Genomic DNA, 72,089 nt, shown 5'->3' with positions numbered 1-72,089 from the left:
ATATAGATCTTGAAATGAAGGGAACCGGTAGGTACTATCTAGATTATAAACTAGCCAAGTATCTCAAACTATCCCACATCAATTAAAAGGAAAATACAAAGGCAGGATCCAGTTTTGTAGTTCCAATTAGGAAAAATATCTTCTCAGTTTTTTTTTTAAACCTTATGCATTGATAACATTTTCTTCTACATCAAAATACCTGGTAATGTGAATGTCAAACACGTGTGATGTAGTCTTGCTATGACCTTTAATAAATTAGTTCACATGGTCCCATGTGCTAGACTTCTTTACTTCCCTGCATATTTACATATAGTATGTTTACCAAATTTATTTAAACATTCTTGGTTCATCTACTTGACTGTAATTCGCATACTGGAGATATAAACTGATCAGCTGGTTACTGACTATTTCATTTGGGATATGATAACAAAATACCATGTCTAAGCAATTCATAAACAACAGACATGCATTTCTCCATGTTTTAAGGTCAGAAGTCTTTAAGCAAGGCAGAGGAAATTCAATGTCCAGAGAGGCTTAACATCCGGCTTGTGCACAGTAACTTCTCGTTGTCTTCTCACCTACAGCTGATCCCTACATTGAAAATTCAGTTGGGTTTCTTCAATACAAGTGTGAAGGTCCAACAAAATGGAACTTACACAATTTCTCTGCTATTTTCACACTACAAGGTTTAGGCTCACCTTTGTCCGTATTCATATTGCAGCTCCCAAATAGGTTCATCCTGGAAGAGTCTCACAGCTTGAGGTTCATCTCTGGGTTTTATATTTCCTTTTTGCCTCATTAACTTCACTGGAGGAAAACAGCTGGAAGATAATGCTACTTTGCAGTTTTAGAATTATTCAGGCATTTATATTTCAGACATTTTCATGTTATTATCTGGGCTTCCTTCCATCTGAAATATAATAGTTTTCTTTTTTTTCCCCGTGGATACTAATGCATTTTCAAGCTTGACTGGTCATTTAGAAGTTCGATCTAACTGAAACAAAACATTGCTAGGTGTTGATTTTAGAGCAGAGAAATGTACTCTTTTATACCACCCAAATCTCCATCAGACACCGTCAGACACATCAGCTTCTATTACGAGAGGTTTTAAATGAGTTTTGTATGCACAGAATTTTAAAATTTGTTAAGCAAGGCTGTGTTTGAGAGAACTTTATCTGGTTTATAAACCATGAAGAATTAGGGTAGAATTTTCCTCCCATGGGTAGCATCTTGTAAACCTGTATGTAGGTCACTATTTCTGAGTAATTGGTTTATCAACAAGTGACAGCTCATATCTGATGCAACTGGCTCAGCAAACACTTCTCAGTGAAATCTTTTGAGATTGCTTGCATTTATACCCAGAAAATTAAAAAAAGGTTTATAAGAACCCATCTGTCTCACAAGATACCAAGTTGTGCAAGACAATCCCACTTGGGGACATCTCTGGTGGATTGCTAGCAGGTGTGAGAATCCCAACACTTATTTTGCATCCTTCTTGCTGACTTCTGCTCCAGATGAATCAGTTGCAAAATGCTGAGGTCATGTCACACCTGGTCCCAAAAGGACCGATTCCCCAGCTTCCAAAACTTGAATTCTGCTAGCCTGGGTTAGTGTTCTGAAACCCAACAATTGAGTCTGCATCTACACAGCTTCTCCCAGAGCATTTTTTTTTTTACCATGCATCAGCCTTTGCCTATTTGAGTGCCTTACCCTTTCCTAGGCCAGGAATCGCTGTGGGATTTGTAGACCAGTCATAGGCTGTGTCATGGCAAGGCCTGGCTTCCAACTGCCTTGCTCTCTCTCCCAGCAACAGATAATCTTGCTTTCTTAACTTCGCTTTCAAAATACTGGAAGGTATGCAATCAACTATGGTGCTCATGAAACAAAAATGTTAAGACCTGCTTCCATGGAGCCCTGGACTATTTTCAGTCGCTACTGGCCTCCCTCAAGCAACTCCATTATCTACAAATGAATGAAAAGGTGCTGTGCACCATCATAAGTTCCCAGGCATCTTTTGTAATCCTTTGAGCCATTGTGATTTCACAGTCAGAACTGCTGACTGGCATCTTGAAATCCCCTGACTTGGTGAACAAAGGGGCAGGTTTGTCAGCGTGTTTTGAAACAAAGACAGTAATGTCAGAGCAGTACTCAGACAGAAGCATGGCCCCTTAGCAAGGCAAACTGTTGCCACCACCAAATTTTTTCATCAGCTTATCTTTAGGGAGTTGGTGCAGCTGTAAATCTCAGCAAAGTTTCTCGGAAATTTACATAAAACCGAAAGCGGTCTTAGCTGTGCTGAGTAATAAAAATCTCACTTCTTGCCAATTAGAAGGCATTGTGCCTGTGAGTGAGAGTTTGTATGCGCACGGGTGCTTGCTTGTGGAGACTCACCCACCTGTATGCAGTTCCTCTCTGGTGTGTTTATGTTTTCTAAGCACCCCTGGGTCACTTGCTGAGGGTTCAGAGTAAATTCAGACCCGACAAAAATCTGCTGGCATCACTGCATGTGACTTTGCATAGTCTGTGAATTTGTAGCTTTGCAAATGATTATGCAAATTCTAATAATCCCCTTATGAAGTGTGCTGACTAAAGTTTGGTAATGATTTACATGTAGAGTGAAAATGTCTAGGTCTGATCAATGAGGAGTAGCTGTGGAATAGCAAGATTCCAGGTATACACCCTCGAGATCATCTCTCTTCTCAGTTTTATTGTCTATGCTATCCTAGCCTTACTCTTCATTTAGCTGCTTATTACAAAGGGGCAACATTTATTTTATTTGAATCATAATGTTGGTTTACACTTTTTTTTGTATCCAAAGGATGATGGTGGATTTGAAGGTCAACCCTAAATTGGACAGGCTGGGAAAGCAGAAAAATAAGTGTGTTAGAGACAGGATGGGGGCTTGGGGTTGCTGTCCCTAGCTCAGTTGGTCAACCATGAACATAAAGCCTTAGAAGGTGGGACTCCAGGGACTGACGTGTGCTGCTCACTTGGGTGTGTTGTGACTCCACAGTGCTGCAGGGAGCGCTACAGGGCCCATGAAACCAGGCTCAAATGGATGCTTGACCCTGCCAATCAGAGATCTCTCAATCCAGGGAAGGGTAAGAGAGTCAGGGCCCTAATGAGCACTAAAGAGTGAGTTTTGTGTCCCTTCTTGGGTGGTGGAGGATAAAGACACAAGGAAGGCCAGGCATGGTCACTAGCAAAGGGAAAGTTGTCATGGAAGGAAATGTAGTGAAATATGGATACAGGGCAATGGAGTTGAACCTGACTTCAGTTGGGTGTTCCTAGCTCTTAGAGTGGAATCTGTCTAGCCATAGGCTGCAGGGGGAGTAATGTCAGAGCATGGCATCCGTGTCTATCAGGAGTCTATAGATTCAAACCTCCAAATCCTTCTCCTAGGAGCCCATGACCCCGAACAAGTTGATCTTAACTGTTTTTGATGGTGTCATTGCAAGAACCTGGGCGTTATGCTTGCCCTGCCCCCTGACAATGGGTGGGACATTCATACTGGCATTCAGGCAGAAACTTAGACAGCTCAAAGGGCCCTGTGTTTAGTGGCCACATCATGCACTATGGGGCTGTGTAAGGACTCTGTACGCATGTGCAAGCTTCCCCTTTTAAGCAAGCCCCTCCACCTGTCCCCTCTTCCCCTTCTTCTTCCTCCTCCCCCTTCTCCTTCCTCCCTCACCCCTTCCCCCAATGAACTCCAAATGGGTTTTTGAGTCTCGTGGTTTATGTTCCAGCTTGCTTAACTGAAGCAAAAGAACAACAGTTGTGTGTGGTGATGTAGTAAAGCCACTGGAGATCAGAATGCAAAGCCAGCCACACTAGTTAGCTACAGAAGCTGGGCAGTGGTGACACACACCATTAGTCCTAGGACTCAGGAGACAGAGGCAGATGGATCTCTGTGAACCGGGCTACACCAGAGTCAGGCAGTCTGAAACAGCTCACACCTTTAATCCCAGCACTGGAGAGGTCTATCAGGAAGAAGCAAAGGGTCTCATGCGAGATTCAGTTTCCAGTCACAGGGAAGACAGGATCTCCATTTCAGTCTTGGTAGAGGTGAGAGCTACCGGCTGGCTGCTTTGCTTTTCTTATCTTCGCCTTGAGTCCCAATATCTATCTCTGGGTTTTCATTTTTCATGTTACAGCCACAGGTTGAAAGATGCTCTGGTGCACGTCCCTTTATCTCCTGAGAGTAGGTGAATCATGGGAACAACTTGTAAGATTTTGCCCTGTGTTATTCAAGCCTTAAATACTAGCCACCCAATAAGGGCCTCATCAAGCTCTGTCTCCTGACACTTAGGCCCAGTGGATTCCAGAGTCATGCAAACCTCAACACATCAAAGCCAAAGGACAACTAGGAACAGTGAGATGCTCCGCTCTCTCTGGACTCCTTTCTGTGTTCTGGTCCCAGAAAACCCTGGGACAGGGACCTCAGTTCAACAGAGAAGAGAGAGAAAAGGAAATGTCCTTATTGGATTTTCGGCACAGCAATTTGGTGACTATTGTTCTGAAAAAACCTGAGCTCCTTGGAACCTAAGGACTCTGCACTGTTCCTCTGGGTTATCAACGTAACACAGCCCTGCCTGAGCATCAGCATTATGTACAAAGACATTCCTGTCTGTGCCCAGAAAGGAGTCAGGATGCAGCCAGTGAATTTGCTCAGGCCCTGAGAAGTGACAGGCCTTTCTCAGACACTTGTGGTTTCATAAATCTATGGTCTGTTTAGTGTTCACAGAATTTGTGCTAGACAAACATCACTTCATCTGTTCATGTATCTGAGGTGATAGAAGCAGTTTTCCTGGTTTTATATTCAATAACTATCTACTTGATGTCTCTTTTTCCAATGTATATTGTTTCCTGTTTCCTTATCCTTTGTTTTTGATCTGCTCCCTCACCTGGCTTCCCCATCTCAGGCATGGTGGTGTGCCATGATTTTTAACCCCTTTCCAAACAAGCCCAAGGAGTACACAATTTTGAAACAAGCATGTACTCTGATAAGAATAAAGGCATGCTTTTCTTGAATGTAGTTGTGCTGTCATGGTAAGGGAGAGGCTTCAAGACCTCTGTGATCTCCATGGAGGATACAGGGATGTTTTGTTTCCTGCCTTTAGTGCAAAGAGAAAGGGTCACTGGTTAGAGAATATGCAACCTTCAAGAGCAACGCATAGCCAACCGTGATAGAAGGAGCAACTCTCCTTATTCATTGATTGTATTCTTTCATTTCACATTTTGGGACATCTACTTTGCATGAGACATTTTCACAGAGAACATCAATTAGAAAAAAAGAAAAGAAAAAGAAAAAGAAAATTATTTGTGATCCCACAGACTGTGTATCCAAAGTAGTCTGTTTAATTTTCTACCTACCCCCTTTTAGACAAATTTTTATTTGCTAGTGATGGAAAGAAGATTTAAATAAGATCTACCATCTTAAGTGTTGCTAAGTGTGTAATGCAATGTTATATTGCATCTGGTCTATAATTTACAGCCAATCTCCAGACTTGTGCCTCCTGCATAAGTCCAACTTTGTCCCTCTCGTTAGCAACTCTCACCTGCCCCCAGCTGCCAGCCATTGGCAGCTGGCATTCTGCTCATTGTTTCTTCACATAAGTACTATCATGAAGTGTCTTTCTTGTTGTTGTTGTTTCTGTCTTTTGTCAATTAGCATAATGTTCTCCAATTCAGGGCTATAGTTGAAATGGAAAAAATATTCTTTATAATACTTCATAATATTCCTTAATATTATAGGCAGGCAGCATGTTTAAGGTATGGAACATTATGGCTTCTCTTATGAAAGCCACTCAACACACTGTTGCAAGGCCCATTACAGATCAGTTAGGATATTATGAGATAACTCAGAAACAAAAGACAAACACATCATTTATTGACAATTGACTTTATACCAAATAAATTCCTATTTATAAAATTTCAGCTAAGAAGTTCATGTAACGGAGAAAATGTTAAGAGGTAAGTCACATTATTGCTCTCATTTTATAGATAAAAATTGGCCTGTAAGTGTAATAATTTGACCACATCAAATAGGTGCACCGATGCAATTAAATTCCTGGCCTAAGTCCCATGCTTATAGCTCTATGTTACAATGTCTATTTCATGAAAAAGATACCTGTCTTCAAAATCAGAGTGCTACCCTTTCCAACCCTGTCATATCTTCTGGTAACTTTGAAATCATTAACAAAAACTGACTTGACTGAGAGTTAGCTATGGAGGGCAAAAAATCTGCTCATTGCCACATCTCACTCTTCCTCCCATCCCAACATGAGCTCACCAATGCAGGCCATAATTCTTAAGCTGTTCAACTGATATTTTCCACCTATAATTGAAGCCAATAGCATCCATCTACATCAGTCAGAAGTATCCAGTGGAACAGAACCAGCAGGATCTGTCTGTCTGTCTGTCTGTCTGTCTGTCTGTCTTTCTATCTGTTACCAATCATGTATCTATCCTTTCAATGACATTTTAAGGTATAGGCTAATGCAATGATGAAAGTCTCTAAATCCAGGTGAGCTGATCTGCTTGAGAGCAAGGGGGAGCTATTGTTCCAGTCTAAAAGCTGTCAGCTGTCTGGTATGTGCTTCTACCTCACCTGAGAGAGCAAGTCTTTCTGTTTTAGTCATATTCTGAAAGGCTACTTGGTTTGCTACACTAAATGGATTATTAGCTCAAAATCTACTTATTTAAATGTCAGTACTCGAAAACATCCACATATACTCTTCTAGAATGTCTGACAAAATCTTTTGGCTACTCATGGCTTGGCCAGGTTGATATATAAAATTAGCCATCACACCATCTTCACAAACATATAACACTTCAGTAGGCATAAAATACATAGTGCATGATATAAATCCAGATGTTTGGTTGCATTTGCTAATCAAAGACCGCCCTCATCATTATATATGTGCAAAAGCAGATGCAAACTCTCTTGTCTTGTCATTTTATAGTTGAAGAACTGGAAACCAAAGAAATAGAAATACATATATATGCCTGGTGAGTCATCACATGAACTAACTAGAGATGTTAACATATATCTCTATTCAGACATTTCAAAACTCCACTGACAAATAAATCACACATGATAGCTATTACCTATTGATGAACAGTCCAGTGATTTATTTTTAAAAAAAAGCTTGTTTTACATGTCAATCCCAGTTTCCTCTCCCTCTCCTCCTCCCCTGCCCCCACCTACCCCTATCTGCTCCTCAGGGAGGGTGAGGCTTTCATGGTGGGATCTTCAAAGTCTGTCATCATTTGGAGCAGGGCCTAGGCCCTTACCGGTGTGTCTAGGCTGAGAGAGTATCTCTCTATGTTGAATTGGCTCCCAAATTACATTCATATACTAGAGATGCATACTGACCCACTACCAGAGGCCCCATAGATTGCCCAGGCCTCCTCACTGACACTCACGTTCAGGGGGTCTGGATCAGTCCTATGCCGGTTTCCCAGCTATCAGTCTGTGGTCCATGAGCTCCCTCTTGTTCAGGTCAGCTGTTTCTGTGATTTTCTCCACCCTAGTCTTTACCCCTTTGCTCATCACTCCTCCCTCTCTGCAACTGGATTCCAGGAGTTCATCTCAGTGTTTATCTGTGGGTATCTGCTTCTGCTTCCATCAGCTACTGGATGAAGGCTCTAGGATAGCATATAAGGTAGTCATCAATCTCATTATCAGTGAAGGGCATTTAAGGTAGTCTCTCCACTATTGCTTAGATTGTTAGTTGGTGTCATCCTTGTAGATCTCTGGACATTTCCCTAGTGCCTGAATTCTCTTCAAACCTATAATGGCTCCCTCTATTATGGTATCTCTTATCTTGCTCTCCTCTATTCTTCCCCCAACTCAGTCTTCCTGCTCCCTCATGTCCTCATCACTCCTCCTCATCTCCCTTTCTCATTCTCCTAGCTCCCTCCCCCCTCCTCCGGTGCTCCCAATTACAATTAGCTCAGGAGATCGTGTCCCTTTCCCCTTCTCCATGGGACCATGTATGTCTCTCTTAGGGTCCTCCTTGTTTCCTAGCTTCTCTGGTGGTGTGGATTATAGGCTGGTAATCCTTTGCTCTATGTCTAAAATCTATATATGAGTGAGTACATACCATGTTTGTCTTTTTGTGACTGGGTTACTTCACTCAAAATGGTTTCTTCTAGTTCCATCCATTTGCCTTGAATTTCAAGATTCCATTGTTTTTTCCACTGAGTAGTACTCCATTGTGTAAATGTACCACATTTTCTTTACCCATTCTTTGGTTGAGGGGCATCTAGGTTGCTTCCAGGTTCTGGCTATTACAAATAATGCTGCTATGAACATAGTTGTTCAGATGTCCCTGTTGTTTGAATGTGCATCTTTTGGGTATATGCCTAAGAGTGGAATTGCTGGATCTTGTGGTAGACTGATTCCCATTTTCTTGAGGAGTCACCATACTGATTTCCAAAGTGGCTGTACAAGTTGGCACTCCCACCAGCAGTGGAGCAGTGTTCCCTTTTTCCACATCCTCTCCAGAATAAACTGTCATTGGTGTTTTTGATTTTCGCCGTTCTGATGGGACCAAGATGGTATCTCAGAGTTGTTTTGATTTGCATTTCCCTGTTGGCTAAGGATGTTGAGCACTTTCTTAAGTGTCTTTCAGCCATTTTAGATTCCTCTGTTGAGAATTGTCTATTTAGTTCTGTACCCCACTTTTTAATTGGATTGTTTGGTGTTTTGGTGACTAGCTTCTTGAGTTCTTTGTATATTTTGGAAATCAGCCTTCTGTCAGATGTGGGGTTGGTGAAGATCTTTTCCCATTCTGTGGGCTGCTGTTTTGTTGACTGTGTTCTTTGTTTTCGAAAGCTTCTCAGTTTCAGGAGGTCCTATTTATTAATTTTCAATATCATGCTGTGGTGAGATTAGTACATACATATGGGTGAGATTATATTGGGAAGGGATGGTTTTGCCTTCACTATGACTGAACAATTGTGATCTAGAAAACTCATCTTTAAAGCTATGTGATGGTGGCACGTGCCTTTCATTCCAGCACTCTGTGTGTGTGCAGGGGAGGGAGGGAGGCAGAGGCAGGCCGATCTCTGTGAGTTCAAGGCCTACCTGATCTATGAAGCTACACAGAGAAACCCTGTCTCAAAAAAAAAGAAAGAAAAGAAAAAAGAAAACTCTTCTTTATCCTCTGAATTTGACCTTCAGCACTATAGATGCTGAATGATGCCAGATGTGCTAGTGATGATCCAGGAGACCATCTCAAGGGACATGATGAACTGAATCTTAAACCAAGACTCCCACGGAATGGCCACAGAACTTACTTTCAGGATCTTTGGCCAAAAATCACCAAGAACCTGATTAAACAAATTCTAAAGTCTTTCTGAATTGTGAGCTCTTTGCCCAAAATATAGGGTTTTAATTTTTACAGATCCCCCTATTCATCAATTCATGACACCATCCTAAACAAGAGACAATTACCCATGGCATGTGCCTCTATTAAGAATATAGTACCTGTCCTGATCCTGGAATCTGTCATCTCTCCCAGGTCTTTCTCACACTTATGTCTCCATCTTTGCTACTGACAATAAATTTTTCTTATTATTTTCATTCAGTTTTTTTTCCACAGATGCCATTTTATAATGATGCTCTGACAGTTATTTCCTAAAGAGTTACTTTTAAGACAACATATGACAGGTCAACAGGTGTTTCCCACCACAGACAGGACTCTGTTATACTGGGTGCCCATCACAGAGCATGAAGAGAGGCCAGTCACCAGCATGGTGTGATCCCTGATGTGGTGTCATCTGGAGCATGGAAGTAAGTGCACTGGTTTTATACATAAAGATGGCCTGGATACAGTTGGCAAGCTTTCTGTTTGTCATACATTGACAAGAAATAGCACATAATTCCTTAAAGGCTGATGGGTTTCCCTCTTAGGTTTCAAAACTTGATATCAGAGAGATTTACTGCAGGTAGAGAATGTTAATTGCGTTCTGGCTAATTAAGGAAAGGCTGTGTGAGATACATGAGTCCAAATCCAGGAGGAAACCACAAGGGTGTTCCCTGTAATCCTTTGTTTGTTTGTTCCCTATAATTCTAGACCAGTGTATTAATGAGGAACTATATCTCAACAGGAATATAATACCCATGGACTCATGGGCTGCAATACACAAAAAAGTCAAGAGGTATTTGAGTTAGTTTGGACAATTGATTCTATTTAGCCTTGCATGGGCTTTTATTTTGGAGAGGATTCTCTGAGGAAGGGGTGTGGCCCTGGTGCGCGGCAGGGAGACTGAGAACTCAGAGTCATTTGCCCATGTCCCTTCTACAACAGAGATTCATCGGTCCCTCTGATTTGCTGAATCTAGGTCATGAAGCTCAGTTTACTATGCAGTGCAGCATTGTGCTTCCTGCAAGCAGGTGAGTTCTGGGCATGTCTCAGTGTTCATTTTAGGGACTGAGACGAAACCTTTCCATCACTGGGAGAGCACTCACTTCTCCTCTTCCACAGGTCCAGTAAGTGCTGGCATCAGTCAGACTCCCAGCTGGATGATCCTGAAGACAGGGCAACTTGTGTCAGTGAACTGTACTCAGCACTTGAAACATGACTGCATGTTCTGGTACCGACAGGATCCAGGGCTGGGACTGAGGCTAATCTACTACTCGTACGATGTCAGCAACACTGAAAAAGGAGATGTCTCTGAGGGGTACAGTGTCTCCAGATCAAACGCAGAGGACTTCTCCCTCACTCTGGAGTCAGCCACCCACTCCCAGACATCTGTGTACTTCTGTGCCAGCAGCTATACCACAGAGCTGTGTTCCTGCCTCTTCTCTGTACATAAAGATACAGGCAGAGAAGAGGCACTACCCCCACCTGGAATTCAATGACAAATTAGAATTCTCAGCACTGGAACCTTGGAGCTCTGAGTGTTCTAGGCACTGCAAACCCGGGCAGTGCAAACCTGTCTGTGCTCAGGGATATCTACTGGCAAGCTCAGGCAGGTTTGGACCACAACTTAGACTCAGAGATCTCCACTGATGCTTCTTTAATTCCTCTAATTCTGACTTTTCTGGTCTTTGTCTTGAGTCTGAGTATTCCTGGATGGAAAGTGGCTTGGAATTTGGAAAGGGATAATTGAAAAGTTGCTCGGTAGATTGAGGAACCAACAGTGGAAGCACCTTAAATTGTACTTTGCCCTGCCAGAAATGAAGTCTAACTCTGAGCAAGCACATCTCTTTGATTACTGGGCTATAGTGAGTGCTGGAATGTGGTACCACATTCTCTAGCCCCAGTGGCCAGAACAGAATAAAGGCTTTCTTAAGTGGCTGAATCCTAAGCCTTCTTACAGGCAATTTTCCCACAGGAATTTAGATAGACCAGAGACCCATCCAGAATGCCATCCGTGGAGTGCTCTTCCATTGAGACCACTTATGATACCAATACATCTACTAAATTTCCACCACAGTGATGATACAGAACCAGTTAGTTATCATGGGAAGATGGCATTTATTGCAGATCTCCTAGAGAAAGAGCTAGATTGAAAGGAAGAAGTTGGAGGTTAGTGAGGTGGCTGGCAGCCAGAGCTCTTGGCTTTCTGATGTAGATCCCAAGATGGAGACACAAGGGAGAGAAGGTTTAGAGTCTGCTCAGACATTCTGGGTATGAATTCTGAACTAAAACTGATAGTATCTTGAACAAGAATGGAAGAAACCAAGGGGCACTCACTCCTGAGTATCTGTTGAAGCCTCTGTGTTCAAATGATCTTTGATGCTCAACATCTGGGACCATCGCTAGATACAGAATATAGAGGCAAACGTCCTTTTGGCCTGTGGACACCATTGTATCTGTCACCATCTTACTGCTAGACTTTAGTGACCTTCTAAATACAATGGTAAACTGGTGGTTATTTTATTTTTTTTTCTAAATTGTACACAAATGTTTCATTACCAAGCATAATCTGAAAATGATGACAGCCTAGGTCAGTTGATTTAGCACCACTTAACACAAGGTGGCTTCTCCTGGACTGAGTTGTCACATCTGTCTCAACCCTGCTTTGGTCCGTAGGCTCCTCTTCTGAATGCACCTCTTTCCAAGTGATCTGTGACTGTAACTAGGGTGTTTCTGGTCTAGGTGTTGCTTTCACACCTGTGGAAGAAGTCCTCTTTGTATTCAGTCATGACTTTATTTCTTGCTTCTATCTTTTTGTCTAGCTCCCATGATGCTGGAGTCCACCAGGCAGGATTAACTCATGATTAATGCGACTGGTCAACCCAATCAAAGAAAAGCAGATGGATTCAAAGTAAGAAGACTCATTCTACTCCAACTCAGCCATGATTAAGTGGTAAATAGAGTATTTCTTGTTCTGCTGCCATAGTGTTCACAATGTAGAACTTGTCTTTGATCTTAGTTTTACCTACTTCCCAGTTATCCAGTCTGGGGTTCAGAATATATGAGAATTAATGAATTTGTTGAGAAACATTTACTTACTAAACAAACCTGGATGCATTTCTGTATGCAACCCAATTTGCCACTTTGCATAGAAATTTCCCATTAACATATGACCAGTTTCTGAATATAAATGTGTGTAAAACCTAGAAATATGGTTGAAGCATCCAGTCCATTTCTGAAATCTTTGAGTAGAACAGGTATTTAAAGATCTTATAACCATGACAACTGTTACAAAAGAAAACATTTAATTGGTATTGCTTAAAGTTTCAGAGGTTTCGCCCATTATCATCGTGGCAGGGCATGGTGGCATGCAGGCAGACTGGTTTGAGAGAGAGCAAAAGTGGTTGATGGTGTTCTAATTACTCACCTTTCCCCAGGAATTAAAAATGTATGCTAAATTTAATGGCAGTTACTTGATAAACACAAAAAAGATGGGAATAAGACTTCACTTCATTGCATAAGGTTGTAGGATATTTGGTTGCACTGTGTGAAGGTGTGTCTCTCTCTTTCCTTGCCTGTCTAAGATACCTTCTGATTGGTTTGATAAAGACCTGAACGTCCAATAACTAGCAGGAGAGGACAGTTGGGACTTCTGGGCAGAGATAGGAACTCTGGGAGGGTCTGAGTCAAGGAGATTTGACAGTGAGGTGTGGAGGAATTTGGACACACAATATGGAGAAGAGGGAGAGAGACTCGTGTCAGAATGTAGATTAATATAAATGCGTTAATTTAAGTTCTAAGAGCTAACTGGGAAAAAGCCTAAGCTAAAGCCAAGTTTTCATACTGAATAAGAAGTCTCAGTGTCATTATTTGGGAGCTGGCAGACCAAAGAAAGTCCGACTACACCATGTATTAAGCATTTTTTTCCATTTTATTTCAATTTCCCACTGCTCTTGCCATGAAGTCACACCGTAGCTCACTTTCTCTCACGCTTCAGTGCAGTCTCAATACCCCAAAGCAATAACTAGAAAGTGAATTTTTCAATCCTTGACTAAGACTTTCAGTTTGAAATAATGTCCTTGAGGTCTCTAACTTGAGAAGAAGGAATTAAAAATTGATGTCCTTATTTTTTTATATTTAGTTAGTGTATACTGCCAAATACTCTTTGTTACCAATACAATTATATTGTAACACAATTGTCTGCCCATCATAGGTGAAGCCAAGATGTATCTATGAGACCTAAATGTATAATGAGAGTTGATAATAAATACATTCTGGGTTTCTGCTTCTCCTCAAAGATAATCAGTGCTCTAAGATTGGAACTGCCTGTCACAGAGCCAGCCACCATTGTTGCACTCGTAAGCTGGTTAGAGAAATTCCAGTCCCCTCAAAATCCACCTATCATAAATTAGGGTGACTCTGTATACCAGATATCTTTCCTCAACAATGATGACTTTGGTAAGGAATTGTCCATGTCCTATTTTAATGATGTTATCCTCAAATAGTCCATATTTTGTTTTTCCTGTCTCCTGGGAGCAAATAAAGCCACAGCATGGGTGGCAAGTGCCTGTCCTTGGGGGTGATTCAAATTCTTTCTTTCTTAACTTTTTTTAACCTTGGCTACCTGGTCAGGGTAGCAGGGTAATCTCTCATTAATTTTCTGGTTTATACAGAGCACACAGCTTGCTTGTAAATACTGGACCATAATACAGTATATGGGTCGTGTCTGCTTTACATAGCTTGAAGCTCAGTTCTTACAGCACTGGGGAAGGTTTTTGTGTTTTAATTATATACAGAAATCATTTCTACTCTTCTGCTTGGTAAAATTTGTGACAGCCAAAGAAAAAGCAGTGAGCATCAAGCTATGTAAATCAGACACTGTCCATATCACACGTCAATTCCAGTGTCTTTTTTCCTAATATTTATACTGAGTAACAGTTCTTCTCATGCCTGTCTGTCTTAGTAAAAGAAAATTTTAAGGAAAACAAGCTCATACTGTATTGTAATTGTTGTGTACACAACAGTTAAACGAATGTGGGATAGATGCTAAACATGAAAATTCCAACAATTTGTCAGAACTAGAATTAGAGTTTGGATTGAAGTTTAATAAGATTGATCATTAAAAACCGTCCTATAATACTTTTGGAATTTCCTCCTGCTGATCAGTCACTCAGACACTTCCTTGGGTGATTGCAGGAAAAAATTCCTGTATTGGCCACAAGATGGCACTGAGCTCCACAGATCTCTAGAGAGACTCTGGGCAAACCGCAAAGGATGGGAGTGAAGACCAGTTTCAGTTACTAGTTTGCATCCAGCCATCTGAGAGGTGGGAGGGTGTCTCCAAACTTTAATGAGACCCACTGTTGGAGGACTTGGGCAGGGTAGCCTTGATGCCAAGACAGGTGCTGACAACGGACAAAGTCCCCAACTGGAAAAGGGAAACCACTGGAGTGTGGTTTACCCTCATTTCCTGGTACCTAAACTCATTTTTCCTGTTGTCTTTGCTGAGCAAGAGAGGCCTGTCTCAGAAGTTGCAAGAGGGTGGTGGCATTAGAGGCCCAACCATCACTCCCAAGAAGAAGAGGCTCAGAATTCTTGTCCTCAGTCCTGAGACCACAGCATTCAGCTGGGGTGATCCCTTCTCGGTGTAACCATGAGCCCCACATTGCTTTGTGTGATGCTTTGCCTGCTAAGAGCAGGTGAGTTGTGTGTTGTGTTGGAGAATTCTGCCATCGCTTTCCGTATCCTAGCTCCAAATCTTTCCTATCCCCACAAGGCACACGCTATTTCTTATTTGCCTTATGCTTCTTTCTCCAACAGACCTAACAGATGCTGGGATCACCCAGACACCGAGATACTGGATCACACAGACAGGAAGAAAGATGGTCCTGGGGTGCTCTCAGAATATGGGCCACTATTGGATGTTCTGGTACCGACAAGATGCAGGACAGGGATTTAGGCTGATCCATTACTCGGGAAGTGTTGGCAGCACTACTAAAGGCGATGTCCCGGAAGGGTACAGTGTCTCCAGAAACGAGAGCGACCATTTCCCCCTGACATTAGACTCAACCAGACCCAGCCAGACCTCCACGTACTTCTGTGCCAGCAGTGAACACAGCACTGCATAGCCAGGTGCTGCCTGTACAAGAAGGACAACTCCAAGTTGAGATGGGCCCTCCTTTGTCAGCCCCCGCCCCAAGCAAAGGCAAGGTCTGAATTCCTGAAGCTCTTCCCAGCAATGGAATCTCACCCAGAGGGACCTTGTGCAGTATGAATCTTAGTATGAACTGAGGTCCAATATGTATGTAAACAAAACTGATATTGGATATTACCTTTTCCAATTTGGAGTCTTCTAGTAACCAAGTGGAGGGGATAGTAGCTTCCAACATGACATTTGTATTTTGTTTTCTTTGCAAAAGAAATTTACAAATCAACAAATCTCAAGCTGGAGAGTCACTGAAGAGAAAACAGACTAAGGATCTAAAGCCCCAGGGAGGCAGAACGCTGTTTTTAGTCTTATTCAGGTAGACCCAGACAGGAAACTAATACTTAATTTCTTTGTCTTGGATTAAAATATGTGAACACTTTGATGTTTTTCCTTGTGAATATTGAGTAAGCACTCTCCCCCAAGTTTGCATTACTCCTTAGCACCTGCAGGGAAGAATCCACACCCAGAGCAAGGTCTCAATTTGGAAACTATGAGTTCCAAAGCCATGAGGTTCCTAGCTGGACTTTATAGAAAACGCAAACCCATGTGTCTATACTGTGCCCAAATATGACTCTAAAGCTGCCACAGGAATGAACTGGCTCACCAAATAGCCTGCAGATAAAGAGAGGATCAGGCTGCTTACCTTGCAAAAATTCAGTTCCCAATTGGCCAGTGCACTGATAGAGAAGTGATGATTTACAGGTTTATAAATTATGCTATTTACAGCCATTTATAAACTATTTCAACAGACTTTGAGTTGTGTTTACATTTTTTGCTTGTATTCAGCTTTCATCCAGAAATCAATACTTTGTTCTTGCTAGCAAAATTTGTCAGTCTAGCTTACTCTGATGTCAGATCTGGTTGTCTATATTTCAGTCACGAAACACTTCAAATTCTCAATATTTTGTGCAAATACATGTGTTCAGGGATTTACTTTTGTCTGATGGATTTGAAATTGCATTATGTAAAATAACAGCACATATTTGCATGGGACTCCTTCTTTTATGGAATTTTGAAATTCTCTTTTAAATAATACCTTATTAAGGTATAATGGGAAATAAAAGGCTCAAACTGATCCATGGCTAACTGGTAAACTCATATATCAGTTTAATTATAACTAAAAAGAAAATGAAACTTTCTTTATCCCTTTTCCAACAAATTTTTCTTTGAGAGGTGATGGGGAAGTCCTTCTGTGTATATGCTTGTCTTACTGGTTGATAAATAAAGCACTGTTGGCCAATAGGGAAGCAGGATAGGTGGAACTAGGAAGTCAAGGAGGATTCTGGGAAATGTAGTAAAGAGTGGAGAGTTGCCATGTGATCCCAGAGAGAGGGGTCCCACATGTCAGGCGTCCTTGGTAAGATAAGTCCTTATAAAAATATATAGATTAATAGTTATGGGTTAGTAATTAAGTCAGAGCTAGCCACTAAGAAACCATAGTCAAAGGCCAACAGCTTTATAATTAGTATGTCTTGTGTGCTATTTGGGATTGACAACACTGGGACCAGGCCTGCGGGACGAATTTATCGTAACCTTATGGCGCCCTCAACATGCGGCAAGAATTTCCACATAAATCTAACAAAAGCTTAAAAGGGATTTTAGAAACAAAAGAACAGAGACAGGCACCGCTTCTTGGTAGCTGCGTTTTCTCAGGTGGGCTCTGTTTTGCTAGAGACAAACAGAGACTCGAGAGGCTCCTTTAAGGGAGGAGCCTTTCCTGACTCAGCATGGGGGGGGGCACAAGGCTCTTTTAAGAGGCCCTGCTAATAATTGAAGATAATTTGACTTCTATTACCACTGTTTGATTTGTATCCATTTTTGAACATCTTTGAAATGAATTATATTTATTTTTATTTGACACATTCCTTCAAAATTAACATTTTAAAACTACATTCACTTTGTGTTCATACGTCATTTATTTAGTCTGTTTCTACATGATGCTCCTTTGTATTACATTATAATGTACTTACCTCGTTATGGAAATATATACTCGTCACCCAAGTTCTCATCTATCATGGGAAGCGAAGCTTCTTGGAGCTCTATTGTATCATTCTTTGTGAATGCACATCTATTTCACTTGGACATAGATCTCAGAGGAGAATTATTGACTCATAAGCCACATGAATATTTAGACATATTAAAAACATGTCAAAAGTTTTCCAAAGTAGCTTTCTGAATGATAATCCTGAAATCTTGGCAGTCTCTGGCTCCACGTTCTCATCAGCATTTGGTGCTCTTAGTCCTGTTGGCTGCCGATTAGGTTAGAGCTGGTCTCTCCCTCACATTTCTCTGATCAATAAGGATATTTACTCCATTTTATTTTTAATTATGTATATGTGTGTGTCTACCTGTGGGTATGTGCACAGGAGTCTAGGTTCCCTGGCGTCCAGAAGACTATGTCAGATCCCCTGAATATCAAGTTATAGGTGCTGAAAACCATCTAATACAGGTGCTGACTGAGAACCAAATTGGGGTCCTATACAAGGTCAGTACATATTTTGAATCCTGAGCCATCACTTCAGCCAACAAATGTTTTCTCTTTTTGCACATTGGGTCTCTCTCTCTCTCTCTCTCTCTCTCTCTCTCTCTCTCTCTCTCTCTCTGTGTGTGTGTGTGTGTGTGTGTGTGTGTGTGTTCTGCATATGGAAGCTTCAGGTCAACCATGGATAACATTCCTCAGGAAATCATCCACCTTGTTTGATCAGCCTTTCACTGGCCTGGAATGTGTGAAGGGGCTAGGCTGTGGAGATCCTCTTGTCTCTCCTCCCTACAATTCCAGCGCTACAGCAGCATTACAGGCATGGGTGGTTTTACACAGATACAGGGGATTTGATCTCCCTTCTGTTCATAACTGTTCTTTCTTTTCCTTGGGGCCCAGCTTGGGACACATCACTGCGGGTGGGACGATGTCCCCCTAAGAGGACCTTTGCATACAGTGTCACTGTTTCCATGTTTACTCTACATAAGAAGCAAGCACAGTCTCCCCCAGACCTCCCTAGGGGACGTAGATGAGGATGAATAACATACTAAGGAATCCCTTTGAAGTCTATGGCCCCTAGGCCATAGTGTTTATTTTCATGTTGCAGAGTTCTTAGCATTTATGCTGGCTCACTTAGCAATGCTAATTGAGAACCGCTAGAACTTTCCTTACTGCTAATTGCAGAACAGTAGAAACCTTATTACTTCTAATTGCAGACAGAGTATTTTCCACTTTTTTCTTTTCTTTCTTTCTTTTTTTAGATTTATTTATTATGTATACAGTGATAGTGTTCTGCCTTCGTGTCTGTCTGACTACCAGACCAGAAGAGGGCACCAGATCTCATTACAGATGGTTGTGAGCCACCATGTGGCTGCTGGGAATTGAACTCAGGACCTCTGGCTGCTGAGCCATCTTTCCAGCTCCACTTTTCACTTTTCTCAAAGGGAAAAAATAGATTCTCCAATGATTATTTTGGCCGTTTTAGTCCAGTCTTTTAGTCAAAGTGTTGGTATAACTGAGGATGAAGAATGGAGAAGTTGTTTACAAATGTGTGGCAGGGTTAAGGGGAAATGACAAAGGAAGGAAGCCTCAGGGATAGGTGGGTGGCTCTTTCTTACATAAAGCCCAAAAGGCAGTGGGTTTCAATCCTCAGGGCATGGCACATTTGGAAAAGAGAAGAATAGCCACTAAGCAGTGTATTCTAGAAAGGAGCCAAAGGACATGTCTTAAAAACAGGACAGTTGGTTGTTTGGCATCCTCTTTCCTCCTCACATCACTGTCCATCTCTGAAGGCAGGATGGTTCAAGAAGGATGACCTGAAAGGGTATGTGATGCTGTCCCTGCAGGCTTCAGGGAGTAAACCCCATTTAGCCAGTTCCGAGTAATAAGCCAATAAAGCTGCAGAGTGATTTGGGAGAAATCTTACTCCTAATCATTTATTACCAACCCAGGTTTCCTTTGCATTTGACAGAGCAGCATCGCTTACCCTGTAATGTAAAGGTAAAAGATGCTGCTTCAGAAAGGAAAACATACAACAAACACAAACAAAAAACAACAACAAAAACCCCCCAAACCAAAACAAAACACAAACCATGGTTAGAATCCCAAATCGTGAAGATAACATGTGGAAGTCCAGGGAGAGCTGGGAGAATAGGCTCCAATCACAGCTTGTTTGCCATCAGCTGAGTATGTGGAGAGGGGGGAGCTGGGGACCTGCATATTCTGAGCAGGACCACAGGAAGCCGTGACATGATGGTAAGACAGCGACAGTGACATCATATGGTAAGCCTTGAATCAGGGAAAACAATGCTGGCCAAGAATTCAGTTCTTACCCAAGAGCACCAATCCCATACGCAGAAGCAGCTGCCAGCATAGACCAATTAGTAACTACATTTACACAGCTCCTCCAGTTCTTTCTTGGGTTTTGTAGAAATGTGCCAAGAGGAAAAGGAAACTTCCCTGAGTGACTCCCAGTTCAGCTGTTTCTCTGACTATAACTAAACTGAAGGTGAGCACCTCTGTATTCAAGGCCTCAGCCCTTTTCTCTGTGACAGCATCGTGACACATCCCTGAAGACCAACTTATGTTTTGTGCACAAACCTCCTGCTTTTGCCATTATGGAGAGAAGAACATTCTGGTTTGACTCTTTCAAGGGATGCTATCAGTTGCTGCAAAGACACTTCAGTGTCTTGCTCAGCCCAGAGCATTTCCAAACAACCAACCAAGTGTTTGGAAACTCAAAAGCAACCAAGAAGGCCAAGTTCATGTGTGCATGTGCTGAAGAGTTCCACTACTCTACCAGCATTTTCTTGGAGTTTGGTCAGTCCTGGTTAACTTCATTAGAACAGTGATTCCTCAATGTATGTTTCATTCTTGATATACATGTCCTAAATCAAATGCTTGGAGGTTCTCCTTTGTAGATAAGGCTCAAGGACAGCAAACAAACCTTCAATGCCTCGTAGTTTATAAGAACCAGACCTGAGGAATGTTTCTCATCTTACAAATACAGAGTCTTTTTCATATTTCAAGTGTTCCACTACAATCCTCTGTGTCTTAATCAGTAAGATGGAGCTCCAGGCTTGTCCTTTTGTGCCAGCTGGTTGACAGAAGACAACTCAGGCATTGGTATCAGTCTTTATTATCATGTCTTCTTGGGAAATTTTGATGAATGTATAAATCCACATGAGTTCTTAATTATCTTTTTATACTTGTGAGTTTTCCTACTTTGTAGTTTATGGTGCACATTGATGTACAAGAGTTTAACACAACTGAGATCACATTTTGTTGTGTGTGTGCCTCATTTGAATAATCTCCTTCCTCAGGTAAATGCCTGATATTTTATGAATTCATGCTAATAGGATTTAAATTATATCCTACAAAATTAAGAAAAATATCTAAAATACAAAGAAAGAGATCTTGGAATAGGAAAGAGTAAGATATGTACAGTGTAGCTACAGCCTATTAAAAAAAGAGTCCCTCTGACAGAGGAACCAGTATTCATCCCTAGTGCACAAATGGACTTTGAGAGCCTGTTCCCTATGGAGGGATACTCTCTCAGCCTAGATACACCAGGGAGGGCCTAGGGCCTCCCCCAAATGATGTGACAGACTTTGAAGATCCCCCATGGAAGGGCTCGCCCTCCCTGGTGAGTGGATGTGGGGTGGGAGGGGGGCCAGTGGGGGACATGGGAGGGTGGGAGGAGAGGGAACTGTGATTGATACGTAAAATAAGATTGTTTCTAAATTAAATTTAAAAGAACGGTCCCTTGGGTTTGAAAACCTGGCATGCCTGTAGTGACATAGATGTGGGATTAGTGATGGTCTGTAAAGACCATGTGACTGAAAGCTATGACAGAAAGTTGAAGAGTTCTAAACAGTGGAGTCAGGGCGAAAGGCAAAACACTGACAGTGCATACTGACTCTGTTGAGCAGGAACTACTCTTCTAATACACAAACTTAACAGAACCCCTTCTCTCTCCGATCCCTGTTCTTCCTCAAACCTGTCATACACAGCAGGATCTTTTCTCATAGGGTTGTTGGGTCCTTTAAAACCTCTCTCTAGGATCCCAGAGCTCTCACGTAACCTTTTCTTGCATAGTATCTCGAAAGCCAATTCCCCTCCATCATCTAGACTGCACAGAGACTAGAATGACCCAGACCACAAGTTACAAGACAAAGAGACAAGGACAGAAAGTGACAGAGTTTCAACAGAAGCTGAAATTGAGCTACATCATCTACAATAGCACACAGGTGAGAAACCCCTCCTGGGTCTCTGACTTCCTGTCAAATTCAGAGATTTCATCCTAAAATGACCAGTGCCCCCCCCCCAGATCTCTTTATCTTCTTATTTCCAAAGTCATCCCCCCGTCACTCCCTCTGCACGCAAGCTCATGGGAAAAAAAGTATAGGAGACCTTGTCTTTATGAGGTTATGCAATAGTTACTTTTCTGTTGATTTGATAAGAAACCATGGCCAAGGCAACTTACTGAAAGCAAGGGTTTATTTGACTTAGAGTTCCAGAGGGGTAAGTGTCTGTCTCGATGGAGAACGATGGCAGTAAGCACAGACATGGCTAGAGCAGAGGTTGAGAGCTCACCCCTTCCTTGAAGGTGTAGAAAGCACACTACCATGTCAGAGGCTTTGAAACCTCAAAGCCCATCCTCTGTGACATATTTCCTCTGGCAAGGCCGAGGCTCCTGAACTTATCCAAATAAAATCATCAACTAAAGACCAAGTATTCAAATAGCTGAGTCTATGGAACATATCTAATTCAAATTACCTTAGTCCCTGAGTCAGCCAAAGGAAAGGAATACGCCATAGCAAACTCCCCAACTTCCTGGGCTTGGGTCCTTGAACTGGGTGCAGTCCTTTACATAAAAAACTTCTCTGCACCAGGTTCTGCCCTGTGGTGCCTGTGAATGCAAGCTTCACTTCTATGTCTCTCTCTGCAACTCCTTCATTTGAGCTGCCTCAGCTAGAACCTTCACAGGTGTCCAAAGAGCAGGAAGGTTTTTGAAAATGCGTAATACAGACATCAATGACTCAGATCTGCATTCTCCTTCTCCATTGTTTCTTCATCATCCCAATGTCCCCACTCCTGCTCATCTCAGTCTTGCTTCGCTCATTTGTGTCTGAGATGCTGCCCCCCCAACTCCTTGCACACTCACCTTCATTTCAAACAAGGACACTTGAGTCCATTCATCTTCTGAACTACTCTCCTCCAAACAAAAGGCTCTGCCTCTTCCAAATCAGTATTTTTCTCTGTCAACAAGTGCCCCCCACCACCACCCCCAATTCCCAGCACCCCTTCCTCAAGGAAGTGATCCTTTAACCATTTGATTGGGCCACATCTCCTCATATGGCAGACTCTCATTATTGTGACTTAGCACAGTCACTATCTTACATGGATTTGTTGATCAAGAGAAGCTTGTTTTGTTCTCTGGTCTGAAAAGCTCATCTTTGTAGGCATGGTGGCTTGGCTCCACTTTTATTGCCTGTTCTAAGAGCAGTTCTAATGGCCAATATTTGAATAAAGAATTATAAGGAAACCATCTTTAGATTCCCATTTGGCCATTCCAGAAATCCAGTCATATAACTTGGGAAATCTCTATCATGGGTTATTTTTGGATCGTACTCCTTTCTGCATGTCTGAGCTTCATATCCACTCTCTACCATCCTGGGCTTGTTTATTCTTTCAAGTCTCTGCCCCCAGTAAGTTACCTACATTTTGGAGTCTTTCAGAGACAGGGTAGCAAGTGTCTAGTAGAATCAGTATCAACACCAGAATTAAAAAGTGTTGGAGAAAACAGATAGCATCTCCAGTTTTCTTGAGACAAAGATACCTCTGGGTGACTTTGAGGATAAGAGGCCGGACACTCTCCCTCATGGATGTGCATTTCTAGGTGTTTGGATGCCCAAGTAGGATTATGTTTTATCTGCTTCCTCATCTCAACCCCTGCTGTAGTACAAAGTACTGGTTAAAGTTCTACGCTTATTTCCTCTTCTTCACAACTATGAAGAGCCAATTATGACGATAGAGAGTTTGCTTATAGCATGCAAGTCACACATGCTCTTGTAAAATCATGAGAATCCTTTGGGGTTGAGATAACCACCCAATTCAGACCAAGGGTAAATTAAAACACAAGCTTTGTCTGAAGATTCATAGTCAATCTTTGAAGACTCACATAATTTAATGTCTTGAGGCAGAGAGGACCAAAAATAAATGACTTATTTTAGAAACAAACTTTAAAAGGTTTCTTCCTTAGGGACAATATCTCTTCCCATGCGCTTGCTGAAGTCACACTTGAGAAAGTTATGATCTACTGATGAACTCTGGAATGATATTGTGGTTGATCTGACCTGAATCATAAACAAAACTGAGTCTTTCCAAATGCCAGAGAGATGCTTAAAAGTAAAATTAATAAAAAATTATATGATGAACTTGATTCAGATTTAAGACTGTAGGCACTAGATGGTGCTCATGTACTTTCCCTTTTAAATTCAGAATTATTCAGATTCTTTGAGAATAAGGTGTGGGAGCCCTGATTTTCATATGGTAATTAGGTTTTAGAGGTTGAAGCCAAATTAGTCATAATCAACAAAATAAACAAACCTATCAAGCGTATCAAATTCCTTGGTGACCCACTCTTAGTCAGAGGCCAACCATGTCACAAGAAGCTTGTCCCCTTTCATGCATTACATTAAAGACATGAACCTTTTTAGTTGTCCCACAGCCAGAGATTTTCTGCACTTTTCTTATTTAGAAATTGTAAACGATGCAACCTGATGAAAAAATATGAATTTCATGTTTTTATGTGGTTAAAATAAGTTTTAATATAAAATTCAGTGATGTGTAAATAAAATGTGACTGATATCCTTGTACTTGTTGATCTAATCCTACCTTTGATTAGTAATCAATTCTACCACTTCAGTGTTTTGTAACAACCTCTTTTCTCTATAAGCATGTATCTCTGTGTAGTAACTTCATGTGTATATTTTCCTGATCTATTTTTATATATAGTATAATATATATCCAATCTAATATATATATATATGAGAGAATGAGAGTAAGACAGACAGACAGATGGTTACAGAAGAGAGAGTGAGAAGGAGAGAGAGAGAACATTTAATTTGCTGTCTCCTATTCTATAATGGGAAGACAGGTATAATTCTAATGTCATAATTATCTTGACATCATTGCTGAATGATTTTTTTTAAGTTCTGCCAGATTTTTCTTCAACTGTCTGAACAACTTTGTTGTGCTTGCAGCTTTTCTTGTCTTCAGCATCTAGCTGATGAACTCGGTTCTGTCATTCATAATCCTAGCACATCTGAGAGCCCCAATCATACCCTTCCCACCGTATGGCAGGAATGGAGGAAAGGACAGTCATGCAACCCTCTGGAACCAGCTTAGTGTTTCAGTTAATGCTTGCAGAGTGTCGTGAATGGGAGTTATCTTTGCTTTGTAAAAAGACTAATGTCTGTATTCAGATTGAATAAATGATAGCTCCCTATGATCTGTGACAGTCTGGTTACTTCTAGGTGTAATGGTATCATAGGAACCACAGGGTCATTGGAGTAGAAGAGGGAGAAGTCTGAGACTATTGTGTTGTCAGTTTTCAGAACAGGGACTGCAAATAGAGGGTGCCCTGTACCTGTCTTCATGGGAGGTAAACTATCTTGATATTGGCAGTGAGAAGGGACTACATGCATTTTTTCTTAGTCTGTCATGAGAGATTATATTTGAGAAAACTACTTCTGTTATTAGATGTAGACGAGATACAGATGTGGCCCATCTAAGAAAAGAGCTCTGTGAGGAGTCCTCATTAAAATTAAAATGGGGGAATTGAAGCTGTAGCTTCTCTCTCCTCTCTCTCTATACACAGGTTAGTATGCATGCATGTATTTATGTGTCTATTATATATTTGTGTAGATATATCCACACGCATATACATATTTTCTTAGTGTGTTTTCTATTTCTGTGATAAACAACCATGACTAAAAGTAATTTAGGAAGGAAAGGATTTATTTGGTTTACAGATTACAGTCCATCAGTGAGAGGAAAAAGTTAGGGCAGGAACCAGGAGGCAGGAACTGAAGCAGAGGCAATAGAAGAACACTAATCACTGGTTTGCCACCCACAGCCTTTTCTCCTCTTCTATTTAACTCAAGACTACTTTCCCAGGGATGGCAACACTCTCGGTAAGTTGGGGTCTCCAATACCAATCATTAGCCAAGTAAATGACCAAGAGGTTTGCTTATAGGCCAATCTGATGGAAGCATCTCATTGGAGGTTGTCTCTTCCTGGACAACTATAGCTTTTGTCAAGCTCACAAAAAATCAAACCAAACAAAAAAAAGTATATATAACCAAACCAAACCATAACAAAAACTATCAGAATAAGGAAAATAGTTGTAGTGAGAACTCATCGAACACACATACACACACACACACACACACACACACAAAGGAGGGGAGGAACCTTCTTTGGATAGATTGGAAAGGAAGCACAGGGATGAAGAGCAAAAGAGAAGCAGTTGAGAACTCAACAAGGTGACCTCGGGACTCACAAAACCACAAACTAAGCTGTTTCAACTCTGTGAAATAACCCTCCTCTTCTATCCACTGGTTCAGTTTAATGGCTGAAGCATAGACACATAGACCCTAGAAAGGGATTTCTGTGGAAATCCAGGACACTTAGTGCCATTAAAAGCCAAGTAGAAGCTTACTTTACAAAGTGTTTCTGGAAATGGAAATGAGGTTACTCTTAAGAACTTTCCAACTTAATATCTACTAGTTTGACACCTGCATAGCAAGGGAAGAGGTGATGGCCTCGGTAGTGGTAGGTGTGAGCCACCAAGTGGAGAGTGTTCTCTATGCTCTACCATGTCCCGAGTGTGACATGGAGTTCTCTGAAGACTGGCTCCCACTTTCCTTTACCTTCTGTAATCCCAAACATAACCTTTCTATCATTATAGAAGTGTGGAGATGAGAACCAGGAGAACTCAAAACTTTCTACCTCCTCAGTACATAGAGGGATTTAGAGGAATCACCTTGATGATGGAGATAGGGCCCACTGACACTAAACAGGTTATAATGAGCTTAGAAAACGAACACAGAGAAAACCCGGAGAAGGCACACTAGTGGAACTGATAGGTTTTTTTTGTTTTGTTTTGTTTTGTTTTTTTTTCCCAGAAGATGGTGGAAATGCTTCGCCTTCAGTTCTGATGTGGTGGTGCTCTAGAGATAAAATCAACTTGACTTTCGTTATTGACAGTGCTCAGAATAGCAGACATCAGACATTGTGAGTGATCCCCTCTAGAGAGTGTAGAATAACAATTGTAGAAAAATAATTCAACAATAGACTGGCAGGGAATCTCTTCCTATGATATGTAATATTAAGGTTATTCTCTTGACTGGGGATGTAAGATATATTCCTGAGTATGAAAAGGGCAAAATCCAAAAAAAAAAAAAAAAAGTGATAGGAGGTAGGAGGAAACAGTAGGGCCAACCGATGAGATGAATCTTTCAGATCTATTTGTGTCTTGAAAGTTTGACAACAGCAGAATGAAAGTCTTCTTGTCACAGCTAGATAAAATAGGATGCAGGGTGTGGGGAAGGGTGTGGAATCATGCCTGCCTGTATGAGATAAGCACTTTCACAAAGACTTCTGAAGGCTTCAAAGAGAGTTCTCTGTCTCCACCCACTCTGTGCTGTACAGACCTCCCTCCCACATATGCACAGATTTCTACAGCAAAGTTTATCTTTAGCATTCTGTAAGACTTCACCAGTTCAGACACGAATCTGAGCAGAACACTTGTCCAGCCACAACACTTACCACTCTAGCATTGGGTTTCCAAGATCAATGAACTTTGTATTAAAGCCGCTTAAGGAATTTCCTTCCTTTATGCCTTTGAAACCTCCCTGTGTCTCGACCTCCTTAAATAATGCCCATCACTTATAGCAGTTTTCACAGTATGGAAGCATTGGAAGAGGAGTATGAGCACACTATAACTATCAGATAGTTCTTGCTGCTCTTTAGAAGACACCTTGCTGACTGTTTAGATTGGCCTCATGTTCAAGGTGAAACCACAAGCTTTCCTCAGCTCCTAGGGGATGGAAGCTGACCTAAAATCCAGGAGATATATTGTGGTAGACAGCAGTTGATCAAAGACACAGAGCTTCCCAGGGAAAAGTGAGGTAACATGCCTGCTAGATCCTACAGCCAGAACATGGTTTGCAACACCGTGGGTCTGTGATGGATATCAGCAGTTAAGTCTAAGACTGTCATTACTGATGGTGTTTTTGGATCTGTGGATACCAGCAGATACCTGGAAGCAATGGGTTTTGCCATTCACAGACAATCTACATCCTCACTCTCATTTCCACACCCAGAGGCATGCGCACAACAAAGCTTGGAAAACACCAGAAAAACTGCGTGACTCTTCTCTGAAGTCAGCCTAACTTCATCTTTGATTCCCTTGCTGTGTAGGAAGCAGCATACAAGACAGCTGGCTGGGCAGAAGATAAAAAACTGAACTGTCCTCAAGAAGACCTAGGAATGGCACTGTGAGCAGGAACAGCATCCCAGACACACATGGACCAGAATTAGAGGCTCCAAGCTCTCAGCTTTGCCCCTGCAGCACTGAAACTTTGAGATGCCCTCTGGCTTTTGAAACCTACACCCGTCTAGGTCTTCCTCTTGTGTATAACTTTGTCTCCTATGGTCATGTGGATTTTGGATAAACTTTTGTAATTTCTCTGAGTGCATCAAAACTTACTATAAGAGCCATGTCCATCAAAATCTAAGGATTCTGGACTAAGAGCAAGACTCCTCTAAGAGATTTTTAAGAGAGATTTTTAAACTTCCTCTGTTTAGTTTCCCTTTGAGTCTTGGGGAGAGGTAGCAGTAGAAACCCTCGGGAAAAATATCAGAACATACAACTGCTGAACTTCCTTTTGTCTCCACGAATGGGTACCCTAGCCAGAATACTGACACAGCACAGACCCCTGATACCATCCTTGTTCACACCTCATGAAAACAGGTAATAAAAGACAGCATGAATAAACCTTCAAATGGCAGCATCTACAAGCAATAGCGCAAACTGGAATCACGCAGAAAATTTTATAAAATAGTGACAGGGAATACCTGAGGCTAAAGGCATGTTTCATTCTGTAAGATGATCAACCTTTGCAAGCTGATCCCTATCTGTAAATAGGCTGTGGAATCGCTGATAAAGGGCTTCATGAAGGTGCCCCCAGAGCAGCAGCAGGTGGTGCTAGGGCATCTCTGCTCTTTAAACGGACGCCTGAGGTCTTTCATCATCTTTTCATACCAAATCTAGCTGCTTTATAGTGACAAAGGTTATGATCATTGTTCCTCACATAATGGGTTCCACTGATGAAGCTTCATGAGTCAAACTAGCAACAGTAGCAAGCTATTTATTATTTATAATGCAGACTGTGAGGAAAACCAACATCAGCTGCCCATTTTTAACCCTCTAAAATTAACTGAAGGTTGCAACTTGAGTTGGTATCTGTCAGAGGCAGAATTCCATCTCTTGATGTTCTGACTCAATTCAGACTGCTTTTAGGATAAGGATTTAGCAATTCTGTCATCTAACCTTAAACAACCAGTGCTCCATGTCCCCAAGCCAAAATAGGGACAGATGAATGCAGGAACAAGACCAGAAATAAGGTGTCTCTGACGGATGATGACAGTCAGCATTCAGATCTCTGATGTGAGGTGCAATTGAAATATCCAGGTGGCAATAGCCAGCTGACGATGAGAAAAGAACAGAGTGAGCTACATAGGCCCTTGGGTGCAGAGGACAGCCAAGTGTGCTCTCAGATTTATCATGGGTTAAAACTAAAGTGTGTTTAGCCTTCTGAATTCTTTGCCTTTCCAATTTCATCTTAAAGTGTTTCCCATGATAACCAACAGTACTTTCCTTCTATCCCCCAAGCTTTCTTACTGGTAAAGGAGAGAATGATACATCTTAGTCTCCCTGATTCCCTAGTCTTTCTATTAGAGAGTCCTGAGGCTCAGTGATGCTGCTGTGAGAACTGCTATGTGGGCACAAGGGCGCCCCTCCTACTCTGTGCTGCTCGAAGAGACTCAGATCTAGACAATTGCCATCCTCTGCTGATCCTGCCATGGACTCCAGGCTCTTCTGCTGTGTGGTCCTTTGTCTCCTGGGGCCAGGTGAGTCCTCAGAATGTCATGTAGCTCCACTCTGTCTTTCCTTCTCACTCTCTGTGTATGCATACGTGTGTGTGTGTGTGTGTGTGTGTGAGAGAGAGAGAGAGAGAGAGAGAGAGAGAGAGAGAGAGAGAGAGAGAGAGAGAGAATATATATGTATTTCCACTTCTGTCTCCACAGACCAAACCAAAGCTGGAGTCTCCCAGTCTCCCATTCACAGAATCACCAAAATCGGACAGAATGTATCTTTTTGGTGCAATCCAATTTCAAGTCACAACAGTCTTTATTGGTATCGACAAAGATGGGGGCAAGGCCCAGAGTTTCTGGCTTATTTTCAGAATAAAGTTGCACCAGACAAGTCAGGGCTGCCTAGGAATCACTTCATAGAGAGGCCCGAGGGCTCCTACTCTTTTCTGAAGATCCAGCCTGTGAAGCAGGAAGACTCAGCGGTGTACCTGTGTGCCAGCAGCTCGGCCACAGCAGAGCACAGTCGCTTCCTTCCAGCTCACAAACCTCAGATGCACAGCCCTCTTCACAGCTGTCCTAAGCCCTGAACAAATGAGTTGTCTGCTTCCTCCCCTCAAAGGGAGCAAATGCATTTGGAGGTTCAGGGGTTCTTCCAGCAGGAGCAGGGGTCAGGAAATGACCTTTGGGCTGTGAGAGAGGTGATGCTGAGCCTTTGTAAATTTGGATTATCACTTCCTAGTATTCCTGAGCTAGGCAGATCAGTAACTGGGACTCAACAACAAAGCCTAGTCTCAAGGATAGTGATAAATAGATACAAACAGATGCAAACACTAAACTACAAAATTGCATTGTGTTTACAAACTATTCCACCCTGAATGTCACTCAGACCTACATTATATCAAGCAGTGGCCCAGCTAGAATAAAAAGGTATCAAGGCCAGTCATAAAAATATTAGGACCTAAATAATTTCTTTAAAAGTCAGTCATACAAAAGCAACAGTCTCTCAGCAAACATCCATTAAATTATAACCATATACCACTTTTTATTTCCTTCAACAACCCTGCACTCATTCAATTTCATTTTTCTTGCCAGTTAGCTGTTTCAAAAGCAATCCTATGCCACATGGTAGTCAATGATTCTATTAGTATAAAATTGTATATCTAAATATGGGGATATGGTTACAAATAACTAAAGGCTCCTATTGTAGAGTAAGATGTTTTCATTCATTCACCCTTTCTCCAAAATACAAATTAACCTGATTGATCTGTGTTTGCATTTTTAACATAAGAGATGAATGACAGGCATCCTTTGTCAGAGTTTTCCTACTATCATTAAATTTAGGCAAGAGCTTATTAAAATGTTAATATCACTGTTTTCACTACTTTTGATGTAAGAAGTTTTAAACTTAAGTCACACAGCACACAAAGTCAGCTTCCAGCATCCTTACTTTTAATTGCAACCATGTTAATAAAATTACAGCATGCAATACCAGTTTTGTATCAAGCAGTAGTACCTATTTTAAGGTACTGAATGAGTCTTTTATCAGTTTTGTGATTGGCAAGTCATTTAATGCAGTAATCCTCATTTCCTCATGTTTGTGAAGAGATTAATTGTCATGCCTCATAGATTGTTAAGAAATTTTTAGGAGAATAATCATAACTGTCCTTTGCAATGTGTAGTTGTATGAATGACCATAGTATCATCACCCTCATTATTAAAAAGTAAGCATTCCACCCATTCTAAAATGATTGAGAAAGTTCTGATATGGTCCTTTTACGTTTTTCTCTTAAATCTCCCAGTGGTGTTTTAGTCTCCTCGTTCATTTCTCAGGATATATAGTGAAAATTTTCAACATATGGTCTATGTAAAATGTTAATGGGTTTGATTGATTTAAAAGAAACTTCCAACAAGTTGGTTTATAAAACTCTGGGTGATGTGCAATTAAATAGATTTCTTTAGTGTAGAAAACAGAAAGTTAAATTTAGATTGATTTCATAAAATACAATGGAACTTGTAAAGCTGTTGAAGACAACAGAATCCAAGATGGCCCAAAGACCAGTTCCAAAGTAGTTACATTAATGTCCAGGCTCCCCCAGGCATGGTGAGTTTTCATCAGCCACTGGCTCTCTTTCTCCTTCCAGTATTACTCAGCCATTTATCTTGTTGTTGTTGTGCGTGGTGGTGATGGTGGTGGGGTGTGTATGCCTGTGTGTGTGTGTGTGTGTGTGTGTGCGCGCGCGCGCGCGCGCGCGCGCACTCACACATGCACGCACGCACACTCTCATGTGTTCCTGTCTGTCTGTGTATCCATGGAAGCAAGAGGTCAGCCTTATTATTTCTCTGGTGCTGTCTATTTTCCTTTCTGAGACAAGGTCTCTTCATTGAGGCCTGGGTGTCCTATTAGGCTAGGCTGACCATCCAGCCAGAGATCTGCTTGGCTCTGCCTCCTGAGCACTTGGATTACAAACCTGTGACTGAGAAAATATTCTAAACTTCAATTTTAAACATTAGTATTTCAATTACATATATTTTTGAAATATAGTGTGGCATACACACACATATGGTGTAATGATCAGATGAGTTAGAATTTCCATCTCCCTAAGCATTTTAAATTGACTTTGGTAATATATATATATATATATATATATATATATGTATATATATACATATATATATGAGTTGATTTTCATATTATGTATGGTACACATACACACACTCACTTGTATACATATACATACATACACACACACACACACACACACACACACATACACACACACACACACACAACTTTTTTTCAAAACAGGGTTTCTTTATGCAGTTCTGACTGTTCTAGAACTTGCTCTGTGGACCAGGTTGGTCTTGAAGTCACATAGAGGATACCTGCCTCTGCCTCCTGTGTGCTGGGATCAAAGGCGTGTGCCACTACCACCCAGGTAACAGTACCTATTTTGATGAACAAAAGTTATTAAACCAAAGCCATTCTATTTTTCTGTTTTAAGTTTTTATTGTATATTATGTTATCTGATATACAAAACAGTCATGCTTTCATATATACCTTTTAAAAAATTCAAACTTTTACACTTTAATTTGTAATGCAGCTACAATTACTCTCGGTATATAAGAAAGGTCACTGTATATTTTTTTACATAGTTATCCAATTTATCCAGTGGTATTTGCTAAATGATAACATTTACTTACCTCACTGGTCAATAAAATCACATTTATCATAAAGCAATAATTGCATATGCATTGATCCTTTATTCTGGTTCTGTATTCTGTTATATATTCTGTTGCCAGATCCTTCAAGTGTAACACCCGGTCTCATTTAATACAATATTATAATAGATCTTTTATCTGTTAGTCTACTTTCTCAAACTCTTTTTAAATCAAAGGTTCTTAATCAATATAATGTTTTTCATATACATGTTATATATATATATGAAAATGTTTATATATACAACAATATATGACAATATTTCATATATATTTTTTCATATATTTCTTTGCAAGGATCAACAACTATCTGCTAGGAATTTCCCTGTTTTTTTTTGTTTTTCAGAACAAAAAAAGAAGAACATTGTATAATAAAGCTGTGAGCGTAGTAAGAACTAGCACACACTCAAATATCAAATAAACAGTTTGGCATCAAATAAAAGGTTAGAGCTTTGCAAAGAAGGAAGAAAATAGAACTCATTACTAGGAGAGAAATCAATCACTAGAAACCAACCCATTTCTGACAAACTGACTGACAATGACATTGAACAGTATGACTGCAGCACACACCTTAACCAGTTTGTAGAAATGTAGGCAAAGCATCAAGACTGAGGAGAAAATTGCAGCGTTTGCTATGAGTAATAGCTGACTGTAAGTACCAGTAGACTGGATGCTCCAGAAGGAAGAAATAATGAGTGTGAAGATAATATTAGTCAGAAAACAAGGACAAGGAGAAAATAAGCTGTGTGTAACCTCAAATGGTGAAATATGCAATTGTAAAATTTTAATATATAAATTTCTTTAAAGACTGCCTAGATGTCTACACCAATAATCCCAAACTTCTACCCTTCTCAGCTTTCTTTTCCTTAGACTAGTTATTTTCCTAATCACTCAAATCTTTCTCCAATGACAGCATCCACAGTCAGCCTTGTACTAAAGAGAGTTTGCCCAGGTCCGCCCCCTTCCACGGTCGTCTGGAATCTAATGACATATATGTCTATACTGTGATATGACTTAGAGTTTGTTCTTTTTTAATGACTTCCTTTTTTTTTTTTTTTTTTTTTTTTTTTTTTTTTTTTTTTTTTTTTTTTTTTTTTTTTTGCTCTTTCACTGGCTCAGGTAATACTTGATATTTCTGCCTGCCAATTGAAGCTGGTAACAACTCTTGATCTTTTCTAGCCTAACCTGATGCCAATTGCAGCCAACTGACTGCACACCTGGTCCCTAGATGGCGCTGCACATCTACTGAGTGAGCTGTGGGCAGTGCTTCAGAAGATGGATGCAGAGCTTTAATATGGAGCCTGCAGTAGGGAATTAGCTGTGGAACCAGAAACTGTGCTGGCTTCAAGGAGTTGGGCTCAGTGTCAGCTGTGGTGTCTGCTTCTGTTTCCATCAGCTATTGTATGAAGGCTCTAGGATGGCATATAAGGTAGTCATCAATCTCTATAGGGGAAGGGCATTTAAGGTAGCCTCTCCACTAATATTTAGATTCTTAGTTGGGGTCATCTTTGTAAATCTCTGGACATTTGCCTAGTGTCAGATTTCTCTTTAAATCTATAATGGCTCCCTCAAAGGGGTCAAGACCAGGCTGGAGAAGCCCACAGAAACAGTTCACCTGAGAAAGGGTGGGCTCATGGACCCCAGACTGATAGCTGGGAAACTTGCATAGGACTGACCCAGACCCCCTGAATGTGGGTGTCAGTTAGGAGGGCTAGGTAGTCTATGGGACCACCAGTAGTGCATCAGTATTTATCCCTAGTGTACAAATGGCCTTTGCTCGCCAGTTCCACATAGAGGAACAGTCTCTTAGCATAGATATGTAAGGGAGGGCCAAGACCCTGCCCCAAATGATCTGACAGATTTTTTGAAGATCCCCCATGGAAAGCCTCATCCTCCCTTGGGAGCAGAAAGGGGATGGGAAAGGGTGTTGGGTGGGGGGCAGGGGAGGAGGGGAGGAAGAGGGAACTGGGATTGACATGTAGAACAAGATTGTTTCTAAATGTAAATAAAAAAGAGAAGAGAAAAAAGAATCAATTTTTTTAAAAAAAGAAACAGTGCTGGCTCAGGAGGAACAGGGTGGGAGACGGGGGACAGGATGTCAACCTTCTTTGCACACCCACTGGGCATCATCACAGGAAGCCATGGCTTTAGCCTTGACAATCCCAAAACTCCTGGACATAGGAGAAGAAAGATACCAACGCAGAGAAAAGCAGGAAAAGGACTTCTACACAGTCAGTCGTATTTATTCAGTTTAGACATTTCCCTTCCACTAAGCAGTCTGAGCCTAAAAGGGGAAGGGTTGAGCCAGCAGAGTGTGCTCAAGGATACAGAGAGCCTGTGGGAGCCAACAAGCTCGCTGACATCAGAACCTGACATCACAGGCAATGAGAGGAAAGGAGGAGCTGACCCCTGCTCTCACCAAGGAGAGCAGCATCCCAAGTAGAAGGATGTGTGGCTCTGCCTGGGGCCCCACCCTGCTCTGCTGTGTCACTGTCTCTCTCCTGGCAACAGGTAAATCCTGAGCTCTGGAGGGACTGCTCCTCAGCGCCTTTACTGCTGCTGCATCCATGAACTCTTTCTCCAGATGCTCACTCCTGCCTCCTGCCTCCCCAGGTGCAGCAAATCCCGGGGTCATCCAGACTCCAAGACACCTAATCAAAGCACAGGGAGGAAGGTCCATTCTGAAATGCATTCCGATGTCTGGACATGACAATGTGGCCTGGTACCAACAGCCTCTGGGGCAGGAACTGAAGTTCCTCATTCAGCATTATGAAAAAATGGAGAGAGCGAAAGGAGACATGCCCAACCGATTCTCAGTCCAGCAGTTCAGTGACTATCACTCTGAGATGAACATGAGCGCCTTGCAGCTGGAGGACTCTGCTGTGTACTTCTGTGCCAGCTCACCACAGCCTTACAGAGAGACTGGCTTTCTGTCCCTTAATCTTCCTGCTCCCACTAGTGATGTACTATAGAGGTGTCTTAAGGTGGGATAAAGCCTTAGACAAGGCCCAGAAATGCTTGTAGCTCTTTACTAATCCCCTCATCATCTAACTGAGCCCACACAGAGTTGTCCTAAAACTGGGGTGGGCCCTAAAACTCCACATGTTCTCACTTGTCTGCCAGTACCTTCCAGCTCCTAGCCAGTTGTAGGAAACCCTGCTCTGTGTTGTGTTTCGACTCTAACCCATCTGTTTTATGACAAGTGGAGACATTAACATGTCCACTTGTAGATGAAGATTTCTTTACGTCAATCCGACTCCGTAGCTTATGAAATTTCCCAACATTTCATGTTTGAATATATCAACAGGGGAACTGAAATTTGCATCTCTTTGCCTTCTAAGTCAAAGTTCTGAAATCTCTTGGTGTTTCCCTGGGACATCCATATTTGATGGGGACAACAGAAGTCATAAAACCAGCACAGCTCCTTGACAAAGATCCAGCCACGCTGAGCCTGATGATGGCTACCAAGCCACTTTTGGTTTTCATCTCCACCTGTTGCATACTTGGGGAACTTTTAATAGTTGTACAATTTGGGCATACTGGATTTATGGAACATTTCTTATGAATCATTTATGCCTTCTCCCTGGAATACTATTTCTAAGCTTTCCCAGTACAATCCTGAGCATACTACCCCTCCTGCTTTTAGGGAGATATCCTTATCTACTTGAAGGGCTTCCTTTTGCCTTGGAGGTTGTGACACACATAAAGAAGCCAGAGGTCTCTTTATGAGGCTCTGAGATATTCTTGAAACGTTTGTCCCTGTACTTGCACAGGACAAGATATTCAAAACAAAGTAAATTCAAATAAGTCAGCAAGATTCAGTGGGCTAGAGGAGCTGGCCACAGTTCAGACTGCAAGCCTCTTCCCACTATATATTCAGGAAATTATGTGGCATATTCAGCAGCAAAGTTAGGTTAGCTGAAGTTAACTCTGCTCTATGCAGAGACTCATATTAATGGCAAAGAATGATGTAGAAAGATGACAAAAGAATGAGATGTCAGAACCTCCTTTTCTTAGAAAAGTTAGCACATGCACAGCCACTGGGGTGTCATATGACCAATGAACAATGGATTAGACTTATAAAACAAATTTTATAATGATATAAATGTGAGCATTGTATTATGCCAGAATTTAAATAATAACTGCAGACTCTTTGGCCTGAGGATATTTCTTGGGCACTCTGAGCATTAAAAGTCAATTATACACTGTTTGGGACATGACAAACTGCCCGGGCTGGCTTGAAGATTTTGTTTTGGTCTAGTGTCCTTGTAGCCACAAAAGCTACAGTGTGAGAACACGCTGTCATTTGTCTCTAGATTCTTAAAAATTGGGTTATGAGGTTAATGAGTGAGAATGTTTAAAAGTGATAACTGTTGATTAATGATGTCAAAACGAGGTAAAATGATTAGAAATGATAACTCTGTTTTGTTGTAGTTTACTAATGATGACTAAAAGATGAATAAGAGAAAATTTTAAACATGTGTTCAAAAACAAGAATGGTTTGACCTATGTTTTGGAACAACATGAATGTATCCATACTTATTAAATTCTGTATAAATAATGAAGTACTCTGTCTGCTTGTCAGTCAGACTGCATGATTTTCCTGACCACCATGGCCTGGCTCACTTCCTTTCTTTGCCAACTCCTTATACCCTCTACTGAGACCTGTCCACCCCTGGAGGTAGCTCCTGGCATTTCCCAGTTTGGAACAAAAAAGGTAGCAGCTCACTGTCTCTTGCATTATAAAACAAGCTGGGGTTAGTGTGTATGTGTGGGGAGGGGCTGCCAGATTAGACAAGTATGATATTCACCCAGGTAAAGTTTGTATTGTCAGAGTTTCTTGCTCAGGTTTACATATTCAACAACCCTAACCCTAACCAAAAGTAGACTAAGAGAAAGAGCTCATGCATCTAGAAAAAAAAAAAAACAAGCCACAAATTCTTTCCGATCTCTGTTGGCAACATTTGTTTACACTCTATAAATATTGTTGCATGAAGTAACAAAAACATTATGCCTTAAAATCAAGTTGCTACTCTAGGAAAGGGGTGGGGCTTGTCAACTGTGAAGTTCAAGCATTTGTTGGAGACAGTGACATAACTAAGTCACTGAGAGCTCAAGCTCTGGTTTACACAAAGAGGCCCAGAAGACATCAGATCTAGCCTTGGTCCTGAGATGGATTTCAGGCTCTTCTGTGTGGCCTTGACTCTGCTGTGTGCAAGTGAGTGTTGGACAGGACACAAGTGTGCTGTCCTCAACAGAATTCCCAGTCTTTTAGCTAAGATGACATCACCAGGCTCTGTCTTTCTCTATTACAGAACACATGGAGGCTGCAGTCACCCAAAGCCCAAGAAGCAAGGTGACAGTAACAGGACAAAAGGTGGAACTGAGTTGTCGCCAGACTTTTAACCACAATAACATGTACTGGTATCGGCAGGACCCGGGGCATGGACTGAGGCTGATCCATTACTCATATGGTGCTGGCAACACCGAGAAAGGAGATGTCCCTGATGGGTACAAAGCCACCAGACCACAAAAAGCTAGCTTCTCCCTTGTTCTGGAGGTGGCTTCCCCCTCTCAGACAGCTGTGTACTTCTGTGCCAGCAGTGATACACAGCAATGTGTGTCTGCCTTTTCTCTGCACATAAAGTAAATTAGGAATTCAAGTTTCCTATGTGCCCCAGGAAGTCCTGCCTCTGTAAGAATCACTGAGCTCTGACAAACTAGGACCATTGCAGCATGGGTCTCAGCCTGACCGAAGTGGACTGTAACATCTTTTCATGGCTGCTTGTCTATTCTCCACCCCTTGTTTCTGCTTTCAGAGAGGATCAAGAACCCTGAATTGAAGTTCCTGATGATTCTTAATAAGCTCCCACTTTGTGGCCTCAGTGCAGTCTTCAATCACTTACATGGTCTCTTTCCAGGCTGTGTTTTCTCTATAGGTCATTAGCCTCTGTGTTCTGTAGGACAATAGCCATTTTCTTTCCTCATCACTATCATCAAAAGTTACTCAGAACATCCCTGGTTCTTTCCTCTCCAGCTAAACTTGTCTACATTCCATTATGTCTTCATATGTGTTGTGCTGTTTTCAACTCTGGAGATATTTTCCTAGGATGTCTCTTCTGCACTGAAGATACATCTTTCCCTCTTATTCTGGTTTTTTACTTCCCATAAAAATCTATTTCAGGTTGGATTTCTTTTTAATCTTTTTAATATTTTTATGTAATTACATTGTTTCTTCCCTTACTTCTTCCTCTAGCCCCTCACTTGATTCTCTATCCTTTAAAATTCATGACCTCTTATTCTTTAATTATTATTATTTTTGTTTTTTGTGTGTGGCATGAATAAATAAAGAATTATGACCTTTCAAGTCTTTTTAGTGTTATATGTATTTATACTTTTAGGAATGCCTGCTTGTGATTGGATAACCATGTAGGGGACTCAACCTGGGGAAGACTACCCCCCCCCCTGCAGTCTTTAACTGAAAGAATAAAAATAGCTGGACAAATTTCCAGGCCAGATTTCAAGACTAAATATTCTTTTTCCATATCTTGATGAATTTATAAATAAAAGTCTCAGATTCTCTTGTCACAATGTGTAAGTCACTTGGCTCAGTGTGGCAGTTGGGTAGACAATGGCATGTAGCTGCTCATGGCACACTGAATTTTAGAGAATGGCGCTTTTCTGGCCTAATGACATGTCTATGAAAAACAGGAAGAAGGCATGTTTAACCTCAGTATATCAAAGTTTTGCTCTATGATTAATTGAACTTGTGATTTGGGGGTCTATGGTGTGGCAGAAGAGACTAGCAGGAAGAATATAGCAGAATTGTGTTGCCCATTTCATGACAGCCAAGAAGGAAGAAAAAGAGAAGAGAGGAAGAAGAGGGGGGAAAGGAGGAGCTGGTGGGAGAATGAGGAAGAGAAGGAGATAGATGATAGATGGATAGATAGATGGATAGATAGATAGATAGATAGATAGATAGATAGATAGATAGATAGTCTTCTAACAGCATTCCTCTGGTGGCATAGATCCCCCTAGTAGGCTCTGCTTTCTATTATAAATCTATCTGTAGATTAAACAATGTCTAAATCAAAGCCTTCATGATCTAATTTTGTCAAAGCCCTTCCTCTGAGAATTGTATAGAAAAGTAAGCCTTTAATAAATGAATTTTGGGGGAATGCTTCTCATCTGAACCAAATAAGCATTCTTTCGCTTTGTAATTTGCAAACCTTGACTGATATAAGTATCCAAAATAGAAAAAGAATATTTTATTTATTTATTTTTGTTGGAAATAGATTCTTCTTTCATACAGTACATCCAACCACAGTTCTCCCTCCCTCCACCTCTCCTAGCTCTCCTTCCCACCTCAGCTCTTCCCCAGATCCACCTCCACTACATTTCAGAGCAGCCTTCCTAAAGAAAACAGCTAAACAGCACAAGACAAGGAGGAGAGGAAGGAGGGGAATCTGGGGCTGGATGTATTGTATAAGAGATGAAAAAGAAGAGAAAGAAAGGCAACAGCCCACATAGTAAGGCTGAGAAAGGCAATACAATAGAAAGAAAAGAGTCTCAATTGCAGGCTGAAGACTCAGAGATATACCCAGACCCACTATTAGGAGTATGCCAAGAAACAACCTATCAGCCATACAGACAGACAGAGGACCTAGTGTAGACCCATATTGGCCCTATTCTTGCCATTTCAATCTCTGTGAGCCCATGTGAGTCCTGCTTTGCTGTTTTGGTCAGACACGTTCTCCTGGTGTCCCCCATCCTCTGACGCCCACAATGATCCGTCCCTCTCTTGTTCAGAGTTCCCAGATCTCAAAGGGAGGGACCTATGGAGAACTCCAATTTAGACTCTCCAAATAATGTCTGGTCTGGCAGTGGTTCTGCAGCCGTTCCCATCTATTGCCTGAAGAAGCCTCTGTAATGATGACGGAACAAGACTCCTATTCACGACTATAGAAGAACATTACTATTAACCATTAAATAGATTTTTTGTTATAAATATTACCTAATAAATACAGCGATATTCTGCATAAGTTATCAAGTCACAAAAGAATAAAAAGGAATTGCCACAAAACATTAACTTTTTTTCATTGTCACTTAAAAACAACATGTCAAATTCAAACTTACCAAATAGGAACATTTTCTAAAGAATTACAAAACAGAGTGTGCATAGAGCTATGAGCTATGCTGATGCTTATGGGAGAAGGCACGTTTGTTTACTCTGCATTGTGTCTAGGAAATAAATTTACAGATTAACAGACAAAAAGCTATGCAAAAAGCTAATTGCATGCCTTGGGGTGTGAAATGAAAGGACAATGAATATCTAAACACCGGACTGGTATCTAGAAACTTGTTTCTTCTCACAGGCTGAGGTGTGGGGTGACTCGGGAAGGTTGGGAAAGAATAAATGTTTGGGAAGGAAATCCGAAAATGTCCTTAAGAAATGGATGTTAGACTCTGAGAAATCTGTCTGGGCATGAGGTGGGCTCCAGTGTGTCCTCCTGTGATGACTTAATCCTCCCTGGTTGGATGGACTCCCAGGGAGGGGCTCTGTACCTAATAGAAGTCTCTGTGTGTTACTTGGAACCTTAACACGGTGGTGTGGGGAACTCGGGAAGCCTCGAGGAAAGCATCCATGTGGTGGCAGGTCTCAGGTGGCTTGGTGGAAAGACTTATTGATACAGAATGGTGGCATTGGTGGGATCACCCCACGCTCCAAAGTTCATAGAGGACAAGGGGAACCTGTGGCCACATGCTGCCAGGCACAGCAAGTCGTCCTTCCAGAGACTGGTCAAGTGGAGACAGAACCCAGGTACCTGGTGGTAATGTTACGAACTTCCATATAAACTTCATATATGCTTAAAAAGGGATTTTAGCAGCAAAATAACAGAGAGAAGCCACGAATCTTGGTAGCATCATTTTCTCAGGTGGTCTCTGTTTTGCTAGAGACAAGCAGAGACTCAGTCCTTTCCTTTAAGAGAGGTTTCCTGATTCAGCCTAAGCAGGAAAAACTGCAGGGCTCTTTAAGAGGCCCGACTAGCTCAGTAGGTAGAGCATGAGACTCTTAAAGTGGCAGTGACCACATCTCCAAGCTGGCAGCCTGATGCTTGGTGGCAGTGTAGACCAAGGCAGTGAGCACAGTTCTCAGCTCATCATCATAAACTTACCTCTGCCATCTTGAAAGACAGCGGCTAAGAAAGCTGCCACTTTAATCTTGGCGGTGTTGCTTAACAGTTAAAAGACTGCATAGCCAGAAATGGTAAAGATTTACAATAAAAACAGATGAAGAAAAACCTCTAAAGGTTTACAGTGTGTTTAAAAATATATGTAAGCTTGTGAGAGAAAAAGAATCAGGAGGAAATAGAGTAGCTGGATGTGGTGGTACCTGCCTTTAATCCTAGCACTCTAGAAGCAGAGGCAAGAAATAGAGTAGCTGGGTGTGTGTCGTGACCCAGCATGTCTCAGCCTTAGTCCATGGGGTTCTACCTGAGTGGGGGTGTGTGGACCTGGAAGCTTCAAGGAACCCAATGGCGATAAAGACCAAACACAGGCATCTTGTCATCTTTAGAGAGCTCTCAGTTCCATGTTGTGGAACTAGAGTCATTTCTTTATTGGCCATCTTCCCTGGTGTCTCTTAACCATCCTGATACTACAGGCAACCATTTCTCTCTTTGTTCTCCTCTTGCCTCTCGCCCACTTCCTTCCTAACCTTCTGTCCTTGTTACTCACATACCTCCAGCCCTCCGCCCAGGTGAGGGCCTATTCAGATACTTAGGCACATACAGATGCAAATAAGAGGCATATTACCCTCAGGCCATGGCAAACAAAAGTACCCTGCTGACATTAACAATACAGTAGTGGGCCGGAGTTTCCTGGCACCACCGCTGTTTATGGTGACCAGAACCTGGGACCCGATATTCAGTCCCCCACAGGTGTGGTGGCACACGCCTTTAATCCCAGCACTCGGGAGACAGAGGCAGGCGGATCTCTGTGACTTCAGGAGCTCTGCCTGGTATACAGAGTGAATTCAAGGACAGCCAAAATTACACTGAGAAACACTGTCTCATAAAAGAAAAAAATGAAAGTAAAAAAAAAATAGAGTAATAAAAAAGCCACGTAAAGATGGAAAATACACAGAGAGTCTGGATACTATATGCTATACTGTTGTCTTTAAATTGTTTGATTGCCAAGGAAAGAGTTATTGCTAAAATACATTTCATTATAAGTGCTGCTGAATTAATCCAACTTACACATTTTAACAATGTTTTGATTTCAAAATTTAAGTCTAAGGACAAGCTACTTAGGAAAAAAGTTTTTGCTTGCGTTTCCACAGAAAATGAAAAGCTGTGGATTCTTCTAGACTAATATGGTTTGATAAAGCAAGACCACCTGAAGCAGTGGCCCAACTGATCCTACATCCAAAACAGCTGAGATGATGCAGTCATAGACCACTACTGCCAGGATTTCTAGGTTTTCTCAGGATCCCCATGACATTGCCCCCAACCAGCAGGTAGCAGTTTGGAATGATCAACACACAAATTCCCAAATATTGTTTATAAATGTTTGTTTTCATTTAAATGGGGTTGGTTATAAATGGTAATGATCACAGTTAATCTCTTTTTAAAGGAAAAAAAAAGGGGAATAGGATATAGGGATGAATACTTTGCATTGTATGGATTTTCATTTATTGATACAACTTTAAGGTCAAATTTGTTATTTGTAAATTTCTCCTCTTGTTTAGGTATTGTGTTTATACTGATCTTTTAAAATGTAATGCATAATTAAATACAGATTATATAGTCACCTATAATAGTCACAACCTACAATTAGGTTAGTTAGGTTTTCTAGATTTGCAAAGATGATTTGAGAGGGATAGATATTCTCCAAATCTTTCTAAGACCTACAGAATATATGGCATTTAAATGGTTTAGGGTTTTTCTTGGCAGTGAGACACAACTGCTCCTGGCACACCAATTACGTCAGAAAGGAGGATGGGCATCGAAGAAACTCATTATGGAGTTTGCCTTCAAAATGGCAAGATTAGCCATTTGGGCAAGAAACTGCTCTTGCCTGGACTGTTTGTTGCTGATACACTGGACATGCAGGACCCACAAGAAAGTGACTGCTGAACTTACAAAACAAGATGAACAGTCCTGAAGGGTTCCTGCTTCATGAGAAGTCTGGCAGACACACTGTGGCCTGTGAGCTGAAGATGGATGCCTCAAAGTTACAGAGGAACTTTGGGTAACTGTCTACGTAGTGAGATGTCTCTGTCAATTCTAGAGTTTATATATTATCCTTCTGTGGTCTTTGATGGAGTTGAAGACAGATAGTTATTCTTCAGTTATTATAAAAGATAAGTTACCCTTCTTTTTCTTTAGACAGAAAAGAGGAGATGATGGGGAATGCCCTTCTGTGTGTGTTTACCTTATTGGTTAATGAATAAAGCACTGTTTGGCCAATGAGGCAGAAAGACAGGTGTGACTAGGAATCAAGGAGGATTCTGGGAAATGACGTAAAAAAAGTCTTGTGATACAGGCAGGAAGTGACATAGCAGGCAGACTCATATAAACAAGGCAATAAGGAAGTAATTCCTTTTTCTCTCTTCCTCCTGGTCTCTGCTCTAGAGTCGCCATATGATCTGCCAGCAAGAGAGGGCACCAGTGGAAGGCGTCCTCGATAAGTCTTATAAAATATGTAGATTTGTGATAATTAAGACTGAGCTAGCATACAAGAAATCCTAGTTGATTGGCCAAGCAGCATTTCTACCTAATATAAGTCTCTGTGTGTTACTTGGGACCTTAAAATGGCAGTGAGTGGGACTCGGGCAGCTGGCAGAAGGTGCCCACCTGGCAGCAGCACTCGGGCAGCTTTGGCAGACTTATTGTTACAAAGCTCATAAGCTTCCTTTGGAGAATCTGTGTTTTTTCTACCAGGAGAAGCTGAGAGAAAGTTTTTTTCAAGTTTGTTTTTCCCCAAGCACCTTTAGGTCAGAAGAAGCTGAAACTAAAGTAGCATACTGGACAGCCATTTCCTGAGCTCCACCACTGTGCCAATTAATATCTCTAACCCTGAAGTAATTTACACATATCCAGTATGATGTATAACCATCATTGCTATTTCCCAAAAAAGTTATCATCTCTAAATTCATTGAAAAGTACCTATTCTTCCTTCCATGCTGTGACCTCACCAATTTTAGAAAGTCTATGTTTAGAACTGTAATTTTTCCCTTTTGTGACTGGTTTCTTTTTCTTCACATGAGGCTTTTTTTTTTTTTTTTTTTTTTGGTTTTTTGAGACAGGGTTTCTCTGTGTAGCTTTGGAGCCTATCCTGGCACTCGCTCTGGAGACCAGGCTGGCCTCGAACTCACATAGATCTGCCTGCCTCTGCCTCCTGGGTGCTGGGATTAAAGGTGTGTGCCATCAACACCAGGGTTGATACATTTTAATATGTATAGGAACTTGAATTATTTAAAACTTCATTGCATTAAAATTGCACATTTTTTTCTTGTCCATCATTTATAGATTTTTAGGTTGGGTCCATCTGTATGATATTTGTCAAAGCCTTCCTGTAAAAACAATAATGATCTGCTAGGAGTTTCCCTGATTTTTGTTTCTCAGTGACATCAGTACATTGCAGAATATAGCTATGAAGGTATTAACAAGAAAACCACAGGATCATCAGTACATTGCAGAATATAGCTATGAGTGTATTAATAAGAAAACCACAGGATCTAACACGGCTAAACATAAAACATACATTTAGAATCTAATAAAAGAGAATAGTTTTGTATAGATGGAAAAAATAGGACTCACTACTATGGAAGAATCAATCACTAGAAAGCAATCAATTTCTGACAAACTGGTTGAGGATGACATTAAGCAGTCCAACTGCAGCACATACCATATCAGATTGGCTTAAAAGGGGAAGACACGCAAATTTCCCAATCAAACTTGCAGAAATAAAATTGTGGTGTCTGTGATGAGAAATAGCTGCTGTAGGTGGCAGTAGATTGGAAACTCCAGAAGGAAGGACTGATGAATTTGAAGATGATATTCAAAAGGAAACACAGATAAAATGAGAACAAGGTATAAGTAAGCTGAGTATAACCTCAAATCGTCAAATAGGCAAGTAGGGATTCCAGCATAAAATTTTAATGTTGGTTTTTTTAAAGGCAAGCTATCTGTTTACAACAACAACTCTACCCTTCTCAGCTTTCTCTTCCCTATTTTGGTTTATTTTTCCAACTTCTCAGAAGCTTTTCCACTACAGCATCTGTGGCCTGCTCTTCTAGGTATTTCCTTTGACTGATATCTGTTTCCTCAAGTCTAGCCCTTTCCAAAAGGCAGGTGACACCTAAAAATTAGTGTATGTCTCCTTTAAACACTGTGATAAAACTTGAATTTATTCTGTTGTGGTTTCCTTTGGTTTGGGCCTCTCTGTTTTCCTGTTTGTTTCTTTTTGAAAAATGAAGTTTCTTGACAGTGTCTCTCACTATCACAGAGAAAATATGAGATTTTGTGAACAACTCTATGATGCCTGATTTTGAGAGCACCAGGCCTCTTCCACAGCCAGTAGAGGCGCAGGCCAGTGACTGCACAACTGGCCACTAGGGGGAACTGCCGGTCAACAGTGAGCAGCTGGCATGTCTTCAGGATATAGATGCAGGCAGAATCCTGGTATGGAGCTGTGGAACTAGAAAGAGTTCAGGTTCAAGAGGGACAGGGAGTCATCTTCATTGCAAACCCACTGGGCATTACCACAGGGAGCCATGATCTAAAGACATGGCAGTGCAAACACATGGAGACAGGAGAAGACAAGGAAATTCTTGACACAGAGGAAAGCATGAAAAGGACTTCTCCACAGTCTGCCGTATTTACTTAACACAGCCATTTCCCTTCCACAAAGCAGGCTGAACCTAAAGGGGGAGGGGTTGAGCCAGCAGAGTGTGCTCAAGGGTACAGAGAGCCTATGGGAGTCAACAAGATCACTGACATCAAAGGCAATGAGAGGAAAGGAGGAGAGAGAAAGGAGGAGCCGACCCCTGCTCTCACCAAGGAGAGCAGCATTCCGAGTAGAAGGATGTGTGGCTCTGCCTGGGGCCCCACCCTGCTCTGCTGTGTCACTGTCTCTCTCCTGGCAACAGGTAAGTCCTGAGCTCTGGAGGGACTGCTCCTCAGCTCCTTTACTGCTGCTGCATCCATGAACTCTTTCTCCAGATGCTCACTCCTGCCTCCTGCCTCCCCAGGTGCAGCAAATCCCGGGGTCATCCAGACTCCAAGACACCTAATCAAAGCACAGGGAGGAAGGTCCATTCTGAAATGCATTCCGATGTCTGGACATAACAATGTGGCCTGGTACCAACAGCCTCTGGGGCAGGAACTGAAGTTCCTCATTCAGCATTATGAAAAAATGGAGAGAGAGAAAGGAGACATGCCCAACCGATTCTCAGCCCAGCAGTTCAGTGACTATCACTCTGAGATGAACATGAGCGCCTTGCAGCTGGAGGACTCTGCTGTGTACTTCTGTGCCAGCTCACCACAGCCTCTCAGACAGACTGGCTTTCTGTCCCTTAATCTTCCTGTCCCAGCTGGTGCTGTACTAGAGAGGGGTGGGAAGATGCCTCATAACCTAAGCCAAAGCCCAGGAATGCTTGTATGTTCTACAAATACCCCCACTGCCCCGCTGAGCTCACACAGAGCATTCTAAACACTGGGGTGGGCAGTTTTACTACAAGCATAGACATTAACACATCCATTTTAAATAAAGATTTCTAAACATCACTTCAATAGGAATCAGTAGATTATGAAATTTCCTAACATTCCATGTTTAAGATAATCCATATAAGGACTGAAACTTGTATTTCTTTGCCTCTAAGCTAAAGTTCTGAATTTCCTTGGTGTCTCCCAATGTTAGTCCAAAGTAGCAGCTTACGTTCTCTTGTGTTGTAAGACTAGCTGATGTTAGTGTGTATATGTATGGGGTGCTGACAGCTTATAAATGTAGAATATTGGATCAGATAATGGTTGTATTGTCATAGTTTCAAGACGAGGTTTAATTTTCTACAAAATTTCTGTTCCTCTACAATCAAGCAATCAATTTAAATGGAATATAAGGAGATATTTAGGGCAGGTTCTTTGCTCTCCAGTGAAATCAGAGCATTGTCCAGAAGACCAACAATGCTGGTAGATCAGACCTTGTTTTGGAAACGAACCTATTAGCTATAAAATCTGATGTTTGCCACTCCAAACATCTAAAGTAGTAAGTGACTCTTGGACAGACTCAAACATGGACAATGACCTTTTTCCTTGTTGGCTCTTGGTCTCTGGGGACCAGCAAATTTTTGAACATTCAGAGAGATTCTGGGATGGCCAGAGTCTGACCTGCTTCTTCATATGGATGCTGGGCTACCCCCTTAGTCTCTGTGCCTGCTCTTGACCATTCTTCACCAGTACAGGACTATAAAAAATCACCATCAAGATACCTCCAGGATGTGTGGAAAGAAAAGGAGGTTTTATTCTTTGATACTATCTGGGTAAGAAGTAACTGAGCTATGGTTTATAGTAAGGAACCCAGAGTGGAGGCATGTGTTTCATGTTAGTGAATTTATGAAGTGAGCTTTTGAGTGAAGTGGTTTTACTTCCCTGGGAACCTAGAGGAACCAAACCTGCACATTACCCGGCAAACATCTCACCCACATTGCTGAAGGAGATTCTCTTGACAGGAATCTCAGTGAGAAAAGCTTAGGCCAGCCTTGCACTACATCACCTGAAGGAAAGTGAGGGAGGTTTTGTTTGTTTGTTTGCTTGCTTTTTTTTTATTGATGAGGACACAGTGAGGGAGGCCAATCCTATAATGCTGAGCCTGTGTTCATGAAGTGGTATGAAATAGCTTAAATAATTGGTTCAAGGGTGGGCATTCGTGGCGCATGCCTTTAATCCTAGCACTCAGGCAGGAGGATCTCTGTGAGTTCAAGACCAGCCTGGTCTACGAGAGCAATTTTCAGGACAGCCTCCAAAGCTGCAGAGAAATCCTGTCTCTAAAAACCAAAAAAAAAAAAGATTGGTTCAAAGTGTCATGAGTCAACCTTTGTGTTTTATAAGCTCTCTGGGTGCCAAGCAGTTCTTGTTGCCACCGATGGCACTGAAGGTTTATCTTCAATCATTTAGACAAAGTGAAGAACTAGTAGAAACTTCAAACAATACAGCATGCTACCAGGGTGCAACTGAAACTACATAAATAGTAAAAAAATAAAACAATGTAAAATAAGGTATGGTATTTTTGTAGGAATTCAAGAAACCTAATATGTTGAATAAAATCAGAGAAAGCACATGTATACATAAATACAAGACAAACTACAGCTCTTCTAAATCTCAGCTGTTTATTGTGTTTACCTGAAAATTATTGTGTAATATTATTGTGTAATCCAACTACGTCGATTATAATTGAAAGTTGATTGGCTACTGAAGGGAGGGGTATAGCATGTGAACTGTGCAGTTCAAGCATTTATTGGAGACAGTAACATCACTAAGTCACTGAGAGCCCAAGCTCTAGTTTCCACAAAGAGGCCTGGAAGACATCAGATCTTGTCTTGGTCCTGCGATGGACTTCAGGCTCTTCTGTGTGGCCTTGACTCTGCTGTGTGCAAGTGAGTGCTGGCCAGGACACAGCTGTGCTGTCCTCAACAGAATTCCCAAGTCTTTTAGCTACGATGACATCACCGGACTCTGTCTTTTCTATTACAGAGCACATGGAGGCTGCAGTCACACAAAGCCCAAGAAGCAAGGTGACAGTAACAGGACAAAAGGTGGAACTGAGTTGTCGCCAGACTTTTAACCACAATTACATGTACTGGTATCGGCAGGACCCGGGGCATGGACTGCGTCTGATCCATTACTCATATGGTCCTGATAACACAGAGAAAGGAGATGTCCCTGATGGATACAAAGCCACCAGACCACAACAAGCTAGCTTCTCCCTCGTTCTGGAGGTGGCTTCCCCCTCTCAGACAGCTGTGTACTTCTGTGCCAGCAGTGATACACAGCAATGTGTGTCTGCCTTTTCTCTGCACATAAAGTAAATTAGGAAGTCAAATTTCCTGTGTGCCCAAAGTCCCAGCCTCTGTAAGAATCACCGAGCTCTGACAAACTAGGACCATTGCAGCATGGGTCTCAGCCTGACGGAAGTGGACTGTAACATCTTTTCATGGCTGTTTGTCTATTCTCCACCCCTTGTTTCTGCTTTCAGAGAAGAAAAGTGAAACTTTCTGCTTTGTTTTGTTGTTTTTGTGACAGTTTCCCTGTATAGCAATCTTGACTGTCCTTGAACTAACTCTGTGGTCCAGACTGGACAAAAACTGTCGGAGATTCACCTGCCTCTGTCTCCCTAGTGCTAGGAATAAAGTCTTGGTCTACCAGTACTAGGCATGGCTGAAAATGAATCCTTAATTGAAGTTCCTGGTAACCTCTTTGGTAAGGTCACAGCCCTCATCTTTCTCCCTGTGGCCTTCCCTGAACTCTTCAGTCACTCTACTGTCCCACTGAGTTACTTACACGGTCTCTTACCAGGCTATGTTTCCTCTATAGATCAGTAGCCCCTTGGTTCTGTGGGACAATAACCCATAAGGTCATTTTCTTCCCTCATCTTTATCATCATCCTTTTCCTGGCCGCCCTAGCTTTTTTCTGCAGCTAAACTTGTCTACATCCCATTGTTTTCTCATGTGTGCTGTGGTTTTTTCAACTCTCGGAGAAGTTTTCCTAGGATATTTCTCCTAAGCTGGAGACACATCTTTCCTTCTTGTTCTGGATATCTTCTTCTCATGAAAATCTATTTCAGGTTGGATTATTTTTTTTATCTTAAGATTTTAATTTAATTATATTATTTCTCCCTTACTTCTTCCTCTAGTTCCTCACAAGATTCTCTCCTCTTTTGAATTCATGGCCTCTTATTCTTTAATTACTATTATTTTTGGGTTTTTTTTGTTTGGCACGAATAAACAAATATTCTCAATCCATTGAATCTATTTAGTGTTACACACACACACACACACACACACACACACACACACACACACACATATATATATATGTGTTAGGAATGTCCACTTGTGCTTGGTTAACCATGTAGGAGACTGTGGTAGTTTGAGTGCAATTTGCCCCATAAGCTAATAGGGAGTGGTACTATTAGGAGTTGTGGCTTTGTTGAAATAGATGTGGCATTATGGGAGAAAGAGTCTCACTGTGGGGGTGGCCTTTGAGGACTCTATTGCTCAAGCTTCATTTAGTGTGACATTCAGTTCACCTCTTGTTGTCCTCAGATCAAGTTGTAGCCAGCACCACATCTGCATGCATGACACCATGTTGTACTATGATGATAATGTACTAAACCTCTGAAAATGTAAACTATCCCAATTAAATGGTTTTCCTTTGTAAGAGTTTTGGCAGTCATAGTGTCTAACCTAACTAAGGCAGGAGCTGGTACCAAGAGTATGGTATTGCTGTGATAGGCCTGACAATGCTTTTGTTTGAAGGAACATGAACAGTGGGACTGTGGATTAGAAAAGTAGTTTAATGCTTTAAGTGCTACTTCATTGGCCATACTAGTAGGGACAGTGAAGAAAGTGGTGCTGAGTGTGATTTGAATTGTGGGCCATGGCTCAAGAGGTTTCAAAGAGGAATTTCAGTGTATTCCCAAAAGATCTTTCTTGTGTTATTTCACTGATGAATGTGGCTGCATTTCCCCTTTGTCAAAAGAGTCTACTTGTAGATAACATGAAGAGTTCTGGATTAATTCCCTTCGCAGAAGAAATCTCAAAACTGCCAAGTATAGATTCTCTCATGTGGTTATTAGTGTTATCTCTAATGAAGATTTATAATGAAAAAGAGCAAGCTGAGCAAGAAAAATATGAAATGTAATATTTGAGGAGAAAAGGAGCATAAATATGTAATGGAAGGTCATGTGTTCAAGGAGATGAACAGATTAAGAAATGGAATAAATGAAGTGGTGACCTCAGGGCCAGATGCCCCACAGCCAAGTTTCCAACTTGTGAAAAGTAATTAAAGAAAAGCGTACAGCTTAATGTGATGGTTCATGCCTTCAACCCCAATAGTCAGAATGCAGAGGCTTGTGGGTCTTTGAATTTGAGGACAGCCTGGTTTATAGAGCAAGTTCCAGAACATCCAAGCTTAGGTGATGAAGGAAACCATGGAAAACAGAAAGCTTATGAAGATGTAACTGAATAATTTCTGTGTCCAAGGCCAGCCTGGTCAATAAGTAAGTTCTAGAACAACCAAGCTTAGGTAGGAAAGGAAACCATGGAAAAGCGAAAGTTGGTGAAGATGTGAATGAGTGAAGGGGGAGGGCATGTTCCAGCCACAGTAAACAGTAGAACTTGGCAGCTTTGGCCATATAGTACTGGCTTTAAGAATACTAGGAAGGTGTGAAGGAATTTGCCTCAGTGCCTAAGGAAAGCTACAGTAATCAGGCATGTGTCAGGTCTAAAGAGGCCATTGCTTGAAGCTGTGATATTGAAGCCTGGATTATCTTGGAGATCCCAAGATGTTGGAGATGCCAGAGCTGTGGGATACCTGTCCAGGAAAGCTGCTAATAAGGGGTGGAATCACCCCCAAAATAAGTATGTGGTAGTCAACAAAGATGAAAGGAGTTGGAGTTCTGAAGAGTGTTTTGACATCAGATCTGGAGATGCAAAGTTTGGACTTTGCCCAGCTGGGTTTTGGTCTTGCTTCAGTCCAGTACTTCCTCACTATACTTTCTTCCCTATGTTTTGGAATGTTAAGTATGTGATCTGTTTATTGATTTTGATTTTATAGGGGGACTACAGTTAAGAGACTGCATGAATCTCAGGAGAAACTTTGAACTTTAGACTTTTAAACATTGTTGAGACTGCGATAGACTATGGGAACTGTTGATGTTGGAGTAAATGCTTTTTGCATGATGGTACTGTTACAAACTTATGGGAGTCAGGGATCAGAGTGTAGTAGTTGGAATTTAATTGGCCCCCATAAGATGAAAAGGAGTGGCCTTTTAGAGGTATGGCCTTATTGGAATAGGTGTGGCCTAGTTGGAGGAAGTATGTCACTGTGGGGGTGGGCTCTAAGGTCTCATTTGCTCAAGCTTCACTTAGTGTGACACGCAGGTCACTTCCTGCTGCCTTTGGATCAAGATGTAGCCAGAATCATGTCTGCCTGCATGGCACCATGTTGTCCTATGATGATAATGGACTAAACCTCTGAAAACATGAGACAACCCAATGAAATGTTTTTCCTTCATAAGTGTTGCCACGCTCATTGTGTCTCTTCACAGCAATAAAACCCTGACTAATACAGGAGTCATGCTGGGAAAGACAAACTCTCCATCTCTCAGTAGTCTTAATTTGCCAAAACTGCTAGAGTAATTTCCATGCCAGATTTCAGGATATATTATTCTTTTACTATATCTTGACAAATTTATAAATAAAAGTATCAGATTATCCTGTTACAATATTTCAGTAACTTGGCTCAGTTTGTGGTAATTGGGTAGAAAACTGCAGAAAGCTGCTCATTCCATATTATACAGAATGGGCAATAAACTTGAGTCAGTGGGCAGTGAGTTTGGAGATCCAAGTCATAGTCACCTTTATAGCATCATGAGAGGCCTGAGAAAATAAAAGAAGATATAGTTTGGAATTTTTGTCTCAGTGTTCCAAGGTTTTGGTTTATGATTAGTTGGACCTCCTGTTTTGGAGCCTATAATCTGGCAGAAAAACATGGCTGAAAGAATACAGCTGAACTAAGCCAGCCATCCCATACCAGCCAAGAAGGAGGAGAAGAGGAGAGAAGTGAAGAAAAGAGAAGAGATATTTTTAATTGCATGCCTCTAGTGAACTATATCCTTCTATGAGATGCTGCTTTCAGAAGTTGTCTCTATCACTCAATGCCCTTTAAAATGTAAAACAGCCCGTGGATTAGCCATTGGGGATATCAAAACCTTCATGATCTAACATTTCTTAAAGATCTTCCACTAAACACAGTATAGAGAACTAAGTCTTTAACATGTGAATCTTTGGAAGAATGCTTCCCATCCAAAGGAAATAAGCACCATTTTGCTTTGTAATATAGCCAACGTTGACTGATATAATTTTGTAATATAGAAGATTAGCTAATAAATATAGCAATACTCTACCTAAACCTTCAAGTCACAGAAGAGTAAATAGTAATTACAACAAAGCATTAACTTTTTTTAAAACTCTTAATCAGAAATAAAGCACCAGCAGATGAAGGGATGAGTCTTGAATTCAAACTTACCAGATAGGAACATTTTCTGTGGAATTACAAACAATGTGCACAGAGCTGTTGACTAGCAGGATCTGTGTTATACTACAGAAGAAAATTACAGCCACATCAGAAAACACTCCATGGGATGCTTCCTAGCAAACACAGTTTATATTAGTTACTAGTATATATGAATTACTTGGGTTCTTTCCCTTTACATACCTCATGGAGGATTCAAATATTAATATTCACTTTTGTCCAACTCACCTTTGTCATATTGAAGATAGTCTTTGACGTTTACTTTTTAAGGATGAAATACATGGTAACATAAAATTGTACTTTGACTGCTGTCCTGAGGCTATACTACTTTACTCTCTGCATTGTGTCTATGAAATGAATTCACAGATTAACAGGAGAAACACTATGCAAACTAATTCCATATCTAGGAACATGAAAGGAAAGGGAAATGAATATCTGAGCACGCACTGGTATCTAGAATCTTCTATTCCCTCTTCATGGGGTGATGCAGACGAGTTGGGGAAAATAAATTGTTTGGGGAAAGTTGAAAATGTCCATATGAGATGGATGTTAGACTCTAAGAAGTCTGTCTGGGCATGGTGTGGGCCTCCAGTGTCTCCTCCCATAAGTTAATCAATCCTCCCTGGTTGGGTGGACTCCCAGGGAGAGGCTCACAAGCTTCCTTTGGAGAATCTGTGTTTTGTCTACCAGGAGAAGCTGAGAGAAAGGTTTTTTCCTTATTTGTTTTTTCCAAAGCACCTGAGATCAGATGGAGCTGAAACCCAAAGTAGCATAGTGGGGTAGTCATTTTCTGAGCTCCGTCGCTGTTTTTATGTCTGTACCTATCTAATAGGATTTCTATTGTGAAGAGACCCCATTGCCTTGGCAACTCTTATCAAGGAACAACATTTAGCTGGTTTCTGTTTTCAGAGGTTTGGTCCAGTATTGTCATGGTGCTGGCTGCATGTTGACATGCAGTGGGACATGGTGCTAGCTATATCTTGTTCCAAAGACAACAGGAAGTGAACTAAGTGTCACACTGAGCTAATCTTGAGCAAAAGAGACCTCAAAGCCCACCCCTCCAGTGACACTTCCTCCAATAAGGCCACACCTATTAATAGTGCCACTTACTATGAGTTTATTAGGGGACAATTGCATTCGTTATCACAAAACCCCCTGTTTTTTGTACATATTCACTGTTGTAGAGCCGTCATTGCTGGATATTTCTTAATATGTTCTCCTGTACAAACCCTTTAAGCACTAGTGATTCTTTCTTTAAGCCCAGGATTTAGCCAATTTTTGGAAGTCTGAATTTTGAATTATAATTTCTTTCTCTTTGTGTCTCATTTCTTTCACTGCATATAACATTTGGTATTTTTAACGTATATACAAACTTGGCTTATTTCAATACTTCATTGTATTAAAATTGGATTTTTTAAAAAATTATTTATCTGCCTGCCTCTGCCTCTTGAGTACTGGGATTAAAGGTGTGCGCCACCACAGCCTGGTTTGACTAGCCTGGTCTACAAGAGCAAGTTCCAGGACAGCTTCCAAAGCCACAGAGAAGCCCTGTCTTGAAAAACTGAAGAACAACCCCCCCCAAAAAAAACCCAAAACCAAAACTAAAAAACACTTCATTTATTTATTATGTATACAGGGTTCTGCCTGCATATAAGCCTGCAGGTGGAGAAGGACACCAGATCTCTTTCGAGCCTCCATGTGGTTACTGGGAATTGAACTCAGGACCTCTAGAAGAGCAGCCAGTCCTCGAAACTGCCAAGCCATTAGTCCAGTCCCCCATTTTATGGATTTTTAAGTTGTGTTCATCTCTATGTTATATATCTACCTTTGCCAAACCCTACAAGGGGCAACAATGATCTGCTAGGAATTTTGCCTTTTTTCCTCCTCAGTCACTTAAGCACATTGCAGAAAAATCTGTGAGTTTACTAGCAAGAAACCCACAGTATTTAACAGTGTCAAGCATAGAATATAGTGTTTGGCATCTAATAGAAGATTACAGCTTTTAAAACAAGAAAGACAAGAGGCCTCATCAGTAGGAAAAGCGTCATCACTAGAAGGCAACCTATTTCTGACACGTTGGCGGGCAATGACATTAAGCAGTATAAATGCAGCACACACCTTAACATATTGGTAGAAATGGGGAAGACATGCAAAGTTCCCAATCACACTTCTAGAAATAAAATTGTGGTGTCTGTGCTGAGAAATAGCTGCTGTAGGTGGCAGTAGATTGGATGCTCCAGAAGGAAGGACTGATGAATTTGAAAATGAGATCCACAAGGAAACTGACCTGAGGACAAGCTCAAATGGTCAAATATTTTACAAGTGGGGATTCCAATATAAAATTTTTAAGTGTTTTGAACGACAAGCTAACTGATACAACAATAATTCCAACACTGTACCCTTCTCCGTTTTCTCTTCCTTAGACAGGTTTATTTTTCCAAGCACTTAGAGGCTTCTCGCTTGATATCATCTACAGTCAGGCCATCTATGTATTTCCTATGACCAAAGACAGTTTTCTTCAAGTCTAACACCTTCTAAGGGCAGATGGTATCTAATGAATAGTCTGAGAAGACTCAGATTTTATTCTGTTGTGGGGTTTTTGTTTTGTTTGGGGTTTGGTACTTTTTCTGTTTGTTTGTTTTGAAAAAATGAAGTTCCCTTGATGCTTTGTCTTGCTATCCCAGGCACTCCTTGAGATGTTGGTTGGTAAATGAGTACTGACAACAATTCTGTGATGTTTTCTGGCTTACTCCTGATGCCTGATTGAGAGTTTCTAGCCATAGTTAGTAGAGGTGCATTGACGGCACACCTGGTCACTAGAGGGCACTGTAGATCAACTGAGAGAGCCTTGGGCAGTGCTTCAGAAGGTGAGTGCAGAGCTGTTATCTGGAGCCCATAGTAGGATATCAGCTGTGGAACCAGAAACAGTGCTGGCTCAGGAGACACAGGGCAGAGACCAGGTGGTCAATCATCTTTTCACATAAACTGGTCAGCAGCACAGGGAGCCATAAACTGTAGCCTTGGCAATCCAAAACCTACTGAAACTAGAAGAGAAAGAAGCAACTGTCTCAGAGGAAAGCATGAAAGGGACTTCTCCACAGCCAGCCATATTTACTTAGCACAGCCATTTCCCTTCCACTAAGCAGGCTGAGCCTAAAGGGGGAGGGCTTGAGCCAGCAGAATATATCTAAGGGTACAGAGAGCCTATGGGAGCCAACAAGCTCACTGACATCAGAACCTGACATCACAGGCAATGAGAGGAAAGGAGGAGCTGACCCCTGCTCTCACCAAGGAGAGCAGCATCCCAAGTAGAAGGATAAGTGGCTCTGCCTGGGGCCCCACCCTGCTCTGCTGTGTCACTGTCTCTCTCCTGGCAACAGGTAAGTCCTGAGCTCTGGAGGGACTGCTCCTCAGCTCCTTTACTGCTGCTGCATCCATGAACTCTTTCTCCAGATGCTCACTCCTGCCTCCTGCCTCCCCAGGTGCAGCAAATCTCGGGGTCATCCAGACTCCAAGACACCTAATCAAAGCACAGGGAGGAAGGTCCATTCTGAAGTGCATTCCGATGTCTGGACATAACAATGTGGCCTGGTACCAACAGCCTCTGGGGCAAGGACTGAAGTTCCTCATTCAGCATTTTGAAAAAATGGAGGGAGAGAAAGGAGACATGCCCAACCGATTCTCAGTCCAGCAGTTCAGTGACTATCACTCTGAGATGAACATGAGCGCCTTGCAGCTGGAGGACTCTGCTGTGTACTTCTGCACCAGCTCACCACAGCCTCACAGAGAGACTGGCTTTCTGTCCCTTTATCATCCTGTCCCAGCTGGTGCTGTAATAGAGAGGGGTGGGAACATGCTGCACAGCTCCTGTAGAGGACAAGAATGCATCAGTTCTGTATTAGCCCCTTCTGCCTGCCTGAGCTCCCAGAGAGCCCTAAACACTGGGGTGGACGCCAAGACTCCTGATGTTTTCACATGTCTGCCAGTACCTTCCAGGTCCTAGTCAGTGCTAGGAACCTTACTTTGTGTTGGGTGCTTGGGTGTTGACATAAGCTACGTGTTTCCTCACAAAGGTACACATTAGTGATTGATTTGTGGATGAAGACATGTGCATTCCACTTTATAGAAAAGAATTGATAACTTATGATATTATCTAAGAATTCATATTTAAAGATACCAATAATAGGATTAAAACCTACATTTCTTTGCTTTCAAGATCAAAGTGTGACTTTCCATGGTATTCTCTGCTATGGTAAAAATGGAGCGGTTCTCAGCCTCTTGTGTTAAAGACTAGAGGAACTTACTGTGTATGTGTTGGGGGTGCTGACAGGTTATACATATGAAATATTAAACCAGATAATGTTTGTTTCTTAACTTTCAAGATGTGGGTTACATTTTCAACAGAAGAAAATCTGTTACTCAGTAATCAAGCAATCAATTTCAAAGAAATATAAAGAGATATTTATGGCAGATGTTTCTCTCTCCAGTGAAATGAGAGCATTATTCAGAAGACTAACATTACTGCCAGATCAGAACTTATTTTGGAAATGAGCCTAAGGATTGGTGACATCTCATGCTCCTCACTCCAAACATTTAAGTCTAAAGTAGAAAGTGACTCTTTCTTAGACTGACTCAACCATGGGCAATGGCCTCCTTTGTTGGTAGCTGCTGGTCTCTATGGACCAGCAAAGCTCAGGACATAGACAGGAATGCAGTGTTTTGGATGTCCAGACCCTGTACTCAGCTACTTCCTATGGACGCTGTGATGATCCTCTTTTTCTTTGCTTCTGCTTTTGAAGCTTTCCTCACCAGTGTAGGATTATAGAAAGAATCCATCAAAATCCCACCATCATGGGTGGCCACAGAAAGGAGGTTTCAAGCTTTGATGCTATCTGTATAGGCGGTCGCTGAGATATGCTTAATAGGAAGGAACCAATACTGCCTCTGAGTAAATGTGTTTCATTTGAGTAAACTTACAACAAAGGTCATACAAAAGCTTTTGAATGAGTTTGGCATTTCTCTCTGTTACCTAAGAGGCACCAGCAGAGCATCAACTAGTCTTGCAGTGTATTTGTGTTAGTGGCCACACCCCTTTGGGTGTGGTTTCAGGTGCAGAAGGATGGAACTGGAAAGATGGAAGCTGGAGGCAGGCGCTTTCTCTCTTGTGCTCTCTCTAAGGGCTGAGAAAGGCTGCGGATGTTCTTTATTATTATCTGTGTAAGTTGTTCCCCAATAAATCACCCATTTATCATCTATCTTGGGTCTAGTGAACTCTCATTTCCCCACCTTCACGCCACACCTGCCCATTCCTGTGCAAAGAGCTCATCAACATTGAACAGGGGGTTTCCTCTTGACAGGAAGCATAATGACAAAACCTTAAATCCATCCTCAACAACCTCACTTGAAACAAAGGCAGCATTCTTGTGAGTGAGGGAACACTCTGGGCTGAGCCTAGAATGTGTGGCTTGTGTCCCTGAATTGGCATGAGATAGCTTCAAACATTTGTTCAAATTCTAGTATCCTTAATCTTGGTGTTTTATAAGCTCTCTGGGTGTCAAGTAGTACTTGCAGCCATAGACAACCCTGAAGGTTTTCTTCAAGTATTTAGACAAAGCAAATAATTAGTAGGAACCTCGTGGAATATATCATGTTCGAGAGTGGAACTAAGACTCTATAAATGGCAAAAAATAAAAATAAAACGGTTTAAAATAAGGAATTATATGATAATAATAAAAGTTGCTGATTAAACAGATAAAGTGTACATACACATTTAAATACAAAATAAACCAAAAATTCTATAAATCTCAGCCATTAATTTGTGTGTATCAACTCCAAATATTGTTGTGCAATCCAAATATGCAATTAGAATCGAATGCTTAGTTGTTTCTGTAAGGAAGGGGTGGGGCATGTCAACTCTGCAGCTGAAGCATTTGTTGGAGACAGTGACATCACTAAGTCATTGAGAGCCCCAGCTCTAGTTTCCAAATACAGGACCGGAAGACATCAGACCTTGCCTTGGTCCTGAGATGGACTTCAGGCTCTTCTGTGTGGCCTTGAGTCTGCTGTGTGCGAGTGAGTGCTGGCCAGGACACAGCTGTGCTGTCCTCAAGAGAATTCCCAGTCTTTTAGCTAAGATGACATCACCAGGCTCTGTCTTTCTCTATTACAGAACACATGGAGGCTGCAGTCACCCAAAGCCCAAGAAGCAAGGTGACAGTAACAGGACGAAAGGTGGAACTGAGCTGCCAGCAAACTAATAACCATGACTACATGTACTGGTATCGGCAGGACCCGGGGCATGGACTGAGGCTGATCCATTACTCGTATGGTGCTGGCAACACTGAGAAAGGAGATGTGCCTGATGGGTACAAAGCCACCAGACCACAACAAGCTAACTTCTCCCTCGTTCTGGAGGTGGCTTCCTCATCTCAGACAGCTGTGTACTTCTGTGCCAGCGCTGATACACAGCAACTCATGGCTGCCTCCTCTCTGCACATAAAGTAAATTAGCAAATCAAGTTGTTTGTGGCCCCCAGGAAGTCCCTGCCTCTGTAAATATTATCTCTTTCCAGGCTTTGTTTACTCTGTAGGTCAGCAACTCCCTCTGTTCTATAGGACAATAGCCCATAAGGTCCTATGTCTTTTTCTTCACTCATGTCATCCCCAGCCTTCTGAAGTTCTTTCCTCTCCAGCTAAACTTCTCTGCATCCCATTACTTCCTCATATGTGTTGTGCTGTTTTCCACTCTGGAGATATTTTCTAAGGACATTTCTTCTGCACTGAAGACATGTCTTTCCCTTGTTTCTGAGTCTCTCCTTCCCATTGAAATTTATTTCAAATAGAATTATTTTTCTTTTGCTTTTTAAGGTTTTCTTTTAATTTAATTGTTTCCTCCCCTAGTCTTCCCTCTAACTGTTCACGTTTCCCCTGCTTTAAAATTCATGATCTCATAATTTTTAATTATTATTTTCCTTTTTTTGCTGTGGTATAAATAAGCATATAAATGCAACCTGATGTCTATTTAGTGATGCCTCTAAGTATTTATATTTTGGGGGTGACATCTCTTGCTTGGAAAATGGGAGAGTAAAGAAATGCTGGCGGGATCAGCATTCCAGATGTCAAGGTCTGTGACTCATTTTCCAGGTCTTGATGAATTTAGAAATATAAATCTCATATTCTTTTGTCACAATGTGTCAGTAACTTTGCTCAGTGCATGGGTATTGGGTAGGAAGCTGATCATGCCACACTGCGTTTTACAGAACAGGCACTGAGTTTGGAGATCCATGTCATAGTCACCTTTCTGGCATCATGACAGAGCGAGGAAAATAAAGGAAGAAGGTCTGTTTTGCCTCTGTGTTTCAGTGTTTTGGTCTATGATTAATTGGACATGTGGTGTGACTGAAGAATATGACAGAACTGATATACCAATCTCATGACAGTGAAGAATGAATAAGAATAAGAATGAGAGAGAGAGAGAGAGAGAGAGAGAGAGAGAGAGAGAGAGAGAGAGAGAGCACTCTTTTAGTGCATGCCTCTAGAGGCCCCTTCTTTCTGAAGTTGTCTAGGTCACTCAATGTCCTTTCTATTATAAACCCATCTATAAATTCACCATTGGTCAAATCTAAGCCTCCATGATCTGACTTTTTTCAAAGCCCTTCCTCTGAGCACTGGTAGACCAGTAGTTATTGAGGGTTCAGGCTGGAGGCTTCCAGAAGGTGGGTTGGTGTTGGCTAACAAATTCTGAACTGAGGGTAAAAAGGAAAAAATAAAATAGAAAAAAAAAAGAGAAAACACTCACACATTCGTTTCTTTCCTGGCTCTTTATTCTTCAAGAAATGTTCTTCCCCAAACTTCTCTGTCAAAAGGCTCTTTTTTAACATTTCTCCTAAAAAGTTTTCTCTAATAGTTCTTCCTGTATAGCTCTCTCCTAAAGTTCTTTTTCAAAACTTCTCCTTAAAAATTCTCCTAGAGTCCTTTCTAAAAATCCTCTAAAAGTTCCTTCTAAAAATTCTCTTGAGGTCCTTCTAAAAAGTCTCCAAAAGTTCTTTTTTTCTAAAAATTCTCTGAAAGTTCCTTTTCATTCCACAAGGCTTCTAGTTTTTATATCCACAGACACATTTAACAACTCTCTCACAATTCGGCATACATATCTCTCAGAGCCAGGAAGGCAGATAAAAATCTTGACAAAAGCACGGTCCCTCATGTGTTGGGAGGAGGAGAGACCCATGATTGAGAGACACAGGTTTTCTAAAACATGATGTTAACTTATTCAAGGGGACTTCTCCGTGCTGTGTCAAAGGAAAAAGCTAAGGCTATGTAGTGTGCGATCCTGTGGCTGCTCCTTCCAGCCTCAATAAGCAGTGGGCTGCTCTTACCACTAACACCACGGGAGAAGGAATTCTTTTCTCTGGAGCCCATTTGAGAAGACGAAGCACCCAGTATATATTCTATATACAGTCAAATTCATAGTAATAAATATTCTGGAGTTGATACCTAGAATATTAATTGCCACTTCTATAGTTAATGATAAAGGCATATAGCAAGTAAACCTTTAATACCTCAATCTCTGAGGAACAGTTAACGTCTAAACCAAACAAGCACTATTTTGCTTTGTGATGTAGCATACCTTGCCTATAGAATTCTTACCCCCAAAGGATAAAGAGTAGTATTATTAATTTAAAATGACCCAGGAAATACAGAATGCTCCTCCCACATCGTCAAGCCAGAAAAAGAGTGAATAGAAATACCACAACTTCTTTCACCGTCAGTTATCAACAACTCATCAGCAGCTGAAGAGATGAGTTGTGAATTCAAACCCACCAGATAGAAACATTTTCTAAGGATTTACAAAACAGAATGTGTATAGAGCTGTGAACTACCAGGAACTGTCTTACACTACAGAAGAAAATCACAACCACAGCAGAAAACTCTCCATGGGATGCTTTCTAACAAACACCATTTTATTAGTTACCAGGGCATCTGAATTACTTGGGTTCTTTCCTTTTAAGTACATCCACAGAGGATTTATATTATATTAATATTTACTTTTACTCTCTTTGTAATTTTGAAGATAATCTTCCTTTCTCTCCTTTTTTAGTTTTTTATGATAGCAATGACATACATGCTAACAACAAAGTCCAATCTGATGCTCATGGGAGAAGGTATATTTGTTTACTCTCTGCATTGTGTCTTGGAAATAAATTCACAGATTAACAGGAAAAAAGCTATACACGTGAATGGCGTGCCTTGGGATATGAAATGAAAGGACAATGCCTATCTAAACACAGACTGGTATCTAGAAACTTCTATTCGCTTTTCACAGGCTGAGGTGTGGGGTGATGCGGGAAGGTTGGGGAAGAATAAATGTTTTTGGAGGAAATCTGAAAATATCCTTAAGAAATGGGTGTTAGACGTTGGGAAGTCTGTCTGGGCGTGGAGGGGGGGCTGCAGTGTCTCCTTCTGTGGTAACAGATCCTCCTGGCTGGGTCAACTTCCAGGGAGAGGTTCACAAGCTTCTGTTGAAAATCTGTGCTTTGTTTACCAGGAGAAGCTGAGAGAAAGATTTTTTCCATACTTGTTCCTCCCTAAGCATCTTTAGGCCAGAAGAAGAAACCAAAGTAGCACTCTGGACAGTCATTTCCTGAACTCATCACTATTTTAATATTTATAATCTCATGGTATTTTATACATATCCATTGTGACATATAACCAACAGCACTAGGTATTTGCCAAGGAGTTTTCCTCTTTAAACTAATAAAGCAAAAACTACTCTTCTTTCCATGCCATGATCTTGCCTATTTTAGGGAGTCTATGTTCAGAATTGCAATTTTTCTTTTCCTTTGTGACTGATTTTTTTCACTTCAAGTGCACTAATACAGAAACCATGGCGTCTGACACTGTCAAACATAAAATATGCTGTTTGGCAACTAATAAAATATTACATCTTTACAAACAAGGAAGAAAACAGGAATCATCACTAGGGGAAAATCCAATCACTAGAAAGCAACCTATTTCTGACAAATTGGCTGCCAATGACATTAAACACTCCAACTGCAGCACATACCATATCAGATTGGTAGAAATGGAGCAGTCATGAGAGTTCCCAGTCAAACATCTAGAAATAAAATTGTGGTGTCTGTGCTGAGAAATAGCTGCTGTAGGTGGCAGTATATTGGTTGCTCCAGAAGGAAGGATTGATGAATTTGAAGATGGTATCTATAAGGAAACACAGACAAAATGAGAACAAGGTGTAAGTGAGCTGAGGATGACCTCAAATGGTCAAATATTTTGCCAGTGGGGATTCTAATGTAGAATTTTAATATTTAAATTTCTTCAAAGACAAGCTAGCTGCTACAACAATAATCCCAACATTGTGTCCATTTCATCTTTCTTTTCCTTAGACTGGTTTATTTTTACTAGTGCTCAGAGACTTCTCCCTTGATGTTATCCACAGTCATCCTGTCACACACACACACACACACACACACACACACACACACACACACACACACACACACACACAAATCTCTGAGCCTAAAGTTATTTTGCCCAGGCATCAGGTATTTATTGACTTGTGTATGACTCCCTGTAACACTGTGATATGAATTATACTTAGATTTAGACTTCTTCCTCTTTTTCTTTAAAGAGTTCCCTTTATGCCTCCCTCAGTAACACAGACAGTATTTGATATTTTGTTGGGTTAACCAGAACTGTCAACAACTCTACAAGTTTTCTGGTCCACCCGATGCCTGATTGTGAGCTCCCAACATCCTCTACCACAGCCAGTAGAGGTAGAGCCCAGTGACTGCACAGCTGGTCACTAGGGGGCAATGCAGATCCACTGAGACCCACTGCAGAGCTCTGATTGGGAGTCCACAGTTGGGTATTATTAGCTGTGGAACCAGAAACAGTGCTGGCTCAGGAGGTACAAGGCAGGAAACAAGGGGTCCATCATCTTTGCACACCCAATGGACACCACAGACTGTAGCTTTGGCAATCCCAAACCTACTGAAACTAGAAGACTGCCCTGCTGAGCTCACACAGAGAGTTGTAAAAACTGGGGTGGGCTCCAAGACTTCAGATGTACTTATGTCTTTGCCAGCTCTTTTTGATCTCCTAGCCCAGGGTTGGAACCTTACTCTTTTTGGGGTTCTGCGTTGTGGGCATGAATTGCATGTCATAAGAGAAGAATATACATTAGTGAATCCATGATTAGAGAAAAATTCCCTTCTTCCTTCCTTCCTTCCTTCCTTCCTTCCTTCCTTCCTTCCTTCCTTCCTTCCTTTATTCTTTTCCTTCCTTCTTTCCTTTCTTTCTCTTTCTTTTTTTTCTGAGATAGAGTTTCTCTGTAGGACTGCCTATCCTGGAACTCACTGTATAGACCAGGTTGCCCTCACACTGAGAGATCTGCCTGACTGTCTCCAGAATACTGGGGTTAAATGCACGTGCCACCACGGTCTGGCTGTAGAAGACTATTTGTGCATATCACTTTATACATAGGAATTGATAGCACATGAAATTCTGAACATTTCATGTCTAAGTATATCAACACTAAGATTGAAATCTATGCCTTTATGTCTTCAAAATGAAAGCATGACTTTGTATGCTGTTATCCACTTTGGTGAAAAATGTCGCAGCTCAGTGTCTCTTGTGTTAGGACCCACTGGGCTTAGTGTTTTGTCTCTGAATGAGTGTGTGTGTGTGTGTGTGTGTGTGTGTGTGTGTGTGTGTGTGTGAAAGGTTATAGATGTATAATATTAATGTAGATACCATGTGTATTGTCATAATTTCAAGAAGGGGTTTACAATTTAAATAACTAGAAATCCAATACCCAGCCATTCAACAACCAATTTAAAAAGAATATAAAGGAGCTGGATGTTGGTGGCGCACACCTTTAATCCCCGCACTCAGGAGGAAGAGGCAGGTGGATCTCTGTGAGTTCGAAGCCAGCCTGGTCTCTAGAGAGAGTGCCAGGATAGGCTCCAAAGCTACACAGAGAAACCCTGTATCAAAAAACCAAAAAAGAATATAAAGGAGATATGTATGGAAGATGCTCCTCTCTCTAATGAAATTAGAGGATTGTTCAGGAGACTTACATTACTGGTAGAGCAGATGTGATTTTGGAAATGAGCCTTAGAGCTATAAAATTTCATGTTACCTACTCCAAACATCTAAGTCTAAGTAAAAAGTGCCTCTTTCTTGGACAGACTTCACCATGGGCAAAGGCCTCCTTTATTGGTGGCCAAGAGAGAATGCACATGAGAATGATGTTTCTGATGGTCAGACTCTCTCTTTAGCTTCTTCATATGGATGGTGTGCTGTCCGCTTTGACTCTGCTTCTGCTTTTGAGTCCTCTCTCACCAGGGTGGGATTATAGAAAGAATCCATAAGATCCCACCAGGATGTGTGGCCATAGAATGAGCTTACACTTTGATATTATCTGTGTAGACAGCAACTGAGATGTGCTTTACAGGAACTAATACTGCCTTTGAGCACAATGAAGTGTTTCATGTTAGCAAACTTATGACAAAGGTGACATGAGAGCTTTTGAGTGATTTTGGTGCATTTTTCTGGGACCCTAGAGTCACCAGACCTGCATATCACCAGGCAAACAGCTCACCCACCTTGCTGAAGGGGGTTTCCTCTTGACATGATGCACAGTGACCAATTCTCAGTTCCACAATCCACAGTCTCCCCTGAAACAAAGGGAGAATTCCTATGAATGAAGACACATTCTGGACTGAGCCTAGAAATTAGAGCTTGTGTCCCTGAATTGCTATGAAATATCAAAGCAGTGGTTCAGACTGTAATGACATCAACCTTGGTGTTTTATAAGCTTTCTGGGTGTCATGAAGACCTTGTAGCCATAGATGGCACTGAAGGTTTAATCTTCAAGTATTTAGGCGAAGTTTAGAACTAGTAGAAAACTCATCAAATAGAGAAGGTCGTTACAGTACAACAAACTATGAAAATATTAAAAATTAAAACAATGTGAAATAAGAAGTAGTGTCATAGTTGGAATGAAACAACCCTAATATGTTGACTGAAGCCAGAGGAAGAGTATATGCATGTATAAACACAATACAAACCAGAAACTCTTTCCTACATGTGCTGTTAATTTGCAAATATAATTGAAAATTTTGTTGTATATTCCAACTGTGCAATTATAATTGAATGTTGACTTGTTTCTGTAGGAAGGTGTGGGACATATTAGCCATGCAGCTCAAGCATTTGTTGAAGGAAATGACATCACTAAGTCACTGAGAGCCCAAGCTCTAGGTTACACAAAGAGGCCTGAAAGACATCAGATCTTGCTTTGGTCCTGAGATGGACTTCAGGCTCTTCTGTGTGGCCTTGAGTCTGCTGTGTGCAAGTGAGTGCTGGACTCAACACAGCTGTGCTGTCCTCAACAGAATTCCCAGTCTTTTAGCTAAGATGACATCATCAGGCTCTGTCTTTCTCTATTACAGAGCACATGGAGGCTGCAGTCACCCAAAGCCCAAGAAGCAAGGTGACAGTAACAGGACGAAAGGTGGAACTGAGCTGCCATCAAACTAATAACCATGACAACATGTACTGGTATCGGCAGGACCCGGGGCATGGACTGAGGCTGATCCATTACTCGTATGGTGCTAACAACACCGAGAAAGGAGATGTGCCCAGTGGGTACAAAGCCACCAGACCAAGGACGGAGGACTTCTCCCTCGTTCTGGAGGTGGCTTCCTCATCTCAGACAGCTGTGTACTTCTGTGCTAGCAGTTACACACAGCAACGCGGGTCTGCCTTTTCTCTGCACATAAAGTAAATTAGAAAATCAAGTTGCCTGTGTGCCCCTGGGAAGTCCCTGCCTCTGTAAGAGTCATTGAGCTCTGACAAACTTGGCCCATTGCAGCATGGTTCTCAGCCTGACTGAAGTCCACTTTAACACCTTTTCATGGTTGCTTGTGTCTTCCCCACCCCCTTGTTTCTGCTTTCACAGAGGAAGTGGAATCCTTAATTGAAGTCCCGGTGCCTCTTTTGGTAAGCTCACAGCCATCATTTTCCTCCCTGTGGCCTAGGTGAACTCTCCTACCACTTTACTATCCTCCTGAGTCACTTACATGGTCTCTTTCCAAGCTGTGTGTACTCTATCGGTCAGCAGCCCCTTTGCTCTATAGGACAATAGCTTATAAGGTTCTGAGTTATTTTCTTCCCTCATCTCTATCATTAGCCTTTTCCCAGCCTCCTCGTGTTCTTTTCTCTGCAGCTAAACTTGTCCATACCCCATTACTTCCTCATCAGTCTTGTGTATTTTCAACCCCAGAGATATTTTCTTAGGACATTTCTTCTGCACAGAAGGCATGCCTTTTCCTGCTGTCATGGATCTCTTCTTTCCATGAAAATCTATTCCAGGTTGAATTACTTTTCTTTACCTTTTTTAAGATTTTCATGTAATCACATTATTTCTTCCCTTACCTCTTCCTCTGGCCCCTTGTACGATTCTATCCCCTTTTCTAATTCGTGACCTCTTATTCTTTTATTGCATATTTTTGTTTTTTTTTGGGGGGGGTGTACGGTATGAATAAACAAATAATTTCAACTTGTGGAGTCTATTTAGTGTTTCATCTAACTCTGGCTGTGGTGGGATCATGGACCCAGACATAGTCCTTCCCATGCTGCTGGATCTGGATGTCACCATTGTCCCACATGGCAGTGCAGGCCACTCAGTTTGGTATGGCCCCAAATGCAGTGTAGCCAGCCCTTGGACACTAATATGGCCCCAGATCTCGGGCATCCACATTGCCATTGAGGGCAACAGGAAGCTCCAATATCAACACAGACCCAGCCGGCAGTAGGACCATGGACCCAGACATGGTGCTCATCAGCAGTCCAGGTCTGTACTCCCTGGTGGTGGTATACTTCAGATCTGCATGACCCCAGCAGCAGTGCAGTCCTGGAACACTAAAAGGGCTGCAGGTGATAGTCCAGACCCTGGGAATCCACATGACCATCATGGCAACAAGAGCTACTGGACATTATCACAGACCTTGGCTGCAGTAGTGCTCTGGACCCAGACAGAGCCCTCAGCTGTAGCCTTGGTCCAGATGCCACCATAGTACCGATAACAGTATGAGCCACTTAGATCTGTATGGCCCCAGATGCAGCATGGCCCTTGGGCACCAACATGGTCCCAAGTGAATGATCAGACACTGGGCAACCATGTAGCCCTTGGTTGCAATAGAAGCCACAGATGTTGACTCAGACTTTGGCTGCTATAGGGCCATGGACTCAGACATAGCCCTTGGCAACAGCTCTGGCCTGGATGCCACTGTGGTCCTCGGTGGCAAGCAGGCGTTGAACATCAGCCTACTCCTCACAGCCTTCAGTTCTTCCATTCTGCCTCTTTCTACAGCATACGAACCAGTCTGCTTCTCTTTCTCTCCTATTTCTCCACCACATACTTGGTCATGGTGTCTGACAGACCTGGGTATGTCTTCCCACCAGCCCAGGACCTGAGGACACAGGCTGGCCTGTGGGTAGCTTGCACCACTTGAGCTGACTACTAAATCTTTAATGTGTGAATCTTTGGGGAACACTTCACATCTAAACCCTAACATGAAATCACTATTTTGTTTTGTAATATGGCACACCTTGTTTAATATCCAAGTAGGTAAAGAATATTATTATTAATAAGAAAGACAACTTAATAAATACAGCAGTACTTCACCTAAATTGTCATGTCACAAATGAATACATAGAAATTACCACAAGACCTTAACTTTTTCATTGTTATTTATAAATAAATCAGCAACAACTGAAGTGTTGAATCTTCAGTTTGAACTTATCAGATAGGAATGTTTTCTATAGTATTAAAATACATATTGTGCATGGAACTGTGAACTACCAGGAACTCTGCTACTCTATAGAAGAAAATTTCAGCCACACCAGAAAACTCTTCACAGGATGCATGCACACACACACACACACACACACACACACACACACACACACACACACACACACACACACAAAATTCCATGCTTGTTCATGAGAGTATATTTGCTTACTGTCTGATATGAGTCCATGAAATAAATTCACAAATTAACAAGCAAAAAGCTATGCAAGCTAATTGCATGCCTGGGGACATCAAATGAAAATAAAATGAATACCTAAAAACCTACAGATATCTAGAAACTTCTATTCCTTCTTCATCGACTGAGATGTAGGGTAACGCACACAGGTTGAGGAAGAGTAAATTATTTGGGGAAATCTGAACATGTTCTTGGGAGAATGGATGTTAGACTCTGAGAAGTCTGTCTGGGCATAAGGTGGGTCTTCAGTGTCTCCTCCTGTGATGACTTAATCCTCCCGGGCTGGCTGGACTCCCAGGGAGAGGCTCACAGGCTTCCATAGGAGGATCTGTGTTTTGTCTACCAGGAAAAGCTTAGAGAAAGGCTGTTTTTCCTTCACTGGCTTATCCCCAAGTTCAGAAAAAGCAGATACGAAAGTAGCATACTTGTCTGGCATTTTCTGAACTCCATCACTATTTTCGTATCTGTAACTTTGTTATTTTACACATATTCACTCTATTGTAGAACTATCATCTTTATGAGTTTTCCAGAATGTTTTCATTTGTCAACCCACTAAGCAGTAGCTACTCTTCCCTCAAACCCATGATTTTGTCTGTATTAGGAAGTGCATGTCTAGAATTGTAATCTTTTCTCTTTGCATTTAATTTCTTTTACTTCACATATTGCTACGTTTGCAATGTGTGTTAGAACTTGACTTATTTTAATAATCTGTTGTATCCAAATTGTACATTTTTCTACCTACCCATCGGTTTATGGATTTTTAAGTTGTTTCCATCTCTCAGTTATTGTTAATAATACTCAATTGACATTGAATTTCAAGTTATCTGTTTACCACCTAGTCTTCAGATTTTTGGAGTGTATTTCTGTACATGAGGTTGCAGAGTCATGCATCAATTCTCTTTGATATTTCCAGTAACAGCCAAACTTTTGTTAAGGCAGCTGCATGTATCATTCTACATTCCCAACTCTGATGATGTGTGGGGGTTCCTGTTTCTTCACAGCCTTGCCAATGTTTTCTCTTGTTCCGTTACTGCCACTGTTGTGACTGTCCGTGTGTGAAGTAGTGCCTCATTGTGCAGCTTTGAGCTTCTTGAGGTCTAGTGAGGTCAAGCATCACTCATATGTTTGTTCATGGCATATTTGCATGTTTTCTTTGGGGGAATGCCTTTTATTGTCAGATGTGCTTCAGAGATTATTAACAGTTTTACTATGATGAGGTATAACTAAAAATATAGTCCTGCAGATTTTAGACAAAATCACTCCATTCTTTTGGCTGAGACCAGACTTTCTTATGGGACAGTATATGCACGCATGCCTGACTCTTGCAGAGCCTGGTGCAAAATGTATCTCAAAGGGTTTGAGTCTGTCATCACTGTGCTGATTTAACACTAGGTAGTGCTCTAAGACCAGGTTTCCTGTAATTCTGTTTTATACTTAGAGCTATGAAAAACAACAACTTGGTGGGGAGGAAGCTGGTAACTTGAAGCAGGCAGCTGTCCTGTGTGTGTGTGTATGTGTGTGTATGTGTATGTGTGTGTTGTGTGTAAAATGTAATAACAGAAGAATAATAAATATGTATATATGTGACTACAATAATTACAAAGATGTCATGAATTCAAGAGGGATTTAGAGGAAGCAGTAGGGGTTGGGAGGGTATAGGCAGGTGAGGAAATGATGTTGGTGTGAAAATAGAGTACTCACATAAGAAATTCTCAAAATAATAAAGAAATTAAAGATGCAACTATCAGTATAAGCTTA

At 41.4% G+C, this 72,089-nt stretch overlaps 7 gene segments (V, D, J or C); all 7 read left to right on the top strand.

The window, feature by feature from the left end:
- Window positions 1–10,356: 10,356 nt before the first annotated feature.
- On the top strand, window positions 10,357–10,873 carry LOC113832606. The segment is given in 2 exon segments: window positions 10,357–10,405; window positions 10,497–10,873. Coding segments are annotated over 2 exon segments (426 nt in total).
- Window positions 10,874–15,027: 4,154 nt separating this feature from the next.
- LOC103164131 lies at window positions 15,028–15,502 on the top strand. The segment is given in 2 exon segments: window positions 15,028–15,073; window positions 15,195–15,502. Coding segments are annotated over 2 exon segments (354 nt in total).
- Window positions 15,503–35,328: 19,826 nt separating this feature from the next.
- LOC100771026 lies at window positions 35,329–35,916 on the top strand. The segment is given in 2 exon segments: window positions 35,329–35,455; window positions 35,558–35,916. Coding segments are annotated over 2 exon segments (486 nt in total).
- Window positions 35,917–38,116: 2,200 nt separating this feature from the next.
- Window positions 38,117–38,594, top strand: LOC103164132. The segment is given in 2 exon segments: window positions 38,117–38,162; window positions 38,260–38,594. Coding segments are annotated over 2 exon segments (381 nt in total).
- A 10,961-nt stretch (window positions 38,595–49,555) lies between these two features.
- On the top strand, window positions 49,556–50,033 carry LOC100771603. The segment is given in 2 exon segments: window positions 49,556–49,601; window positions 49,699–50,033. Coding segments are annotated over 2 exon segments (381 nt in total).
- A 7,482-nt stretch (window positions 50,034–57,515) lies between these two features.
- Window positions 57,516–58,265, top strand: LOC118239531. The segment is given in 2 exon segments: window positions 57,516–57,642; window positions 57,745–58,265. Coding segments are annotated over 2 exon segments (648 nt in total).
- A 2,023-nt stretch (window positions 58,266–60,288) lies between these two features.
- LOC103164134 lies at window positions 60,289–60,766 on the top strand. The segment is given in 2 exon segments: window positions 60,289–60,334; window positions 60,432–60,766. Coding segments are annotated over 2 exon segments (381 nt in total).
- The last annotated feature ends 11,323 nt before the right edge of the window (window positions 60,767–72,089 follow it).

Source organism: Cricetulus griseus (genome assembly GCF_003668045.3).
Source record: "Cricetulus griseus strain 17A/GY chromosome 1 unlocalized genomic scaffold, alternate assembly CriGri-PICRH-1.0 chr1_0, whole genome shotgun sequence".
Classification (NCBI taxonomy): Eukaryota; Metazoa; Chordata; class Mammalia; order Rodentia; family Cricetidae; genus Cricetulus; species Cricetulus griseus.
Note: the sequence above shows the minus strand (reverse complement) of the source record. Positions and strands in the feature narration are given on the sequence as shown.